Below are 72,089 nucleotides of genomic sequence, written 5' to 3'. Positions count from 1 at the left end.
AGAGACCTGTTTCTCCTTTATGGTGTCAGGTTGGGTGAGTGCTTCTATTGTATTTTAGCTGTGCTTAGAGAAACAATTATGGTGAAGCAAGTCTAGAACCATGTTTCTCTTTAATGTAGTCCCTGGAGTATCCCTGAGTCATTTCTCAACAACCACAGGCTTCTCTGGACCCCTCAGTTCTATGTCCAGTAGCTGCCCAGGGATTTCCCTTGAGGACTGAGACTGGAGGATCTGGGTGGGTTTTGTGCTGTGCATGGACACTGGGTGCTTTCTGTGGAGGTGATGGTGAAGCTGGATTTTTCTCTGTGTTAGATAAGAGTGTGAAATTCTTTCTTCTGTCCTGATCTGTGCTTACTTCATATTCTGAGTCTGCTCCTGCCAAGAAGAGTGCTGGACTGGTTTTGATGGTCTGCTCATGATGTGGGGTATGGGTGGGAGGCTCTTTGTCTCTTCAGAGATAACCTAAACTATCTGTGACTTGTGAGTGTGGGATGATACAAGGCTGCTCTCCTGCCCTTGGTGACCATGGCACGGACTCCAGTCCGTAACCAATAAATGAGCCTTTAAATTTCATCACCAATGGAATTGGTTTAACTGCTGGAGAAGAAGAAAACCTTAGTAACATTGATGTTCTCAGTATTGTTTCCATGTTAATTCTAATGGAATCTTAATAGACATGTTAATAATATCCATGCTTTTAAAGTTTAGTAAGTTTTGAACTAGACAACTCTATGAAAGTAAAAGAGGGAGAAAAAAATAGACAATTACTAGCTGCTTTTGTAAGCCTGCAATTTCACTGTGACCTAACACTGAAAATGTGGCTCCAGAACATTGTTTTAGAAAGGGGTCCTTATAAATGTTACATAATATAACTCTATAAAATATTGATAAATAGTAAACTAAAAACCCCTATGACCTATCAATATTCTAGTAGTATTTGAAATGAAGAGAATTTATGTTTCCATGTAACTGAATTGAAACATTATTCTGACTATTTTGCTTAGTGTTGATAATTGTATGTTATAAGAGCTTTGCTTGGAGACAGTTTCCTAAGTCATTACAGTAACTAAATTTACTAATGTACATAGAATGTATTTCTTAATTAAGGAAAAAGAAAGTAATTTCATTCTAAGAAAATTAAATGACTGATAAGAAAGAAAGAAGAAAATGGGGGCAAAACCTGAAAGAACACAGAAAATGCAGAAGGTTCACAGAAAAGGAACTTTTATCATCAAACTTAGGTAAGATTTGGTGGATCTATTTACAGAATATAAAAGTCTTAGCATCAAATATACGGATGCAAAAGTAAATTCATTTTTTCTCTGTTAAAATGACAAAGTTGCTTAAATCATTACTATTGCTGTAGAATTTGAGACAGGTTCAATTATTTCTGTATAGAGGCCAGGACTCAGGAATGATTTTGAGAAGGAAAATCGTTTATTGATGGCTGGCTGACTTGGGAGCTTTCTGTTTCAATCCCAAGACCAGAACAAGATTTTCAAGTCCTTTTTATACAGGGTGGGGAGTCAAATGGTGCTTTTATCAAAGAAAACTACTTTATTTGTTAGTTAGGTGTTTGCCTGAGTACCAGGTAGGTTTTGAATTAACATATCGCCCATGCCTCAGGTGAGCTTGAATTAGCATCTTGCCCACATTCCTTCTGGATGCAACCTTGAATACACACTTAGTCTTACATTCTTTCTGAACATTCAAAGCTCATGTCACTTACCTGGATTTCTAGTGACTAGACACACTTGGATATAGAATTAGATGATTTTGAATTTATACACAGGCTGTATTATATTTCCCATTTGAGGCCAAGCCCAAGTTCCCTTAAGTTTCTGCATCACCACCATCAGAGATTTCCCTGGACTGACTGGTCTGTATATAGAGTTTGCATTGCTAAATTGCCTCCTGGGACTGGAGTCATTGCCATGGTCACCAAGAGCAGGACTGAAGCCACTTACTGTTCCACACTCACAAGTCAGGACAGACAGTTTAGGGTAAGGTTATCTCTGAAGAGACAGAGCCTCCCACCCAAAGCCCACATCAGTATAGGTCAGTAAAATATCATGGAGTTTTTCTGCTGAATGAGCAGTAAACAAAGCAGAAAGTCTGTTTTGTCAAAACAAATTCTTGTGCTTTAAATTTACTGTGTTCTTGGTTTAAGAGAAAACATTCCTCTCACCTTAAAATCCATAATGTCCAAACAACAACTTTTAACATTGTGCTTTCTCAAAGGCAAATCCTGAAAATTATCTTTTTATTTCAAATGATTTCAAAATATTTTCTCTTTCACTTAATAAAAAGTAAAGTACAAAATATAGTTAAGTTCATTTGATATAAATTACATAGGTAAAGTTTAGGAAGTGTATGAAATTTTTAAATGTTGGACTTCAGTTTCATCAGACTCTCTTGTGCATTTAAACCAGGCTCCAAATCTGTGTATGGTGCCTCCCAATTTCAGTTATTAGCTAGATTGGTCACTATGACCCCTAAAAGAATAAAGGTATCTGCCACATCTCCTGATCATGATCTTAGAGTAGATGGAAATGCGTTTCTCCTTCATATTCTTTTGGCTCTGCCAACTGCAGATGGCTTGGCATTACATCCATACTGGCTCTCTTTCATGTGCCAGAGATGCTATGCACCAAGTTTGAGGAATTTAAGTGCATGCATATTGCAAGATTTCTTAAAATATTTCCAACTTATCTTCCAAAATTTTATGCTATTTAAATCATATTACTAATGAACTATTGTAACTATTTCCATGTCTTTTCTCTATGAGAGGTTATTATTATTTTCATTATTTGCAAATGGTTGGGGAGTGCATTGATTAGAGGCTGGATGTGTTTTACATAGATTACTGTTGGGAATTGAATTGTGACCCCCAAAAAGGCGTGTTCTGGTCGCACACTCTGCTCATGGTGTGTGAGCCCATTTGTAAACAGAGATTTTGAGGAAGCTAGTAGGTAAACTGTGCCCAAATTGAATGAGGGTAGGTGTTAATCCAATATGGCTGAAGGCCTTAGATGCAAAGATAATTGGACATAGAGAGGAAACGATTGGGAGTAGCCAAATAAAGGAAATCCACAGAACACAGGGGAGGAATTAGATTCCAATGTATCTACAGGTGGACTGATTTTTATTTACTGTACAAAACAGCACATATTGGACATTTTTAAGTGGAAAACATCAAGCTTAAATTTTGGATATTTCTATCCCATTATTTCTTCTAACTTGGATTTTTTGTTATTCACTTTACTCTTGCATTCTGGAACATCTTTAGTGACTGGAATCACTCAAGATTATCTCAATGACACTCATTTTCCTTGTTATTGTTCACGGTTTTCTCATTCTATTCTGAGTTATTGGTAAATTCTACAGTTCGATTACTATGTTAAGGTCTGCTCTAAGTATTTGTACAAATATTTAAATTGTATAATTCATTTCCACTTGTTTATACATTGTTTTCATGAATTATAATTGTGCTTTTTCTTACCTCTATGTTCTTGATTACTATATGTCAATTTATTTCCTTTGTTTCTCTTTTTATTACTATTTTTTGTCTCTATTTTTTTAATATTACATTCAAAAAATATGAGGTTCCCATATAAACCTACCCCCCTCACCCCAATCCTACCCCCATAACAACAATCTCCTCCATCATCATGAACATTCTTTACATTTCATGAATACATCTCAGAGCACTGTTGCACCTCATGGTCAATGGTCCACATCATAGTCCACACTCTACCACATTCCACCCAGTGGGCTATGGGAGGACATACAATGTCCAGTAACTGTCCCTACATCATCAACCAAGACAACTCCAAGTCCTGAAAATGCCTGCACATCTCCTCTCTTCCTCCCATTCCCTACCCCCAGCAGCAACCATGGCCACATTTTCTCCACACCGATGCCACATTATCTTCAGTTACTAATCACAATCATACATGGATATATTATCAGTAAATCCACTCTAATCTCTACTATATTCCTCTATCCTGTGGAGCTTGGAATGGTTGTGTCCACTCCACATCTATGTCAAAAGGGGGCATAGATTCCATGAGGATGCTGGATGCAATCCTCCTGCTTTCAGTTGTAGTCACTCTTGACTCCATTGTGTGGTGGTTGACTTCTTCAACTCCATTTTAGCTGAGTGGGGTAAGTCCATTAAACCAGAGTGTAGGAGCTATAGTCTGTTGAGGCTCAGGGCCTGGCTACCACATGGTCAGTCCAGAGATTCAGGTCCCCTGGGTATATATTAAACTCCAGCACAACTACAGTTCCAGAAAATGCAACAGGAGAGGATTGTGAACAAAGATCACATCTGAGTCCAGCTCCATCACACAGAAACACAAACTCCAAAGTAGGACCAACTGACATGGCACTGAACTCCATCTGCCATGACCACAGAATCTGTGGGTCTCTGCAGCCCTCAAGAACCAATACTCATGGTTGTATCTACTTTATCTGTCACTGGAACTCTGCTGAGTTGTGCATTAGGGCAATCCCTCTGATAACCTCCCAGCTCTTTATGGAGATTCATAGCCATATAAACTCATTTGTCCTTTCCATTTCCCCCTTGATTCAGGTCAAAAAGCATTTTTAACTCCTGGTATTATATGTAGATTGAGATATTCTGCTGGTCTAAATTGAACCTTTTATTCAAGGTCATTTTCTAGTTACATCCTCAGCTGGTACCTGGTAAGTAATCCCTCAGCGCCAGGGGGGCTCATCCCTGGGAGTCATGGCCCATGCTGGGGGGAAGGCAGCGCAATTACATGCTGAGTTTGGCTTTGAGACTGGCCACATTTTAGCAACATGGAGGCTCTCAGGAGGACACTCTTAGGCACCCTACAGCTCTAGGCCTAGTTCTTATTTCAGGTGCTCAGGTTCACAAGCATTGTGATTAGTATCAAGAGCTCATTGTTGGACCTTCCTTCCTTTTTTGTCTTTACCATTGCACTTGGGGGATTCTTGCTGTTCCTCTAGGGACTGTGATAGAGCTCCCCTGGTTGGAACTCAGCAATCCCTCAGTTGTTGTTTTAAATTATATCCACTATGAAAATATCGAAACATTTTTATGTACCCTGGATGTATGCCCTGCAGAAGTCCCTGCCAACCATGTCACCCCTGCCAATAACATCCCACACCAGTATTCCTCCACTGCCATTTTTGAACCTCTCTGTGATCCAAAACTTCCTGAAAAGTGAAGCCCAATATATTTCCAGGTTCCATTAATAGTAAAATGGAATATAGCGATAAGTTTAAAGGTTAGATATAGAATACAAATTAATTTGGAAAAATTACGGTAAAAATAAATTGGGGTATCAAAAAATTTAAAAAATGCAAAAGCTTTGTTTTTGATGTTTTGCCTTCCATCACTGCAATATGTGTTGCCCTGTATGCAAATTGGCAAGGCAAATACTTCCATCTTTTCCTCAGTGTCTACATGCTATATTTCTTTTCTTTTTTCTAATTATTAAGCTTATCTTCACAAGAGTTTTAGATCACAGTACTTCATATATACAATATTCAGTACTCCCACATATCCAACATAAAACATTTTCCCTTCCACAGCAATAAGCTTTTTACACATTCATACTATATTTACTGAAACTGATGCACAGATATTGAGACAATAGCTTTCAAAGAAGGTAACATTTAGGTTTACATTGTGATTTATATTTTAGACTATATGATTTTCTAAATTTTTAGTTATGTCTTACATTATGATTTACATTTTAGCCTATCAGCCCCTATATATTTTTGGTGTAATTTTGCACTTGTGTACTTTTGTGGAACATTTATAATGCTCACACCGTTACACTGGTTCCTTCTATTCAATACCTCTTTCCACCACCCCTTAGGGTCCACAGTGACAGTCAATCTTCATTGCTTAAAGGACCATATTCAGTGTTACTTGTAACAGTGTTGAGGGTTTGACATGTTCAACTGCCCTAATGTACTGGGGGTCACCATATCTCTTGAGAGACACAATACCCTCTATTTGAGGGCATCAGGCCTCCCCAGGATGTGGTTATACCTTCACTCTTATTATATGGGTCTCTATCCAATGATGTAAACCACTTTGGCAAAATGAGCGTTCACATATTCCCTAGGAGCCTGTCTTGCATCAGATTATCCCCTTTAAGCATCTTAAACAGGTAACCTTCCTTATTATATTTTTGAAAACATTTTCTCAGCATTATACTCTCAACCAAATACCTGACAATATCCTATGTTCATATGTTGCCTCATCCTCCTCCCAATTTCTTGGACAATATTACCCATCTTCACATCCCAGGTCCCCATCAAGCCTGCAAAGGCCCACCCAAAGATAACCCTGTGCCCCCATTTTATTCCTTCCTTGTACAAATACTTACCTCCAGTTTATCATAGATTTCACCCATGTATGTGTCAGCTTACATCCTTCCTCTACCCCCCCCCCCATTTCATGTAAGCCTATCATCAAGTCTCTAGCTCTCTGAGGCAGCTTGGCTTATTTATTTCATATCATTGAGGTCATGTAGTATTTGTGCTTCAATGCCTGGGTTGCTTCACTCAACATAAGGTTCTCAAGATTCATCCATGTTATCATATGTGTTTGTAGTGTATTCGCTCTTAAAGCTGAGTAGTACTCCATTGTATGTATATAACACATTTTATTTATCCATTCATCTGTTAATGGGCATTTGGGTTGATTTCAACTTTTGGCAATAGTGAACAATGCTGCTATGAACATTGGTGTGCATATATCGGTTTGCATCCTTGTTTTCAGTTGAATTGCTTGGTCATATGGCAAATCTATGGCTAGTTTTTTGAGAAACTGCCAAACTGTCCTCCAGAATGGCTGGTTCCTTGTGCATTCCCACCAACGCTGGATGAGTGTCCCCATTCCTCCAAATCCTCTCCAGCATTTGTAGTCTTCTGTTTTTTTTCATAACTGCCAATCTAATGGGAGTACGATGGTATCTCATTGTAGTTCTGATTTGCATTTCCCTGACAGCTAGAGATTGGGAGGTTTTTTCTTGTGTTTTTTAGCTATTTTTATTTCTTCTTTGGAGAAGTGCCTGTTTAAATCTTTTTCCCATTTTTTAAATGGGTTGTTTATCTTTTTATTTTCAAGATATAGGAGTTCTTTATATATGCAGGCTATAAGTGTCCAGTCAGATAAATGGTTACCAAATATTTTCTCCCATTGTGTAGGCTCTCTTTTCACTTTCTTGACAAACTCCTTTGAGGTACAGAAGGCTTTAATTTTGAGTAAGTCCCATTTATCTATTTGTTCTTTTGCTGCTCGTGCTTTTGGTGTGAAGTTCATTAAGCCATTTCCTATTACAAGGTCTTGTAGATGCTTCCCTACACTGCTTTCCAAAGTCTTTATGGTCTTGGCTCTTATATTTAGGTCTTTGATCCATCTCGAGTTGATTTTTGTATAAGGTGTGAGATGGTAATCCTCTTCCACTCCTTTATGTATGGATATCCAGTTCTCAAGGCACTATTTGTTGAATAGGCCATTCTCTTCCAGTTGAGAACGTTTGGTGGCTTTATCGAATATTATATGACTATATATATGAGGATCTGTATCAGAACTCTCAATTTGGTTCCATTAGTCTTGTGTCTCCCCCTTGTGCCAATACCATGCTGTTTTCACTAATGTAGCTTTGTAGTACATTTTGAAGTCAGGTAGTGTGATTCCTCCAATTTTGCTTTTCTTTTTCAATATGTCTTTGGCTATTCAGGGCCTCTTTCCTTTCAAAATAAATTTTATAACCAGTTTTTCTAGTTCCTTAAATAATGCTCTGTTGATTTTTATTGGGATTGCTTTGAATATGTAGGTCAGTTTTGGTAGGATAGACATCTTAATAATATTTAGTTTTCCTATCCATGAACAGGGAATATTCCTCCATTTATTTAGGTTTTCTATGATTTCCTTGAACAGTATTAGTAGTTTTCTGTGTATAAGTTTTTTTTCCCATTTTTAGTTAAATTTATTCCTAGGTATATGATTTTATTGACTATTGTAAAAAATATTTGTTTCTTGATTTCCTCCTGAGCTTGCTCATTATTGGTGTACAGAAATGCTACTGATTTTTGCACATTGATCTTAAAACCTAAACTTTACTAAACTCATTTATGAGTTCTAGAAGCTTTGTAGACCTCTCAGGGTTTTCTATATATAGGATCATGTCATTTGCAAATAATGAAATTTTGAGTTCTTCCTTTCCAATTTGCATAAATTTTATATCTGGTTCTTGCCTCAGTGCTCGAGCAAGTACTTCTAAGGCAATGTTAAATAGAAGTGGTGGGAGTGGGCATCCTTGTCTTGTTCCTGATCTTAGAGGGAAGGATTTTAGGATTTCACCATTTTAAACAATTATTGCTGTGGGTTTTTCATATATACTCTTTATCATGTTCAGAAAATTTTCTTTTTTTTTTTTAAATATTTATTTATTATTATTATTTTTTAATTACATTTAAAAAAAATATGAGGTCCCATTCAACCCCACCGCCCCCGCCCCCCACTCCCCCCACAGCAACACTCTCTCCCATCATCGTGATACATCCATTGCACCTGGTAAGTTCATCTCTGAGCATCACTGCACCCCATAGTCAATGGTCCACATCATAGCCCAGACTCTCTCACGTTCCATCCAGTGGGCCCTGGGGGGATCTACAGTGTCCCGTAATTGTCCGTGAAGCACTATCCAGGACAACTCCACGTCCCGAAAACGCCTCCACATCTCATCTCTTCCTCCCGTTCCCCACACCCAGCAGCCCCCATGGCTACCGTTCCCACACCCATTTCACATTTCCTCTGTGGACATTGGATTGGTTGTGTCCATTGCACACCTATGTCAAGTGAGGGCTTAGATTCCACATGGGTACTGGATGCACTCTTCCCGCTTCTAGTTGTAAACACTCTAGGCTCCATGTTGTGGTGGTTGACCTTCTTCAACTCCATGTTAGCTGAGTGGAGTAAGTCCAATAAGTCAAAGTGTAGGAGCTGAAGTCTGTTGAGGCTCTGGGCCTGGGTGTCATATTATCAGTCCAGAGATTCAAATCCCCTACATATATCTTAAACTCAGCACCAACTACAATTCCAAAAAAGTAGCATGCAAGTTTTGTGAAAAGAGATCCCCTCTGAGTCCATTTCCATCACGCAGAAACACCAGCTCCAAAGAAGGGCCATCTGTCATGGCAGTGAACCCCTTCTGCCATGACCATAGAACCCGTGGGTCTCTTTATCCCTCAAAAGAACCAATACCTGGGGTTGTATCTACCTTATCTGTCTCTTAGACTCTGTTCAGTTGTACATAGGGGTATTCCTTCTGACAACCTCCAGACTCTTTTTTAGAGACTCACAGCCTTATAATCTCATTTCTCCTTTCCATTTCCCCCTTACATTAGGTCAAACCGCTTCCCGAAGTCATGTTATTATATGTAGACAGGTATATTCTGCTGTTCCGCATTGAATCTTTAATTCAAGGTCATTTTCTAGTTGCTTCTTCAGCTGGTATGTGGTAGTGATCCCTCGGTGTCAGGGAGGCTCATCCTCGGGTGTCGTGTCCCACGCTGGGGGGAATGCATCACATCTACACGCTGAGTTTGGCTGTGAGAGTGGCCACATTTGAGTAACATGAAGGCTGTCAGGAGGAAACCCCCAGGCACAATGCTACTCTAGGCCTTGTTCTTATTGCAGGTGCATAGGCTCAAAAGCGTAGCCATTAGTATCAAGGGCCCACTGTTGGGCCCTCCTTCCTTCCTGGTTCTTGCCGTTGCACCTGGAGGATTGCCACTGCTCTCCCAGGGCCCACAACATTGACCCCCTGGCCAGGAGCCCAGTACCCCCCCAGCTGTTGTTTTTAATTGTTTCCACTATGAGTATATATAGACATTACCATATACCCTGGGCATATGCCCTGTATAACTCCCTGTCAACCATATATATCCTGTCAATAACATCCCATATCAGTATTCCTCTGCTGCCATTGTTGAACCACTAGAAAATTTTCTTGTTTTCCAATCTTTTGCATTGTTTTTATCAAGAAAGTGTGCTGTATTTTGTCTAATTCTTTATCTGCTTCTATAGATATAATCATGTGATTTTTTCCCTGCAATCTGTTTATATGGTGTATTACCTTGTTTGATTTTCTAATGTTGAACCATGCTTGCATACCTGGAATGAATCCCACTTGGTTATTGTGGATAATTCACTTAATGTGTTGTTGAATATAGTTAGCAAGTATGTAGTTGAGGGTTTTTGCCTCTAGGTGAATTAGAGAAATTGGTCTGTAATTTTCCTTTCTTGTGGTGTCTTCGTTTGGCTTTGGTACTAGGGTAATGTTAGCATCATAGAATGAGTTAGGTAATGTTCATTCTGTTTCGATTTTTTGGAAGAGTTTCAGCAGGATTGGTGTTAGTTCTTTCCAGAAAGTTTTGTAGAATTCACCTGTGAAGCCATCTGGCCCTGGGCTCTTCTTATTTGGGAGGTTTTTAATGACGGATTCTATCTCTTTACCTTTAATTGGTTTGTTGAGATCATCAGTTTCTTCTTTCATCAGTATAGGTTACCTATGTGTTTCTAGGAATTTGTCCATTTCCTCTGAATTGTCATTTTTGTTGGAATATAGTTTTTTAAAGTATCCTGTTATGACAGTCTTTATTTCTCTGGGTTCAGAGGTGATATCTCCTTTCTCCTTTCTTATTTTGTGTATTTGCATCTTCTCTCTTTTTTTCTTTGTAAGTCTTGTTAAAGGTTTGTCAATTTTATTGATCTCCTCAAAAAACCAGCTCTTACTTTTGTTTAACTCTTCAAGTGCTTTCTTATTTTCTATTTCATTTAGTTCTGCTCTTATTTTTGTTATTTCTTTCTTCTTCCTGTGGGGTTAGTTTTTCTTTCTTTTCTTTCTTTTTTTTTTTACTAATTCCTCCAAATGTGCAGCTAGTTCTTCAATTTTTGCTCTTTCTTCTTTTTTTATGTATGAATTTATGGCTATACATTTCACTCTCAGTACTTCTTTTGCTGCATCCTGTAAGTTTTGTTATGTTTTGTTATCATTTTCATTAGTTTCAAGATAGTTATTAATATCTTTAGAAATTTCCTTTTTGACCCACTGTTTTTCTAAGTGTGATGTTTACTTTCCATATCATGGTGTGAAATCTTGGCCTCTTGACCTTGCAGTTTTCCAGGGTCACTCCACTGTGGTCAGAGATATTATTTTGTATGATTTCTATCTTTCTGAATTCATTGAGACTTTTTCTGTGGCCTAGTATGTATTCTATCTTGGAGAATATTCCATGTGCACTGGAGAAAAATGTATATCCTGCTGTTTTCGGGTGTAATTATCTGTGTATGTCTATTAGATACAGCTCCTCTAATATACTGTTCAAAGTTCTTGTTTCTTTATTGATTCTCTTTTGAGATGTTGTATCCTAAGTTGATAGTGATGTATTAAAGTCTCCCACTAAATTGTAGAGGCATCTATTATTTCACTTTGTTTTTCCAGTGTTTGCCTCATGTATTTGGAGGAACCCTTGTTAGGAGCATAAATATTTATGATTGTTTGTTCTTCTTGAAAGATTGTCCCTTTCAGTAATATGTAGTATCCTTCTTTGTCTCTCACAATTGTTTTGCATTTAAAGTCTATTTTGTCTGATATTTATATAGCTACTCCTGCCTTCTTTTGGTTATTGTTTGCTTGTAATCTTGTTTTCCAGCCACTCACTTTCAACGTCAATGAATCCCTGGGTCTAGGATGTGTTTCTTATAGACAGCATATATATGGGTCTTGTTTCCTTATCCAATCTCCCACTCTGAGTCTTTTGACAGGTGAGTTTAATCCATTGACATTCATTGTTATTACTTTCAAGGAATTATTTATGCTAGCCATATTTTGATTTGACTTGTGTTTGTCATATTTTTTTCTTTCTCTTTGTCTTTTTTGTTGCTCTTACACTCTCCTCCAACTCTGCCTCTCATGTTTTTTTCTTTCTTCCTGCAGACCTCCCTTTAGTATTTCTTGAAGGGCAGGGTTCTTGTTGGCATACTCATTCAACTTCTGTTTATCTGTTAATATTTTGAAGTCTACATAATTTTTGAATGCTAGTTTAGCTGGGTAGAGTATTCTTGGTTGGAAATTTTTTTTCTTTTAGTTCCTTGACAATATCCTACCACTGCCTTCTTTCTTCCATGTTTTTGGATGAGGAATCAGCACTTAATCTTATGAAGCCTCCCTTGTATGTGATGGTTTTCTTTTTTCTTGCTGCTTTTAGAATTTTCTCTTTGTCTTGAGCAGTGGATTATTTGACAAGTATATGTTGTGGGGTGGGCCTTTTGAGATTTATGGTGTTTGGAATGTGTTGTGCTTCCTGGACATGTACATCCATCTCTTTCAGTAGATTTGGGAAGTTTTCAGCCATTATTTCCTCCAACACTGCTTCTGTCCCTTTTCCCTTCTCTTCTCCTTCTGTGATGCCTATAATACATATTTTTGTGCATTTTGCATTTTCATTCAGGTCCCTAAGTCCTAGCTGAATTTTTTCTATCTTTTTATTAATCAGTTCTACTATCTGTTTGATTTCAGATGTACTGTCTTCCCCGTCGCTAATTCTCTCCTCTGCCTCTTCCTATATGCTGTTGTTTGATGAGACTGTATTTTTGATTTCTTGAACTGTGGTGTTCATCCCCATCATATCTGTTACCTTTTTGTGTATGTCTGCTATTTCCTCTCTAAGTGTTTTCTTCATATTGTTAATCCTTTCCTTTACTTCATTAAGTTGGTCTCTAATATATGTTTTGAGATCTTTAAGTACTTGTCCCATGTTCTGCTCCCCTTCCAGGTTTTCAGTTTGTTCTTTGGATTTCAGCCATGTTTTCCTCATTATTGGTTTGGTTTGTAGTTTTTTGTTGCTGTCTGGTCTTCATTTTACCTTGGTGGGTTTAATTAGTTCCTTAGCTTCCTTGTCTAGTCTTGGGGATTAATTAGTTGTTGTTCATGCATAAGTGTTATGTCTTCTCTTTGTCACTTTGTTTTTCTTACTCTATTTTCTTTTTGCTGTGTAAGTTCACTATGATGGATAATATTAGGGCCAGGGATAGCAAAATGTGTAAGAAAAGAAAATGTATAAAGTAGTATTGGTAATAAATGTTAACAGAGCAAAAATGTGAGATCAGGGAGAATGGCTATTAAACTCATGTAAGTTGTGTAGGGTTATAGCTTTAAGTAGCGTACCTATAATGAGACAGCCAACTGAATATGGGGAGGAATATAATATGAATTAAAAAGCCAGTGTTTTCATGAGAGAGGGAAAGAGAAAAGAAAGACAATATTATCTAGAATGGGTAAAAGACAGAAAACAGAACAAAGGTATTAGAAATTAAAAGTCAGACAATTTGAGTGACAAAGAAAGGAAGATGGAATGTAAGAGAAGCAGTTGATGAGGATGATGGTATGATGTGGGGAAAGGGAATAGTGTAGGTGGCCAAAATCAATTCACACAGAAAAGAAGAAATGGAGGATGAGGGAACACAGCAAATATGAAGCACTCCCTGTAGCTCCTATTGTATAAATAAAATAAAATATAATGAGAAGAAAAAGCGAGAAAAAAAAGAGAAGAGAAAAATGGGGGTGGGCAACGAAAAGGGGAGGAAATAAGCAAGAAAAAGAAAAGGAGAAAAAAAAAACTAAATAAATGAAGAAGGACCTTTAGGGGTAAAACAGGAGAAAAGACCAGGAGACAATGCAATATTAGCAACCAAGACAAGAAATAAAAAGAAAAAAAAAAACACACACACACACAAATGCCAAGCGCTAGGGTAATCAAGGAACTCAGATGGACCTCAGGGAGCTATGGATTCATGGATGGGAAGTCTGTGACAATGCAGACTCAAGGTGTGTGTGTGGAGCGTGGGCCATCAGGGTTTAGGGCACTCAGACCTGGGAACCACGCATCTGGTTAACAGGGGGCCTGAGAACACCACAGCACAACACAGCCTTCAGGGATCCCTGAAGCTGGGTGCCAGCCATAGGGGGAGGGGTCCCACCCACACCCTCTGATGTCTGTGTCAGAAACGCAAAATTCCACCTCTCACAAGAGTCTCTTCTGTCACTGTCTCACCAAATTGACATCCAGATACCTCCTACCATGAAAGCCCCCAAAACAGCTCACTGGGGTTGCCGCTGCCCTTCAAAGATTTCAGGGACCACTGCGGCTGGGCCGCCAGCCCTAGGGGGAGGGGTTCCACCTAGAACTTCTGACCTCCATGTCAGAAACTGTAAGTTCCACCTCTTGCAAGAATCTCTTCTGTCATTAGCTCACCAAATTAACATCCATACACTTCCTGCCCTGCAAGCCCCTGAAACAGCCTGCTCAGAGTTTGGGAACTCCCCAAACAACAAAGATCGCAGGGATCACTGCAGTCCAGCCGCCAGCCGCAGGGGGAAGGGTCCTACTCACAACCCCTACCTCCATGAAAGAGACCCAAAATTCTCCCTCTTGCAAGAATCCCTCTGTCACTGTCCCACTAAATTGACGTTCAGATACCTCCTGCCCTGCAAGCATCTGAAACAGCCTGGTCCAGCTGGACTCCAACCCTACTCAGCTGCTTCTTTGTAGGAGAGATTATGAGGTGCACTCACTCAGAAGCCATCTTTCCCCGCCTCCCATTTTACTATTCACATTTGTTTCTTAATGCACATAATAGTCCTTTACTTCTTTGAAGAGCTTAATATACTTGATTTCTGAGATTTACCCATTAGTTCTACTTTTTCCTGAGGGAATTCATCTCCCATTTTTGAAGACTGAGCAGTCTCAATTACTAACATATTCCCTCATATCTTCAGATGAATTGTATGAACTTTTTCTCTCCTTCCATGGTTTACTCCTTTCTACTGCAAGCAACATACAGGAACTTCTACCAGAAAAGTAGGATTTCCATGATTATTCAATAATAATTTTTAAAAATCTAATCTCTCACACTTAAAAGCTACAGAAATCCCCTGGAAAGACAGTTGCTAGAAGCAGGGAAGTAAGAGAGGTGAGCTGCCCATCTTTGTGTGCAGTGGGTCACCTCATGGCTATCTTGCACAAGTTGGCAGAATGAAGAGCGGTGATGTCGTGCTGACTATCAGTGCTATAGACTTCATCATCTTAAATCACAGTGAGGTGGTAGCTATGCTGCAAGTCAGTGCTGCTTCCCCAGCTGATGCCATTAAAACACTGGAGTTCCAGTTTTAGAGGAGCCAGCAAAAGCCATGGAAGAGTGCCAAGTGCTTTCAGTTACAATGAGTACCATGCCAGCTGGTCTCTATCATGGGTCACATGGCTTGGGCTTCCAAGACCTCTGCATGGCTGCCATGATCTAGTTTTAAGAAGCTATTTGGGAAGTTGGGGCTTTACTATTGTTGGTTGACATGAGGAGAGCCACACCAATCAGCCTTCCTTCCTTAAAACTATCATCCAGGAAAGGCATGCTTATTAGGATTGAAGACTAAAACATAGAGATAAGATTGTAGGGGTGAAAGGCTTATCCGCCATGGGAATGAGCCATTCCACCCTAGTCCTCATGCTGAGGGATCAGAGGAAGAAAGTCACATTGACCATTATTTGTTGGTCTGGAAGTCTCCTATCGATTTTTTAAAACATTTTAATGTATTTTTAATTTATTTTTAAAAGATCCAGAGATCACACAAAATGTGACTAAAAAATAAAGATTCTCATATGCCCCACTTCCCCAGCCCCCACTTTTTAAAAATTAGTTGTGAATCAAGCATCTTTTCTAGTGAAAAGAGGAATAGTAAGGTGATTATAGTTTAGTGCTGAAGGTGGTAAAAGCTATATTTGTGTGAATAATCCTGCTGCATTAAAGATTCATTTCCAAAGGAATATTTTGTTACATAGAAAAATTCTGAAGCAGTTTTTGCTAAAAATCCTTTCTGGAGTTTGTATTGTATTTATCAGCAAACTTATCTGGAAATATTTTTGTGATTTATGCAATTAAAATGGATAAAGATAAAACCATACTGCTATTAGATAAACAACCATATATCACTGTTGAGTAAGAGAAGATCATTTTTGTAAGAGTCTTAAATGTTTTAGAAGCTCTTGTTTTCCCCATTATTTCTTTAATTATGAACTTAACTATTTTAAGTAAGAGATTGAGAAGTTCTTTTTCTTAATCTGAAACATTAAATTTTTGATGTGACCTTTCAATCAAATCTTGGTCACTAGACTATTTCATATTTTGAAATATTTTTGAAAGCTATGAGCACCGACTTTGTTGTTCCTTTATTTGATATGGTTGTCCTTTGAAAGAGCATAAATAAGTGAATAAGAAAAAAGTATCTTTTCCTTATTAATGTTATGCATACTTGAAAAATGTTTCATTTACAAACCTAGTTCAGAATGTATGTTAATTATAAATGACTCTGGAATAAATGGTCTTGATGATCAGAGAATGTAATTCAAAATACTATATCTGTTGAGAAGCACAACCACTTTATTTTCCAACTTAGTGGTTTCCTTGCTGTGATTTAGTGTATCTGCATGTCACTGATGATTTCTGTTAATTTTATAATGATTAAAAAAATACTGGGGTCGGGGAGAAGGGGAGAGAAATAAATCTTAAAAAAAATATCTCTTTTGAATAAACAAGAAATTGCAATTATAATGATTACTGATGTATTCGGTCCTTTGCTTTACTCTGTGGTCAACATAAAACCAGGACACAGTGAAATGCCCTCTACGTTATGGTATGGTTATTTGATGATTGCTTTTGAAATAATGTGATTATAGAATTGTTCGATATTCTAATTGACATGGGACAAGGTTTTTCCTGCTCTGCAGATAGAATTTTGTAACCTACTTTGCTAATTTTAAGAACATTTTATAAGAGTACATCATTTTTCTTGGGGACTAGCTATCCATCAAAAAAATCATAATTACTGGTTTGTTATATATGAAATACTTACACTAAACCCTATGGTATAATAAGCATTTTTGGAGGAAAATTTTTTCAATGTTGTTTTTATTATTGGAAGCTTTGGAATGCACTTAAGTCACAGGTTTTCTTACAAAAGACTGTTGATAGTGGTCAGAATGGTATTTTGAAACTATGAAAACACTTGGATTTTCTCATTTTAAGCTATTTGATTAAATACTTTTATTTGTTCTGTGCCTTCTTTGCATTATGTCAGAATTTTTCAGATGTGTTTAAATTATTTTGTTATAATCATTCTGGATGGAAAATAAAAGTCTTCCTTTACAATTAAAAAATAAAAACTGTCCTAAACCATACCAGATTTAGGAGACCTCAAGACTTATGTCTTCTTGGGAAGCGGACTTTGCCCAGTGGCTAGGGTGTCCATCTACCACATGGGAGGTCCACAGTTCAAACCCTGGGCCCCCTTGACCCGTGTGGAGCTGGCCCATGTGCAGTGGTGATGCATGCAAGGAGTGCCCTGTCATGCAGGTGTGTCCCAGCATAGTGGTGTGCCCCATAAGGAGAGCTGCACAGCATGAAAGAAAGTGCAGCCTGCCCAGGAATGGCACTGCACACAAAGAGAGCTGACACAAGATGATGCAACAAAAAGAAACACAGATTCCCATGACACTGACAACTACAGGAGTGGACAAAAACGAACACACATTTATGCGTGATGATTCTGGACTCAAATGGGATCTCTCTTCTTAAGACTTTCATGCTACTGTGCTGGAGTTGTAGTTGGTGTCAGGGCTTAAGATATATTTAGGGGATCTGAATCTCTGGACTGACAATGTGATAGCCAGGCCCTGAGCCTCAACAGACTCCAGCACCTACAATCTGATTTATTGGACTCACCTCACTCAGCTAAGATGGAGTTGAAAAAGGACAACCACCACACCATGGAGCCTAGAGTGCCTACAACTTAAAGCGAGAGGACTGCATCCAGTATCCATGAGGAATCTGAGCCTCCTCTTGACATAGAGGTGCAATGGACACAACCAATCCAATGTCCACAGAGAAAAGGTGGCATTGGAGTGGGAAAAGTGGACATGGTGGCTAATGGGTAAAGGGAATGGCAGGAAGAGACGGTATGTGGAGGTGTCTTAGGGACTTGGAGCTGCCCTGGATGGTGCTTCAGGGGCAATCACCAGACATTATAAATCCTCACAGGGCCCACTGGATGGAATGGGGGAGAGTATGGGCCATGATGTGGACCATTGACCATGAGGTGCAGAGGTGCCCAGAGACATACTTACCAAATGCAATGGATGTGTCATGATGATGGGAATGAGTGTTGCTGGGGGGGGCAGGGGTGGGGTGGGGGTGGTGGGGTTGACGTGGTCCTCATGTATTTTTTTGTAATGTAATATTTTTACAAAATCAATTAAAAAAATAAAAAATAAATAAAAATAATAAAAATAATAAAAGAAAGAACACACAGCAAATATACACAGAGAACAGACAACTGGGGTGGGGGAGGGAAGGGGAGAGAAATAAAATAAATCTTTAAAAAAAACAAATGCACTTATTAAGACATTCTTCTATGTGCTTGGGAGACACCATTGAACATAACTGGCAAAAATACTTAAAAAAGACTTATGTCTTCTTCTCAAGTTCTGAGACTTACTCCCTCTCAGACCAAATGAATTGTGCCTTAAATATACACTATTTTACACAGTCCCATTTTAATGCATGAGTTTCAATCCCTCATCCCACAAGCTTCCGCATACTCCTAGTTTAGCATACGTAAAAACAAAGAAACCATTTCTTCTTGGAAAGTTGAATATTAAAAATTTTAGACACATATTCAAGCATTAAAAAGAAAAAAAAATCAGTTTCATAGAGGACCTTATTTGCTTCATCATGAATTGGATAAGGAAACATTATTTCTTGAAATATAACTGAGGAAGGACAAGTTGGACATGACTACATTAACCTTTTTAAAATATTTTGTATTTTAAACATAAAAGTTCCATGAAAAATTTAGGGGATTCCCATATGCCCCACTCCCTCCCCTTCCCACACTTTCCAACATTAACAACATTCTTCCTTAGTGTGGTATATTTGTTACAATTGATGAACACATGTTGAAGCACTGCAGCTAAGTGTGGATTTTAGTTTACATTATATTTTACACTCTGTCCCACACAATGTAGCACGTTATGACGAAATATATAATGGCTTATATCCGTCACTGCAATGTCATTCAGGACAATTCCAAAGTCTACAAAATGCCCCATGTTACACCTGTATTTCCCTTTTCTGGCCCTTATGAACCTTTGGTGACCATTGTCTCCACCTCAATGATAAATATGTTACATTGTTAGAATAACAATAAGTGCATAGAAGAATAACCATGAATTTTCTATAATCCACATTTCATTTCCTTATCCTGAGGATGCTGGGAGAGTGATATTTACCCCTCCTGTAAATGAGAGAGTCTTAGAATCCATGGAGCTGATGGGTGGGAATACATTGTGTGCAGCTGAGATTCTCTCTGTTCCTTGGGATGGATGTAGTCCATCATCATCTCCTTGATACTTGTCCTGGGTGAGTACAATGAACTGGAGAGTAGGTGCAAGAAATCTGTTGAGATTTAGGGCCGAACTGGCACACGGAACCCCAAACATTTAAGTCCTATCAAGTCTAGTACTAAGTATAGTTTTAAATAGAATGTGCAGAAGAGCAATTTGTAGGAAACCACAAATGAGCCTAACTCAGTCACACTGGGGAGCATAAATTCCAAAGTAGGGCCAATTGCCAGGGTGCAAAATACAATTTCAGCTTGAGAGCTCTTTCCACCAATTTGAATCACTTGGATCACATACATCCCAATAAACTTCAGCATGATATTCATCCTCACATAAATGTCTCAATATCCTCAAATATTGTAACGGCCTTACCAATACCTATGACCTCAATAAAACTGCAATGGAGTATGTTTATATGTGAACTTCACTACTACCTGGAAGAGAGCGAAAAAAGCCCCTGTTGTCTGTTTATGTTGTCTATTTGTTCCTTGTGTTATAGGATCTCTGCCATCAACAGCCTCAAGGATCAGAAACTGGTCCATAGTCAGAGGAGGTGCACTTGATGTGAATTTCCCAAAACCTAGAGCTTCCTGCCCTGACCATTGATAAACTTGCAAGAGTACGTGCCTGTGAGATGGGCACAACTTTACATTCCCTTCCAAGTTAGTGGCCATAAGCCCTTTATTTTTTATCCAGGGTAATAAAAAGCCATATGGGTTGCCTGTGTCTTAGATGTTTGGTATGGTGGAGAATACATGGGGTATTAAAGTGACCGTTCTCTGCTTTGGGGTGACAAAACATAAATGTTTCCAAAATAACTCTATGTTCCCATAGAGGTGCAATTATTAGGAAAAACTCTCTGTAGATGGAGAAATGGATCAGCACAAGCTGCTGATCTATGGTATTAATGCATTTTACAGGGGCTGAGGAGTAGACAAGGGTGTCAAATTTTAGGAATTCAAAATGCAGTTTTATTTTCACATTAATCTTATGCTATGGATTTGTAATTTATGAAAATTGCGTGACTGCTGAATCCCAGGCAGGGGCACAATGGATTGTGGGTGTTTCTGGTCACAGGAATGGTATGCAGGCCTGCATCTACCTCATGAGGCATGCTGTTTGCCTAACCTGAGACATAGTTGTATGAGGCTGTCCATCTCACTGTTGGACCATGGAGTGCATGATTCCAGGATGTCCTTAGCTAAAACATGACTGATCTGAGTCCCTTTTGACAGACCACCCTTGTGATGCAGTTAACACCAGTTTATTCATTGGGCCTGGTTGATTGACAAGGGATAGCACTAAATCTGCCTGGACAGTGGGTGGTCCCTGGGGCCTTGCTATCCCTGGACTGGGGTGAAATGATAGCACCTAGGGGTGCTGAGAATATTCCAAAACATATTTTCCGACTCTTGTTTTTCACCTGGGCATGGAGCCTCAGATGCAGAGCCCCAGGGCAAAAAGTGTTACAGGTCCCCCTGTTGTCTAGAGGATTTGGAAAAGCTTAGCAAGAAAAGGTCATCACAGCCCTTAGATTTGACTTTCGAGTTCATAACAACAACATATACACACAGATGTATTTATATATATAAACAGTATATATATACACGTATATAAGCAGTATATATACATGTATATACAGTATATATATATATATATATATATATATATATATATATATATACACTTATATATATATTTATATACTGCTTGAGTTTGCAGGTTCCATTTCAGCTCTGCATGCCCCTTACCTTGCACATACTGAAAGCTTTGGCTAAACTGGGAGCTACTTCTAAAATGTACCTATTGATTTTCATTGTCCTGCTCCTGCAACTTCCCCTTTCTGCATGGAGGTTAATGGATCCTGCCTGCTTCTACAGAATGAAACCCAATGTATTTAAGGATGGAGATCTGGTTATTGTGGGGTTTTTCCCCCTCTATACATTTCTAACACAAGAAAGGACTGTCCGGCCTTTCAAAGGATTCTTTTTGCAGCAGAAAGTGCCTTTTTCATTTATTTTCTGCCTCATTATTATGATAAGCAATGCCTAGACAATTTGCAGATGGCTAGATCAACACACTCCGCATTATTGTCCTTGCCTTCCCCGCTGCACACCTAGATCCCAGATTGTCCATAATCTTCTGACTGGATATTTTTCTTTCAAAGGAAAGTGAGGATATTTTATCTTTCTTCCTTTTAGTTCCCATGACATTCTTTTTTCCGTTTCTGGAACATAAGGGATTCATCCTTCTCCAGCCTCTCCTCTCTCCTTGCCTCTCTCCTTGCCTCTCCTCTGACCTCAGCTGTCACGAGTAGAGAATGAAATGATATTCTTTAGAAACACAGTCCACTACCATTAGGGCATTGCTAAGAGGCTGTAGAAAAATGTCTTTTCCCCAAATTAAGGGTCTGCTAATGATTCTTTTCCCATAAGTATAATTGCTAATATTCCTACAAAGATGCCACAGATATCTGGGGTCCACTTGCTTGGACAGATTTCTTACTGTAGACAACTGGTTACTCTCTGAAATATCTTTATATCATAGCCCATCAGGTATCCTCCTTCTCTCCTCCAGCTGCCAGCCAAGCCAGATTTAAAATGATGAAGGATCTGAGTGACACTTTCCACTCCAGCATGATTCTAAATGCCATTTCTATAGGTAATGGTCTAAAAAATGAATTGATAAATTAAAACTGCAGGGGTGATAGGTTTCAAAAAATTCTTTAAAATATTTTTGATGGGCTTCTGGCTATTAGATATAGCTTGAGTGAGAAGAGGGTATTTTACTAAAGAAAATGATAGCTTAATCTGGTTTTGAAAGTACCAGACACATATGTTTTGCAAGCAGCTGCACACATTTGTGACTGGAGATGGCAAGGTTCAGAAATTGCTGTAGAAAGAGTTTGCAACTTAGTTTTCTTCCTTTTCATGTCTAGTTGTTTTTCTGCTTATCTCTTTTATTCTTTGACAGACCTCCAGTGATTCACTGCTGATTTTCTTTCCATAATTTTCCAAAATCTTTGTAAGTATCTGTAATATACACACACCTCTTTCTGATGGGTACTGCTGATGGCTGTCTTTCCAGAAGCATCAGGGCCACAGGAGTTGAGGGTGATTGATTCAGGTATTCTGGACTGAATCTCTTAGGAAAGAAGGCAAGTTTGACTCATGTCCCAGCATGAAGCACCCTGTAAAGTGGAGGGTAAGAGTTTGTGCATTGTCAGAGAAGGAGATACTAAAGGATTAGTTACTAATTCTGCTGTCCACTCAAACTACGTAAGGGAAATGTGCACTTGGTGGATTTGCATTGCTGAAGAGTAGAAACCAGGAGTGACACTTGCTAGAATGCCCTGATAATTATATAAGGCTTTCTTTTCCGTGGTGACTTATCCACTAGGTTCAGAAGGTCCAGCGCCCAGTGCTGACCACACTGGGGGCCAAGAAAATGTCTTAATGTCCTTTTAAAACTGAAGAATAAATAAATGTTTTGTCAAAAAGAATGTTTTAATATATAATATTATTAAATTTGTTTTAAAAATAACTAAGTCATAAAATGCAAAAATATATATAAATGTCTCAGACCATGAAAGTTGTCATGAATCCCTGAACGTATTCACTACGTTTCTGTGCTAAAAATTTGTATATTACAAGCGCGAGATCATTCTGTCCCCATTTCCCTTTAACGTGCTTGCATATAAAAGAAGAAATCACAAACATGTTTCATATAAATACGTGTTTCCAATATACAATTTGTATGTCTACATATGTTATAGTCTTAGGGCTATTTTAATTTTATTTCAGCAAAAAATTTTGTGTTTTTATTGGGTTCTAAATATTTTATTACCATAATTAAGTATATAATGGATATAGTAATAGAACTTTGCATTATAAAAGAAGCTAACAGAATTTTTGTAGTTAAGTGTTTGGGTGCAATTTTGGATATTTTTTAAATGTATTTTAAACCTATTGTAAGAGAATCCTCCAGAAGTACACTAATTGACAATTTTACTAGCCATAAAGGAAATATCTCCTTCCTTGTATTGTTTTTTATCATACTTGAATAAATCGATGTTAGATATTGGTCTCCTGTTCATCACATTTGCATTTATTTTAACAATTGTTGCATTAATATTTTCTTCAGTTATTTGGTCTTAAGAATATATTTGATGATTTGTCTTTTAAGTCTTGGGTCATATTTCTATTCATGTATACACCATTTCACTTTTTTCAAATGTTTTCATTACTGAAAATATAAAGTATGTGTTTGCAAACATTTATTTTAGGGCTGTGGATTTAGACAATGGTTGAGCACCTGCTTCCCAAGTACAAGGTCCTGGGTTCAATCCCTTGGACCTTCTAAAAAGTCTTTTTTTCCTGTTGTTCCTTTTTTAAAAAATAGTTTAATCGTGGAGTATTTAAATTAAAAAAAAATAAAAAATCAGTATTAAAGTAAAATCCAATCATCTTTTCTCCTATTCTGTCTGACTTTTTGGCCATGCTACCCCAATCTGTAAGTTTATTAATAGATGTGCTAATTCCAGTAATTTGTTTTATTTTTTGAAATATGGAAAGTGTTTGCCTCTAGTATGAAGTAGATTACCTCAATTTAATATTCCAAAATGATTTTCTTTCTCCATTAATTAAACCCATTCATTTCCCCCTTACTGGTTTTTCAAGACCACCTTGAAGATGCATGAAACATTCCCTTAGACATACATCATTTCTCTATTTTCTATTATTTCCTAGAGATACAACAATATCTTCTTCTGTCATTACCACACTCCTTAAAATATTGTGGCTAATTAAAAATTCCAGTTATTGGTTTTGTAAAATCAAAATCTGCCTTTAGTGTTCTCAATTATTTTCCCTAATTTCCTGAACTTTGCATACTTCCAAAAACCTCTAAAATTGTATTAACATTACCTTTAAAATAACTCTCTGAATTTTTATAATTTTTGTACTAACATACATACAACCTCCAAATTTTCCATTTTAAACCCTGTCAAGTGTACAATTCAGTGTAATTAATGGCATTCACAATGTTGGGACACTATCACAATCATCCCTTACCCCAACCTTTCATCATCTCTAAAAAAACATACTTGCCCAATTAGAAACGATTCCCTTCCCTCATCGGCTCGGCCCTGGTAACTTATCTATCTGTGTTAGCTTTTTATAAGAAATCATTTTTTGACTATATTAATACAGCATAAATCTATTCAAAGTGTACATATAGTTATGCATTTATCATTTTAATAATTACTAGATCATTTTCATTATTCCAGTAATAGTAATAATAATAAAAAGCAAAAACAGGAAAACTCATCACCTCTCAATCTTTCTATGCTTCCCATACTGTGTTTAGGTACTATTTTGTTTCTATTAGTTTATTTGTATTTATATTTTGTATACATTCTCTTATATGTGCAACATCACCCATATTTGTATTTCACATAAGGTTTTAATGTTACATAGCCCGAGGTTAAATTTTTTTAGTTACCCTTATAGTAGTATACATGTCCTTAGATTTTACTTTTCATCCTTAGTCATATCCATTTAAAAGCTCCGCGCTAGTTGCTTACACTATCATGTGCTTTTTCCACTTCTATTCATTTCCAAAGGTTTACAAACAACCTTTTAAAACAATTCTGCAAATTGTTAAAAACTGTCCATTCCCTACCCTCATTCTATTTTCTATTTATTAATGCCACGAATTTATACAACGTATTTAGTTCATAATAGCACCATCATACAATATTTATGCTGTGTTAACTTTTATAGAAATTTTGTAGATTTGTTTGTGTTAGAGGTTTGCAAGAAATAACAAGCCGTACCTCAGTTCCCATGATATGCACTGGGAAAAAGGTAAACCACCTCCCCAGTGTGGCACTTTCCCACAGGTTAAACAAGGGAACCCAGTCAAGACAGGTGTGAAGGGAGATAGAGATCTTCACCATCTGTATATCAGAGGGATATGGAAATCTTTACTACCTCTACCTGCATATCAGAGGGAGATTTTAAAACCTTACAGATCAAAAGAAACAGTTGCTCCTGCCGCATTCCAAGAAGCCATAGACTCCCTCAAACCCCTCCCACTACCTCACTCAGACCCTCAAGCCCTCTCCCACTAACTATCATTTCCCCACCTAGGAAAGTTCTGTATAAATTCAAGTCCCCTCCTTCCAGAAATGGGCTGGCGTCTCTCTTCAGACTCCCAGGATGCTGGTGAGGGAACTGAAGTCTGTTCTTCAGACCCCCTCCATTGGGAGAGCTTCTCAATAAATAAATTATTTGCTTATGGCCAATCAGTCTCCGTGTCCCAGTAAGAGCCGTATTTTTTCCAACAGTGTGTATCTTTGCGAAATTGTTTCCAACGATTTACATTCCTTGATAAGAGCTTTATGATTTTATCCACAGGAGATGCAGCAATTTTTTAATCTATTGCTATCATATATATCATCCCCAAAAGCTTCTATAAACTGTTGGTATACTATTGAAAAGCCATTCACTGTTATATATTTGTTTGTGTACTGCCTTTTCAACTGCATATCTTTATCACATTTACTATTGGAGTTCCCTTGTGAACAATCTTATCTGCAGCGAAGTACTGTGGGTCGTTACTCTTTCCATTGTTTTTCACCTGTTATTATATTGCATTATCTGATAGACTAGAAATTCCAACAAGGTACTAATTAATTCTGCCCCCTACAGAACTTATACATATTCTTGATTTTAATAGGAGTGTTTTTTGTTCAAGGAATTTTTAGCAATATTCATCCGACAATACATGAGGAAAATGACTTATAGTAAACTTGGCTAATAGTGAGGATTCAATCAGACTGCAAGGGGAGAGTATCTGACTGTGGAGATGAGTCTCTAGATGGGGGTGATTCAACCATCCCTGACCCTCACCTACTTTCAATTGTGATTCACTGTCTCTGTATGAAGCAAAGTCTATATTCTAATGTTAAGAAAGTTTGTGTTTTTAAGCATATTCAGTAAATACTCTTCTCCTAAAATAATATGTTCAATTGGAAGTTGTTTCATTTTCTTAAATTATTTCTTTCTTTTACTGTATTGTGAAAGCGTTTCTCACTAGGCAACTCAATTTATTTTCATAAAGCCTGTACCATGCTTTTTCTATATTTATTTTTACAAGAAATTTTGAGGAAAAATGGAAAATATGAAAGGCAACATACGGAATTAGATGTAAAGATTCCCAAGGCAGATAATAACCAAAATATATCAGAGGTAGATATACCACACAAAATGGATAAGGATAAAATGCATTATTAGGAATCAAATGATAAATTCATAATGATAAAAACACTCATCACAAATGTATAGTAATTGTTATATATTAATGAAGATTAAAAGCCTAAGATGAATAAAGCAATAAAGAGAAACAAGAAGATATAAAATCAGTTATCATAGTGGAAACTTTCAACATTTATCTCTCAAACAAAGGATAACATATATCTAAGAAATATCAATTGTATTTGGAAAAAAAACAAGTTCGATTTATTGAGCACATTTGGATACCTGTGTCCTACTATTGAAAAATATCCATTCTTGCCAAGCACACGGGGTGCATTAACGTACATTTAGTAATATGTTAACCAAGCCTGAACAGAAGGAATTTTGAAATAAATACAAGGTGCTTTTCTTTTTCTTGGAATTTCAGATATTTAATAAAAATGAAAGGTGTTTCCTTTGGCCTGGATGATAATTTCTTAATAAATAAATGAGAACTTAGTGTAATCTGCAGAAAAATGAAAATAATAAGGATTATTTGCAGGAAGTACCACTGAAATTCTTGACTAATTATTAATAACAGGAATTTTTAAAATTAGCAAATGGATGATAGACTTTTTAGACTTTATGATGCAGTTCCTCTTAGATTCCTAAAGTGTTTCCTGTCTTATTAGGTATGCGTAATATTCACCTCCCCCTTCATCATTTTTACTCTCTCAAATCTTCCTGCCTTGCCTGAATCCTCCTTCACTGCATCTCTGAGGCTCTTCACAGTTTGTTGATTTTTGATGATGGAAGATCCAAAACTTGATGGGGTAGATGTTTAGGCTAACTGACTGTCAGTCTTCTGCAGGTCATTTTGTCTGTCCCATCCACTTCTGTCCCTATTGCAGATCTGAACTGTTAAGGAAACTCACACTTTAGTTGGAATTAATCTGTCTTCAAACTCATGCCAATATTCCTGACATTCTACAAATCATTTAATGATGTGTTAATATTTTAAAAAGTATTTTGGTTCCAGAATTAAAGAACAAATCCTACCATGAAGGTGTTCTGCTTTTCCACTCATTGAACTTCCATTGTAGCTACCCTTACCTATTCACATATAGGTAGAATTCAGTCAGGGCTTTAAAGAAATATTTAGCTTTTTAGCATTAGCTAAAATATTGTGGATTCAGAAGACCCAGTCTAGAATGACTTCACTGTGCTTTGCTCCTTAATTTGGTCATTGAATTGGATTGGTAGATAATCATGATTTGTGTCTTTTCCCTAAATATCCCTGTGCCCACCACAAAGGTTTCCAACCAAGAACTACCAGTATGTTCTGGCCATGCTTTTTGCCATTGAAGAGATCAACAGGAATCCCCATCTATTACCCAACATTTCTCTGGGATTTGATATCTACAATGCCCGGCACAGTGAACAGAGAACTTTGGAAATTCCCATCATTTGGCAATCCGGGCTGGGCAAGTACAACCCTAATTACAACTGTAGGAAAGAAAGCAAGTCAGTAGCAGTCCTTACAGGAAAATCATGGGCACTTTCCGTTCAGGTTGGAATACTGCTGGAACTCTACAAAATTCCACAGGTAAGCCTTGGTGGGGGTGGGGGGAGGGGGCCGAGTATTAAATCAAGTATCCTTTGGTGTGATTTTCAGGAAACTTAAAAGTTCAAGTATGGAATTGTTTATGTATTTCTGAAAGGGTGTGGCCATTATACAGAATGTTGGGATGTGCACATGTCCTTTATATGGAATAGATATAAAGGAAAGGGGCAAAAAGACAAAGGAGTTCCCCAGACCTCAGACACTGATGAATGATTTTCTAAAACACTCCCAGGGATCAGGAGATGATTAGAAAATAGAAAGAGCAAGACTTTTCTTCTATGTTTCTAAGAATGCTTGTTATTTATTGGGGTTGAGAGGGTAGTTCACCAATTCTCTGCTTCATATGGACTTATTTTCTTCTTATCCCTTAGCTTACCTATGGCTTTTATGATCCTAATCTGAGGGATGATGGCCAGTTTCCATCAATTTATCAGATGGCTCCCAAGGATACCTTTCTGGCCCTTGGCATGGTTTCATTGATGCTGCATTTCAGCTGGACCTGGGTGGGGCTGGTCATCTCAGAAGACAAGAGAGGTTTCCAGTTTCTATGGGACTTCAGAGAAGAGATGGACAGGAATGGAATCTGTGCAGCCTTTGTGGAAATGATCCCTATCACTGAGAAATCATATTTCATATTCGAGTGGCACTATCATTTACGTATCAAAGAATCACCAGTGAAAGTGGTTGTCATTTATGGTGACTCTGACTCACTATTGGTTTTGAGTTTTTATAGATGGAGAGTGTTAGTGATAGGGAAAGTCTGGATCACAACCTCGAAATGGGATGTTACCACAAGTGAAAGAGACTTTTTCCTTGACTCATTCCATGGGACTCTCATTTTTTCATACCACCATGGTGAGATACCGGGTTTCAAAACTTTTATCCAGACTGTTAACCCTGTAAAATATCCAGAAGACTTTTACCTTGCTAAATTGTGGTTCATCTCTTTTGATTGCTTGCTTTCTGAATCCGACTGTAACACTCTGGAAAGTAGTCCTCCCAATGCCTCCTTGGAGTTGATGCCTTGGTGGCAGTTTGACAAGGACATGAATGAAGGGAGTTATAATGTATATAATGCAGTGTATGCTGTAGCTCAGAGCCTTCAGGAAATGCTTCTTCAACAAGTAGAAATGCAGTCAGTGGGAAATGGAGATGGGCTTATTTTTGAGCCTTGGCAGGTAATGCCTCTTCCACTTAATAGCATGTGTTTTTTAGAACATATCATAAATGTGACTTTCTTAGAGTGCTGTATGTGCTCAAGTTTATAGGTTAGGGTTTGTTCCCCAAAAGCCCAGAATTCAGTGTACTTGTTTTAGTGTCTAGGAGGTAAATCTAGTCTTAGGTAGAAAAGTTCATCAAAAAGGAAATGCCATTGGGTGGGAGGAAATGAGTTTACAATCTTTGTTACTAAGGATCTCAACCTCATTCCCAACTAATATTTTAAATAGAAATTATCAAGACATCTTCCACCAGTCACTTAAATGACAACAGGACTTAATGCCTTTTAGACAGTGTTGAGTATTGTACATACATTATCACATTTAATTCCACAACTACTTTAGGTATTGATAACCATGCTTTGCAATATGATTATCTGGGAGAATTCAAAGATTAAATGAGTATGGTTAGGTATAATCCACCTTAAGATTTTCTGCAACTGATGTGTATAGATTGTTTTATCACCTTGCCTTTGGGTTTTCTGTACAAATTGAGTGTTAGTGTATTGACTCTATGATATGTTAGTCCTCCATACATTTTATTTTATTGAAATATTCATACATGAAAATACAAAAAAATAAGTGTATAGTGAAACTCTGAACTTACAAAACAACCAGGCATATTATCATACATTGGTCACATGCATCACACCACCACCAACATCTCGCATTGTTTTGAAACTTTTGTTATAAGCTATGCAAGGGCATCATCAAATTATTACTAATAATTATAGCCCATAACTTACATTTGGTGTATTTTCCCCCAAACTACTATATTATTTTTTATATATTTTATTATAGAGGTTGTGAAGTTAGAAAACAATCATGCACATGTTTAGAATTCCCATACAACATACATTCACCAACATATCACACAGTGTTGGAATATTTAATATGGATTATCTGATAATATCATCAGACTATTATCAACAATCATTGCCAATAGTGTACATTTGTCAAATTTCTCCATACCCCACCACTATCAACACAATATATTTTTAGCATTGAGGAGAATATTACAGTAACGCTCATAACCACAGTCAAGAGGTCACACTAATTGTATTTTTCCCATGCTTATCCACATTCTCACTACACTGAAATAGTGACACAATTCTAGAATAGCTCACAGAAGGACACTCTTGTAAATCAACCATCAACCATAATTGTCACCCAGCTCTGGGTTCACTGTTTTTCAGCCCCTAGACTATTCTCTAGCTTACTTTCATTTGACTTTTATATCCCTAGCCTACCCTTTCAGCCGCAATACCATTTACAAATCAGATACTATTCATTTTAATGTGTTACCATCAACTATATCAATTTCCGCATTTTAGAGTCAAGTTAATTAAAATCCAACGTACATTAAGCATCAATAGTCCTTCTCAGCCCTCCTCTTATCTCCTAATGACTTCTACTTAGATTTTACCTCCATGCATTTACTTTTCATATTTAGTTCATATTAATAAGACTATAGCAATATTTGTCCTTTTTTTCTGACTTACTTCACCTAGCATGATGTCTTCAGGATTCATCCATGTTATGATAAGTGCCCCAATTTCATTTCTTCTTACTGCAGCATTGTATTCCATCATATGTATATACCAGATTTTGTTTATCCATTCATTGGTTGATGGACACTTGGGTCATTTTCATCTTTTGGTAATTGTGAATAATGCTGCTATGAACACTGGTCTGCAGATGTCTGTATATCTCACATATTCAGTTCTTCTAGCTATATTCCTAGTAAAGGAATGCTGGGTCATAGGGCAGTTCTATATTTAACTTCCTAAGGAACTGCCAAACTGTCTTTCACAGACACAGTATCATTTTACAATCCCACCAACAGTGAAGGAGTTCTCTTATTTCTCCACATCCTCCCAGCATTTATTGTGAATTTCCAATTTCCTCTTTGGAGAAATGTCTATTTAGATCTTTCGCCCATTTTTAAATTGGATTCCTTCCCGTTTTACTGTTGACTTGAGTGATCTCTTTATATTGAATGGAAATTAAACCTTTATTAAATATATGGTTTCCAAATATTTTCTCCTATTGAATAGGCTGCCTTTTCACCTTCTTGGTGATTTCCTTTGAATCACAAAAGTGTTTAGGTTTCAGGGTGTCCCATTTATCCATATTTTTCCTTTGATGCTTGTGCTTTCAGTGTAAGGTTTAAGAATACACCACTAACACAACCATTCCAAGGTCCACAGAATGGAGGAATAGAGTATGGATTAGAGTGGACTTACTGATATTCTATTCATGAACTATTGTGATTAGTAATCAAAGAAAATGTGGCATTGGTGTGGAAAAAGTGGCCATGGTGGCTGCTAGGGGTAGGGAGTGGGAGGAAGAGATGAGATGTGGGGGCATTTTCGGGACTTGGAGTTGTCCTGGGTGGTGCTGCAGGGACAGTTACCAGACATTGTATGTCCTCCCATGGCCCACTGGGTGGACTGTCGGAGAGTGTGGGCTACGATTGACCATGAGGTGCAGTGGTGCTCAGAGATGTATTCACCAAATGCAATGAATGTCTCATGGTGATGAAGGAGATTGTTTGTTATGGGGGGAGGAGTGGGGGGAAGTGTGGGGTATATGGGGACCTCATATTTTTATAATGTAATATTAAAAAAATAAATAAAGACAAAAAACAGAAAAAAAAAATGCACCACTTACTGCCAGGTCTTGAAGATGTTTTCCTACATTTCTCTGAGAAGCTTTGTGGTTCTTGCTTTTCTTTAATCCACTGTTTGTTAATTTTTGTATAAGGTATGAGATTGGGATCTTGTTTCTTGTTTTGGTTATGGATATCCAGTCTCCCAGCACCTTTTTCTGAATAGATAGTTCTGCTCCAGCAGGATGGGTAGGAGAAGCTTCTCAAAAATCACTGGACCATAGATGTGTGAGGTTCAGTTTCTGAACAGTTAGTTCAGTTCTGTTGGTCTATGTGTGTATCTTTATGCCTGTATCATGATATTTTTACCACTGTAGATAGCTAATATGATTTGAAGTCTGGATGTGAGAGTCCTCCAACCTCACTCTTCCTTTTGAAGATATTTCTGACCATTTGGTTTCCTTGCCCTTCTAAATATTATTTGCAATTGTGTTTTCCATTTTATAAAAAAACTGCTGTTGGAATTCTTATGGGATTGCATTAAATCTGCATACAAATTTGGGTAAAATTGACTTCTTAATGATATTTAGTCTTCTAATCCATAAGCATGGAAAATTCTTCCAATTTTTTAGATCTTTTTAAAATTTCTCTTAATGCATTATAGTTTTATGAATATAAGTGTTTTACATTCTTGTTGAAATTTATTCTTAAACATGAGATTCTCTTATTTGCTAATTTAAATGGAAATTTTTTACTTCATCCTTCAGATTGTGCCATTATGATTGTATAGAAATACCACTCACTCATGCATATTGATCTTGTATCCTCACAATCTACTGAATTTATTTATTAGCTCTAGCATCTTTATTGTAGATTTTTTGGATTTTCTAGAGATAAGATCATATCAACTGCAACAGTGAAATTTTACTTCTTCCTTTCCAATGTGGAAGCTTTTTATTTACTTTTTGCCTGATTATTCTACCTAGAATTTGTAGCAGTATATTGAAAAACAGCGGTGACATTGCTCATTGATTTCTTCTTCCTCATCTTATTTTGAAAGCTTTCAGTCTTTCACCTTTGAGTACAATGTTAGTTGAGGGTTTTTCATATGTAGACTTTATCAAGTGGAGAAAGTTTCCTTCAATTGCTACCTTCTGTACTATTTTTATCAAGAAGATACGCTGTGTTTTGTCAAATGCCTTTTCTGCATTAACTAATAAGGTCATATGATTTTTCTTATTTGATTTATTAATGTTCAGTAATATGTTGATTGTTTTTCTTGTTTTGAACCACACTTTTATGCCTCATTAACACCCACTTGATCATAATAAATAATTCTTTTAATGTGTCATTGGATTCAATTATCCAGTATTTTGTTGAGGATATTTGCATCCATACTCATTAGAGAAATGGGTATGTAATATTTTTTTTCCTAATATCTTTATCTGGCTTTGCTATTAGGATGATATTGGCTTCCCAGAATGAGTTTGGTGTCATTCCTTATTGTTCAAACTTTTGGAGACACTTGAGTAAGACTGGTATTAAATTTTCTTCAAATGCTTGGAAGAACTCACTTGTGAAACCATCTGGTCATGGGATTTTCATTTTAGTGTTTTGTTTGATGATGGCTTCAGTCTTTTTATTTGTGATTAGTTTGTTGAGATCTTTGATTTCATTTAGAAACAGCATAGTTTGTACATTCCTAGGAAATTATTTCTTTCATCTACATTGTCTGGTTTTCTGGCATACAGTTGTTCATAGGATCCCCTTACGATGTCTTTTATTTTTGTGTGGTCAGGAGTAATGTCCTCATTTTCATTTTTTATTTCATATATTTTTATCATCTCTCTTTTTTCTTACAGCAGCCTACATATGTGTTTGTCAATTTTGTTTATCTTCTTGAAGAACCAATTTTTGGTTTTGTTAATTCTTTCTACTTTTTTGTTGTTCTCAATTTCATTTATTTCTCTTCTAATCTTTATTCTTTCTTTCCTTCTACTTGATTTGGCATTATTTTGCCGTCCTTCTTCTAGTTTCTCAAGCTGAGTGGTTAGGTTATTGCCTTTAACTCTTCCTTCCTTTTAAATGTAAGCACTGAGGACTTTAAATTTCCTTCTCAGCACTGCCTTGATTACATTTCATAAGTTCAGATATGCTGTGTTATTATTTCCATTCATCTCAAGATATTTGTGGGTTTACTCAAAATTTCTTATTTGACCCCCTGATTATTTAATGACAAGATGTTTAATGTTCCTATCTTTGTAAATTTCCCACTTTTCTGCCTCCTGTTAATTTCCAACTTCATTCCATTATGATCAGACAGATTGTTTTGTGTAATTTACATCTTGTTGATTTTATTGAGATCTGCTTTGTGACCCAATATACAATCTATCCTGAAGGAAGATCCATGAGCACTTGAAAAGAATGTATATCCTGCTATATTTGGGTCCAGTTCTCTGTATATGTCCATTAGGTTTAAATCATTTGTTATATTATTCAATCTCTTTGTTTCTTCATTGATCCTCTGTGAAGTGTTCTATCCAATGCTGAGAGTAGAGTATTGAAGTCTCCACTATTATTATCAAAATACATTTTTCTCCCTTCAGTTTTGACAGTGTTTTCCTCATGTATCTTGGGACATATTGCTTAGATCTACATACATTTAAGACTGTTACTTCTTCATGGTGTATTGCCCCTTTTATTAATATATAATATCCTTCCTTGTGTGCAATGAAAATTTTGCTTTTAAAGTCTATTTCATCCAATATGGATAGAGCTACTCCAGCATTTTTGTTGTTGTTGTTACTGCATGGAGGAATATCTTTTTCCAATCTTTCATGTTCAATCTCTTGGTATCCCGGGTTTTAAGGTGAGCCTCTTGCAGACAACATATAGGTGGCTCATATTTTCTTTTCCATTCCATCAGTCTGTGACTTTTGACAGGGGACTTTAATCCATTAATATTTAATGTTTTTTCCAGTGAAATCAGTTCTTATTTAACCCTTTTTAAGCTTTGGGTTTTATCAATTATATTTTATTTTCACCACTCTTTTGATACTTTTAGTTACTTATACTGATATAATCTTCATTTCTAGACTCTCTTCCAAGAATGTCTCCTTTATTTTCTTTTCAGACTCTAGCACTCTCTTTAGTATTTCCTACAATGCTAGTCTCTGTTATAGACTTTCTCAGTTACTGTTTATCCATGGCTATTCTAAACTTGCCCTCATTTTTAAAAGACAGTCCTGCCAGATATAAATTCTTGCCTGACATTTTTTCCCAGGTAGTATCTTAAATTTATCATGTTACTTCCTAATTTTATCCATTGTTTCTTAGGAGAAATCATCACTTAATTTTATATGGTATCCCTTTTATGTTATGCATCACTTTTTTTTTTACTACTCTTAGAATTCCCTAAATGTTTTTGGTATTTGATATTCTGATTACTATGTGTTTTGGAGTTGGTCTATTTGGATTTATTCAGATGGGAGTGTGCTGTGCATCCTGGACATGGATATCTATGTCCGTCAATAGGGTTGTGAAATTTTCTACTATTATTTCTTCAAATAATCCTTCTGCCCCTTTTCTCTTCTCTTCTCCTGCTCAGAAACCAGTGACATGTATGCTTGCATGTCTTTCTGCCATTTAGTTCCATGAGACTCAGTTAAATTATTTCTGTTCCTTCCTATATTTGTTCTTTTGTATGTTTGCTTTTAGAAGCCATATCTGCACGCTCATTGATCTTTTCTTCTGCCTCCTCAAATCTGCTGCTATATGCTCCAGTGTGTATTTAATTTCATTTATTGAATCTTTCATTCTCATAGGGTCTGCTGTTTTTCTATGAATACTTTCAAATTCTTCTTTGTGCTCATTCAGTGTCTTTTTAATACCCTTAATTCCTTTAGCTATCTCATTGAATTTATTAAGGAGACTTGTTTGAAATCTAGTCTTAGTTGTGGCAAATCCTTTGTCATCTGGAGGGTTATCTTGATCCTTTAAATAGCCCATATCTTCCTTTTTCTTATCAAGGATTGTATTTTTATTTTTTTGGTGCCTTGGCATCTGGCTTACAACATTTATTTATAGTGGATGCATGTTCTCCTTTTACTTTAAATCCTTCTTGCCTTTTCTCCTTTGCTGGTGTTGTAGTAGAAACTGAGGGTGAGCTTGGTGCTGCAAGCTGTGGAGGCTTAAGCTGCTTGCATTGCCCTGGAACTGATTAATCTTCTCCAACATTTCTTCTCTGTCAGGGGTAGGGACAGAACTTCAGCCATGCATAATAATCCAAGTTGTTCAGGCAAAGAGTATCTGTAGTTGTCCAAATAGACTGATGAAGCCTCAGGACCCTTCCTCGACTGGTATGGGTGGGGGTAGAGATTCAGGTATGGGCTTCAATCTTATGCCATATAGGTTCAAAATGTCAGGCCGAGGTAGAATGACATAGTTCTGGGGCGCCTCCCTGCTGGGGGTGGGGATGGACTCTCTAGAGTGCACAGCAATCATATTCATTTGGGCTAAATATGGCTTCAGTTGCCCTGAAGAACTTCCCTTTAAGGGGTGAGAACCGAATCACTGATACGCAACAGTTTAGTCTGTGCCTACCAATACCTGGAGAGGCTGAGGAAACACCAGTCCCCTCTTAACCTTTCAGCATGTGGGGGTGGATCCCAAGGCACCTTGCCCTTCCTTCCATGCATGCCAAAAGGGTCTTCCATTGCCCAGAGAGACTGAGAAAATGCCAGCTTTGTCCTATCCTTTTGGGTCATTGATGTGGACCCACAGGTGACCAGAGGTTCAGACCATGCAGGCTGAAATTACCTGCCATTGCCTGGAAAGACACTGGAAACCTAAGACCCCTCCTTACCTATTGGGAGTTGGGGGCAGATCAACAGGTACCCACCAGTTCAGTCTATGCAATCCAAAAGTGCCTACCATTGTCCAGAAAGGCTGAGGACACACAGCTCCCTTCCTATCCCATTTGGAGGCAGAGGTGAAGATGGAATTGAAAGTGATTAAAAATCAGCAGGTCTAAGATTTCCAAATATTCAGTCTGTACTTGTCAAAATCACCTGTGGCTACACAAAGAGGTTGGTCCAGGTCCCCCCAGCTTCCTTCCTGCCAGAGGTTGGCTGGAGCCTATCTTAGGGCTGCTGTCCAATTCTGGTGGAAAGATGCCAGTCCCTACCTTCACTGTGATTTTCTGTCAGCCCTGCCTCCCATCATGCCAGAGACAGATTTAAAAGGGAGCCTAGCCTACTGTTCTTTTTCTGACTTAGGCAGTTTCAAATTTGAGCTGTTCTTAGGATTATACTTTATCCAGTTGTGGTTCCTAATCAGGAGCTGAAGTTGACACCGAAGTCTCTTTCTCTGCATTTTTTTCAAAGTGGATCTTCCAATTTCAGACTCAGAATAGTTTCCAAGGTGGCTTGCACTGCTGCCACAACCTCCATGGTGGGGAGAACTTTACTCACAAATATCTGCAAATGGGCAGTCTCCCTCCATTCTTTCAGATGTTGCAGGATGCTCCACTGTCCCCCAGGTACCCCAAACAATTGCTTTAGATAGTTCTGGGTGATTACTAATTGTCTTGTAGGACAAGCTGACATTTCTAGCTACTTATTTGGCCACCATATTTTCCCATCTTCTCTCCATTCACTTTTCTTTCTTTTACTTCATCGGATGCTAATAATTAATTTGTATTACGAAGCAGGGCTCCCATAGGTTCATGGATGTTCCCTAATTTGGGTTTTCAATCTTTAATCTTTGGACAAACTCTCTCAACAAATGATGTCTCTTTTAGCTGCACCCATTTCTGAAAAACACACAATTTAAAAATCCTGTTGGTGACCACGTGATTTTGGATGAGGCAAGGAAATTGGATACCAGGTTTGACATTCTCAACTTTTGGAATTTTCCAGAAGGTTTTGGTCTAAAAGTTAAAGTAGGACAATTTGCTTCAGATATGCCACATGATCAACAATTTTCAATATCTGAGGAGATGATAGAGTGGAACGCAGGATTTTCAGAGGTGGGTATGATTCAATCATCGTATTTTGTATTACATATAAAGAAAATATCTTTATGGGGGATTCCTTCCTCCTTATTGCTCAGTAAATTGCCAATCTGTATATTTAACATCTTAACCTTCAACTTGAAAATTTTTCTTACACACTGTCAAATGGATGGTAAGGACACATTATATATATATATTATATATAAATATATATATATATATATATATTATTTTGTATTTCACATATTACCATGAAAATGAAATCCTTTCAGATAAATTGATTCATGTATTTAAAATTTAAATTTGTGTTTGTGTCAACACCCCTAGCAGTGTATATTTTGGAGAGATAAAGTTACACTTTTTAACAGGTTTTTGATTTTCTTCCCAGACTCCCCACTCAGTATGCAGTGAGAAGTGTATTCCTGGTTTCAGCAAAACATCTCAGTTGGGAAAGCCTGCCTGCTGCTTTCTTTGTACTGCATGCCCAGAGAATGAGATTTCCAATGAGACAGGTAAGTTCATGACAAGAAGAAAGTCCCATCTCTCCTTTATATCCCCCACTCATACAAGGTATTGAAAAGTTTCTGTAGGAAACTAGAGTCAAAATTCATCCTTCATTTAGCAATGTAATTTTATAATCAATAATATTTTCCATTGAGATGACACTCCTCTGCACTTATCTATTATATTTGATAAACTTTAGACCCATTGCAGGCAGTCATCTATAGGAAACACTTTTCTTGAACTCACAATAGTAAACTAAGTTTCATCCTTATCCTGTAATTAATACATTGTATTATAACTACCTGCTCTGCATCCTGTTTGAAAGAATATTTAGATTGTATCAAAAGCTTGGGTCTTAATTCTCTTCAGTTTCACCATAACTAACACTGATATGAAGAACAGGTGCTCAGAACGTTTGTTACATTTTTTAGAAATGAATATTTCTGTGGAGTGCCATATGAGGACAATATACAACGCATCTACAATGAATGGGTTTCACTTTCTGCTTTCTCATAGTTCACAGCTGACCGTGGGGACAAAACATAGAGATACTTTGTGTACATCCTTAAAGCCTGCAATTAGTGCATGTGCAGAGGTTTAAGGGCTTGCAAATTCATTGGGACAAATGGTTCCATGGAGTTTTTCATAGAAGCAGTAGCATTAGTATTATGTAAGATGAATGAAGGGGCAATAAATTCTTGGCAGAATTCTTATAAATGAGAAAGAAGCAAATCACCACTGCATGTATTATTCATAGATTCAGAGAACTGGAAAACAGATTTCAGTGTGACTAAGATCACAGAAGATATTGAGGATGGAGATGGAGACACGGTATATAAATGTGACAGAAAATCAATATGCCATATTTTCTTCATAATACAATTCTTGAAATTAGCCATATTCATGATATTACATGCTGGAATGACATCTTTGGTGGGGAATTTCTGAGTTTCATTTATTGATTAATATGAGGTTAAATTTTCCAAAACACTTCCTATTATTCCATTTTTTGGAGATGTGTTCAGACTAAAGATATAACAAAGCAATTTGTCAATTTGGGAAAATGATCCATGTACACATCGGTACAATACAGGTACAAGTATATGTTCCATGTGCACATATAAAGAATACTGTAACCATCAACGCCTACTCCCACATGTTAGGAGATCAAGAAATATACATTTTAGCAACTCATTAAATTTAGATAATACAATAGATTTTATAAAACTACTTTGAAATTAAAAATGCTACATTTTAAGTGATATGGGATAGAGCTAAAGCTAGCTGTCTTTAGATAAAAATGTATAATGATAGAATATATAATTTTAAATTATTTATTATATATATTTAAATGAAAAAACTGAACAGCTAAGTATTCTTCAAAAATTAAAATAATAAGAGCAAATAAATCATAAAGAAAAGAGAAGAGAGAAAATAATAATTATAAGAAACTTAATAAAGGACAATCTAGATAGGATAAAAAGATAAAGCAAGGCTAGAATTAGGAAAAAAATTAATAATCCCTAGAATGGTGTATTATGAAAAATGAAATTTGCAAAATAAATAATATCAGGACTAAAAAAAAGTTGCCCTCTGTGCAGAATTTTGTATCATAAAAGCCTAGTATAAACTATTTCATTCCAATATATTTGAAAATGTAAATTATATTCACAAATTCCCAGAAAAATAAGTTACCAAAAAATGTCCCAAGAAAAAATGAAATATCTGAAAAGTTTCATATCTCCTTCAATTATTGAATCCACACTTTAAAAACTTTAAAACATTGTCATATATTTTTATATTCACCAATGGCTTTACTGGGGAATTCCACCAAACTTTCAAGGCAAAAATTAAGCTTATTTACTCAAACTCTTCCAGGAAATAGGAAAGAAATGGGAAAACACAATTCATTTCATGATTAGAGCTTAACATATTTATCAAAATCTTATAAGGTCATTACAAGATAGAAAATTTATAGGTGTCTTGCTTTTTAAATATAAACTCACCTATCAAAAAAAAAATTTTGTAGTCTAGGTTTCCAGCTTGTGTAAAGATGTGTTCTCATGACAACTCAAGGTAATTCAGTTTGTCTGCCCCCTGAAAAGCAGAGTCATCTCAATGAATGCAGGAAAACATTTAATACAATTCAACACCCACCAGTGATTTTAAAACAAACAAAAATATCACTTATCAGATATGGAATAGAAGGGACTTATCTTAATCCCTTAAATGATACTTCCTGAGAACTAAGAAGTATCATCATTTGGAAGCATTTCAGGCCTGGGAGATGAATAATGAGACAGAACTCCACAATATTAACATGGCTACCAATACACTGGGGTTCTTTCCCAATGTAATATTGGCAGGAAAATAATTGGAATGAATAATTAGGGGAAAGGATAAAATAGAGCTGACATAATTTGTGAAGGATTTTATTGTGTATATCTAAAATTGGGAAGATTTTATAAACTGAGATTAGTGTTCTGAATACAAGTGTAATATAAATCCTTATATATGCAAGTCATAGGACTTTCTAAAATGAAATTTTCAGAGATGATATTTACAATATCCTGAAAGTATTAAATACCTAAAAATAATATTAAGCAAATTTTGGAAAGACTTCTGCACATAAAGATATAGAAAATCATTTAGAAAATTTCAAAAAGACTAAATAAATGGAGGGAGAAACCATATTCATAAGGGAAAGGACTCAATATTGGAAAGGTATCATTATTCTCCAAATGGATTGATACAATGAAATTGCTTTCAAAATCCCAACTTTTCTGAGGCAATTGAAGCTCATTAAATCACTCATATGAATCAAACAGGAGAATAACTTGGTCAAGACAAACTTGGAGTACTTATTCTACCTGCTTCATTTTTTATGAAGTCACAATAATGTTCTTTCAGCATAAGGATAGAAAAGGAAAAAAAACAACAACAAAAGAAAACCCAAATGGCATATCCAGAAACAATCTGTTTACATAAAGATTCATCAAAATCAGGCACATTGGAATTCTAAATGTAAAAATAAAATTCTTAAAAAAACATAAAGAAGAATATTTTCACATTCAAAGTCAAAAATTTCTTAAATAAAACAAATTTAACATCAACCTTAAAGGAAACATTTGATAAATGTTAACTACAATAATACTGCTATTTTTTGCTCATCAATGAAAGGTAAAGCCACAAGTGGATTAAATTATTTAAAATAGATCTTGTCAGCAATGAATCACATCAGGAATAAAATGAGAGCTCCTACAGAAACAAGATAAGCAAAAAATTCATTAGAAAAAAGTTTGATGTGTGAACAAGCCCTCCTTACCAAAACATCTCCAAACATGCAATGCACATATGTGATAGTGCTCAGATTAATTGTTCACAAGGAAATTGCAGTTAAAAAGCATAATGAAATACTCAAAACATCCCATAAAAGCTAAAATTAAACATTATTACTGTGTCCAATGTTGAAAAGAATATGGAGAGAAGCGGACTTGGCCCAGGGGTTAGGGCATCCGTCTACCACATGGGAGGTCCGCAGTTCAAACCCCCGGCCTCATTGACCCTAGTGGAGCTCGCCCATGCGCAGTGCTGAGGTGGGCAAGGAGTACCGTGCCACACAGGGGTGTCCCTGTATGGGGGCGCCCCATGCGCAAAGAGTGTGCCCCATAAGGAGAGCCGCCCAGCATGAAAGAAAGTGCAGCCTGCCCAAGAACGGTTCTGCACACAGAAAGGTAACACAAGATGACGCAATAAAAGGAAACACAGATTCCCGTGCCACTGACAACAACAGAAGCAGACAAAGAACACGCAGGAAATAGACGCAGAGAACAGACAGGTGGGGTGAGGGGCAGATGGGGAGAGAAATAAATAAATAAATAAATAATCTTAAAAAAAGAAAAAAAGAGAAAAGAATATGGAACAACTGGATGGTAAATTGGTGTAAAATTGGGAAAGCTCTATGGTATTACCTGTAATGGTGAATATTTGCTTATTACACGATCCAAATTTATAGTATCATATTGTACCAAATATGTTCATGGCAGTAACTTTAATAATAACCTGGGAAACGGACTTTGGCCCAGTGGTTAGGGCGTCCGTCTACCATATGGGAGGTCCGCGGTTCAAACCCCGGGCCTCCTTGACCCGTGTGGAGCTGGCCATGCGCAGTGCTGATGCGCGCAAGGAGTGCCGTGCCACACAAGGGTGTCCCCCGCGTGGGGGAGCCCCCACACGCAAGGAGTACACCCATGAGGAAAGCCGCCCAGCGTGAAAAGAAAGTGCAGCCTGCCCAGGAATGGCGCCGCCCACACTTCCTGTGCCGCTGACGACAACAGAAGTGGACAAAGAAACAAAAGCAGACAAAGAAACAAGACGCAACAAATAGACACCAAGAACAGACAACCAGGGGAGGGGGGGAAATTAAATAAATAAATAAATCTTTAAAAAAATAATAATAATAACAACCAATACTCATAAACAACCAAAAGTCCATAAACTGTAAAATGGATAGATATAAAATGATGTATTAATAGAATTCTATACAGCATTATAAGAGAATGGATTATAACACTTCACACCCACAAAGACTATGTTTTAAAAATGTGAAAGAACAAGTGTTGGAAAGATGCGGAGAAATTGGAACTCTAATAAACTGGTGGTGGGAATGTAAAATAGTTCAACTGCTGCAGAAAGCAATATGTCAATTTCTTAAAGAATAGAATTACCACATGATCTGCTAATTCCATTTCCCTGGATATACCCATACAGAGTAATAACATGTACTCAAACAGTTAATTGTGCGCAATGGTTATAGCAGCATTTTTCACAATAGCCAACACATGGAAGTGACCCAATGTCTATTAATGAATGAATGGGTAAATAAGCAGTGGGACATACAAACAATGGGATATGATTTGGCTACAAAGAGCACTGAATTTCTGATATGCACTGCTAAATAGAAGAACCTTGCAAACATTATATTCTTTGAAATAAGGAAGTGAAATGTCATTTATAAGAGATGTTAAAAAGGAGCAAATCCCCAGGAGCAGAAAGCAGTGAGGAGGTAACTAGGGAATGAGGGTAAAGGGAAGAGGAAATATTTGTTGGTGAGTCTGTAAAAAGTAAATAAAAATATATTTAGAAAGTGAATGAAATCTAAATTATGAAAGAATATTATCACAATCTTACTATTAACTATATTTCATATGTTATATTTAGTGTATTTATCATCAGCCTACTCTATTATTAGTATAAATAGTATAAAATATATTTTTATTACAAAGTTGGCACTTATAAAACAAGCATATGTGTAGAATTCCCATACAACACCCTTTCATCAACACACCAAAACAGGGGAATATTTGTTACAGGTTATGAGATAATATCATCAGTATATCACCACCAGCCATCATCCATACCATATATTTGGTACACTTTTTCCATACTCCCTGATTTTGTCTCACAACAATGCAGCGTGTTGGTGGTAGCTTGACGTATGGGATCTCTGTATGATGTTATGCATGTTTGTTTGCAAGTTCACAACTTTTATTTTATACTTAGTCTTTGTGTATGTTCATATTATTAGTAATTTTGAATAAAAATTTTAAAAAATGAATGAACTATACAAATACATCCAGTGAAATGAAAGAATCTCACAAATAATATTGGTAAAAGACCCAAGCAGAAGTAAGCTAAGTGCTTAGAATTCAAGAAGGTAGTTTATTTGGAGATTTGAGAGGGAGTAAATGATCGATAGAGGTTGGAAAAGAGGCCTCTGGAGGGCTGGGTATGTTTTAGTGCTTGGCCTGTGTGGTGTTACCCATAGTGTCACTTTCTCGTAATTCATTAAGGCATACACATATGGTTTGTTGCCTTGTATGACTATATGTTATCCACCAAGAAATACATTTTAAAAAAGAAAAGAATGGCAGCTCAAAAGTGAGTAAAGTGGAACTGTTATGAAATTGAAGGACTGAACTTCCAAAAGAAAGCCAGAAGTCTAAAAGAAAGTTTAGGGGAAGGAAAACAAGCAGATTAAAACACAGAGTTATATCGAGTCATCACAAACTGGACAGATTTGGCTGAAATTGTCCAATTTTTTTCTTTTGGGTCCAGTGAATAGGTGAGAATTACTGAATATGTGCTGGTGACACTTTACATTTCTTGTCAGATATAGAGCACTGTTTGAGATGTCCAGATCATCAGTATGCAAACAGTGAGAGAACTCGCTGCATCCAAAAAGCTGTGACCCTCCTGGCTTATGGAGACCCTTTGGGCATGACTCTGGTCTGCACAGCACTTTGTTTCTCTTTCCTCACTGCTGTTATTCTTGTAGTCTTTGTGAAGCACCAGGACACTCCCATTGTCAAGGCCAGTAACAGGACTCTCAGCTACATCCTACTCATCTCTCTCAAGCTGTGCTTCCTCTGTTCTGTGCTCTTCATCGGTCGTCCCAACACAGCAACCTGCATCCTACGACAAATCACATTTGCAATTCTGTTTACTGTGGCTGTGTCCACTGTCTTGGCCAAAACAATCACTGTGGTTCTGGCATTCAAGGTCACTGCTCCAGGGAGAAGGATGAGGCAGTGGTTGGTATTAGGGGCACCTAACTTTGTTATTCCCATTTGCTCCCTGATCCAGATGACAATCTGTGGAATCTGGCTGGGAACCTCTCCCCCATTCATTGATAAAGATGCACACTCTGAGCCTGGTTATATCATCATCGAGTGCAATAAGGGCTCACCCACTGCCTTCTACTGTGTCCTGGGATATCTGGGATGCTTGGCCCTCGGGAGCTTCACTGTAGCTTTCATGGCCAGGAACCTGCCTGACACCTTTAATGAAGCCAAGTTCTTGACCTTCAGCATGTTGGTGTTCTGCAGTGTTTGGGTCGCTTTCCTCCCTGTCTACCACAGCACCAAGGGGAAGGTCATGGCAGCTGTGGAGATCTTCTCCATCTTGGCTTCCAGTGCTGGATTACTAGGCTGCATCTTTGGCCCAAAGTGCTATATTATTTTGTTAAAGCCAGATAGGAACACTCAGCATGGATTATGGTATAAACCACCTTCTGGGGGAAATAAGCTGGCTTAAGTTCTAATTGAATATTTTCCTGCAATAAATAGATGGTCTGAAGAAAATCTATGCCATGATTGTGTTTACCCTCACTGATCATGAAGCAAATCTAATTTTCCTTCTCTCTAAAAATATCAGAATGACAACCATAACCATCCAACTTTTCAACTTTAAATTTCATTTTATTTTTATATCACAATTAATCTAACACTGAATACTGATATACTAGATATTTTGTGTGTTCTGAATATATTTATATAGTTTTCCATTTTGGTTTTCAATTCTTTGTTTCTCAATTTCTTTTTTTCCAAATTATCCTGGAAAACCGGATATAGATTTCTTCCTTTTCTCTGGCTATGGATTTCTTCATTGTTGTTGTTTAATTTTTAAAATATATATTTAATTATTTTTAGAATACACATAGATCACATGAAATGTTACATTAAAAAATATAAGAGGTTCCCATATGTCCCACTCCCCACAACCCCAATTTTTCCACATCAACAGCTTCTTTCGTTATGGTGGTACATTCATTGCAATTGATGAATACAGTTTGGAGCACTGTTACACATCCTGGATTATAGTTTAAATTGTAGTTTACACACTCTCCTCATCCATTCAGTAGGTTATGGCAGGATATATATTGTCTTGCATCTGTCCCTGCAGTACTATTCAGGACAAACTCCAAGGCCTGAAAATGCCCCCATATCACACCATCTTTTCCCTCTCCTTGCCTTCATCAACCCCTGTGGCCACTGTGTCCACATCAGTGGTATAATTTCTTCCACTGCTAGAGTCACAATAATTCTATAGTAGAATATCAGTAAGTCCACTCTACTCCATATTTTACATCTCCAACCTGAGGACCCTGGGATGGCGATGCCCTTTCCACCTCTCAACTGAGAGGGGACTTCTATCATGCATGGCTTGTGAATGGGAATCTCATGCCCACAGGTCTAAACTCTCAGTTCCTTGATGTGGTGGTCATTCATCCTCACCTCCCTGTCAGCTGACCTGGGTAAATCCAATGAATCAGAGTGTAGGATTTGCAAGTCTGCTGAGGCTCGGACCACAGCTAGCACATGAACAGTCCAGAGATTCAAGTCTCCTTGGCATACACCAGCCCCAGCACCAAAAATGGTTCAATAATAGCATCAGAAAAGGCTTGTGTGGAGAAGTCACATCTGAGTCCAACTCCATCAAATTCAGGAGCACAAATTCCAAAGTAGGGCCCACTAGCAAGGCACCAAACTCCAGAGCCATCTGTCATGATTGTAAGACCTGGGTGTCTCCATATCCTCAGGAGCACCACTACCTGGGGTTGTATCTACTTTGGCTGTCTCTGAGATCCTACTGAGATGTGAGATGTGCATAAGCACCACCCTTCTGATGACCTCCCAACACATTTTGAATTCTTAGCCAAAGAATCTAATTTGTCTTTACCTGACTATGGTGATCCTAATGATCCAATAGCATTTAGGGAATATTCCTTACTTTCCCACATATTTGAATTGCTCTATTTTAAGGATAATAACTACATATAAAAGCTCTGTTTCTGGACACATTCTGTAGCAGTTTAAATTATACAGCTTTTATTGGGCCATATCAGTTGGACATTGAGTCCCCATTCCCTTGTATCTGAGATTCCATGATTTGGACTCAGAAACGAATAATCCCCCAACATCAAAATAATTTGCAGAGCAAATAATGCATGGTTAAGTACCATACTGCCCCTAGCCCTAGAGGTACTCACTGTCAAGACATCGAGACTAAGCTGATACATAAACTTTAACTGAATTCTGTACAAAGAACTACAGCATTTTCCCATCACTACAGGCAGCAGGAAAACTGCAGGCAGAAACAAATAGCTCATCTAGGAAATAGCATGGACTAGGTGAGAAAACCCCATGGTATGTGAGTGGTGGAGTGGACCATGGTATAGCCTCATCCAGTCATTTTGGTTATCATGTTAATGCACTTTTTCTCCTCTGACCTGGAAATATTTACAATGAATATACTTGCTAACTAGAAGTACTAAAATGGGACATGAGATCAGATTTTTACTCTCTACTTCTGAGTCCCATTTTACCTGCTCCAGTTTATAGTCACTAACACTGCATTACTGACCCTGAATTTATCCCTATGTGAAATGTTATGATGGGTTTTGCTCTTTAAGGCTTCAGAGGAAGTGTTTTCTATGTACAAGGCCTTGTCCACACTAGACTTCAATAGGAGAGTTGAATAAATTTGTGAGTGCATAAAATTGTGATGCTATGTGTGCATTTAATTTTGTGGACATTTGTTCATTCATTCAACATGTATGCATTAATACATTTAAAGTATTTATTCTATGAAGATACAAAACAAAACATCATAGAACCAGAAATTGTCCTCATTAATCTAAGTGAAAAGTTTGATTTGATGGCATTGACCTTTGAAGGGAAATTCAGGATGCAATGAGAGAATAGAAGGGAATGCCCTAATCTAGATATGGTAAATAAGGAAAAAGCCTTGCACGATAAGGAAATTAGAAAAGATACCTGGAGGATGAGCAGGACTTAGGACTAGGCAGGGAAACTAGGCAGAGATACAGAAAAATGATATTACAATCATGGGGATAGCTGAGCCTACACCCGAAGTTTGACAGGTGCACTGTAAAAGACAGAGGTACTGGAATCCAAGGCAAAGGGAGAAGAAGTGAGAATAGACAGGCATAATCGGACTGTACAGATTATGTAGTTCATTTTAGGAGGTTTAACTTTATTCTAAGAAGGCTAATTTATTGAAAGATTGACAACTGGAGAAGTGGAAGTTGTTCATAAAAAATGACCTCATTTTGGTAGCACATTATTGTGAGTTTAATTAACACCACTGAGTTATACAGGCGACATATATTATTGGGGAAAATATTAAAAATAAAACATAGGACTGTATAGCACAAGGAACCTTATTGTAGATGATGGACTTTAATTAATAGTACATTTGTAAGAATGTTGTTTTATGTATAATCACTAATGTAGAACATTTTAATACAAGATGTTAGTAATAGTGTGGTACATGGGGAAAATGCACCTAATGTAAGCTATGGATGGTAGTTAACAGCACTATTTTAATAATCCTCCATCCACTGCAACTAAGGTAATTACTAATGCAAAGTGTCAAGAATAAGGGACATATGGGAACACTTTAATTTTTACATGATTTTTCTGCTAATCAATTACTTTTTAAATTACGCATAAATAATAGTGATAAAAGGAAATATTTCATGTGCCTGAGTAATTTTTTTTTTATGTTGTAATCCATGTAAATTGCATCACACACTGCCTAGAGTATAGAATCTTTCATTCAATACTGGCTATTACAGTAAAAAATAGAGGTCGCTTATATTTTAAAAATCTGTCATCAAATTTAACAATTATTTGATATCAATGAAAGGTGTTGATGTGGTGGTGTATGGGAATCCTTTATTTTCTACATGATTGTTCTGTACACCCACAACTTTGCTAATAACATTTTTAAACAAATCCATTTTATTGATAAATATTATTAAAGCATAAATCCATCTATAGTGTAAAATCAGTGGTATTTGGTCTAATCACACATTTGTGCATTCAACATATTTTTCATTCCTGGGGGACTTTCATTACCCCAATAATAATAATAATTAACAAAAAACAGACACACACAAACAAAACTCAACACCTCTCAATCTCTCTGCTTCCCCAGTCATAGATAACTGTTATACTTTTTCCTTCTCTCTAGTATATCATTATTTGTATTTGTAAAAAGTCTTATATATGCAATATCATGCATATTTGTATTTTACATGAGGTTTTACTATCTTATAGAGTCCCATGTTGCAGTTTTTAGCTTTCTTTCTAGTAATATACATGACCTTAAACGTTTCATTTCACTCACTGTCATACACATATAATAGCTCTGCTAGTTACAAACACCATGATCCATGATGTGCTTTAACTATTTCTATTTATTTCCAAAGTCTTAAAACCAACCTTTGGTTTAGCCAATTTTGCTGCTAAACCATCAGGTTTCTAGTCTCTATCCTCCTCCTATTTTTGGTGTCCTATATTCTAATTATTATCTCCATGAGTTTGTACAATACACTTAGTTCATGAGAGTGCCATAATATAGGATTTGTCCTTTTGTGTCTGGCTTGCTTCACTCAACATAATGTCCTCCAGCTTCTTCCATGTTCTCGTAGGATTCATGATTTCATTTCTTCTTACTGTGACATAATATTTCATTATGTGTGTACACCACAATTTGTTTAGCCATTCATAAGTTGATAGACACCTGGGTTGTTCCCAACTTTTGGCAATAGTGAATAATGCTGCTGTGTGTGCAGATGTCTATTCATATCTCTGCTCTCATTTCTTCTAGATATATTCCTAGTAATGGTATTGTCAGGTAACATGGCAAGTCAATGGTCAATGTCCTTAGGAACTGATAAACAGTCCTCCACAATGACTTTACCTTTCTACACTCCAAACAATGAATAAGTGTGCCTATCACACCACATCCTCTGCAATATTTATAATATTTTTCTGATATTTTAATAGTGACCAGTCTAGTAGGTGTAAAATGATGTCCCACTGTCTGATTTGCATTTCCCTAATTTCTAGTGATGTTGAACATTTTTTCATGTGTTTCTTCGCCATTTGTATTTCTTCTGTCAATAAGTGTCTTTTCAACTCTTTGGCCCATTTTTTTAAAATGGGGTATTTTGTCTTGTAATGGAGTTGTATGATTTTTTTGAATATCATAGATATTAAACCCTTAGCAGATACTTTATGACCAAATATCCTTTTGAAATGGCTGCCTTTTCACCCTTAACGCAACGTCCTTTAAGGTGCATGTGTATATTTTTGAGAAAGTCCTCATTTACCTCTTTTTTTTCTTTTGTTGCTCATGCTTTGGATGTAAGTTTAATGAAACTACTGCCTATTACAAGATCTTGAAGATATTTTCCTAAATTTTCTTCTAGGAGTTTTATGATTGTAACTTTTATACATGGGTCCCTGATCCCTGATCCATTTCCAGTTAATTTTTTTATAAAGTATGAAATAGGGATCTTCTTTCTTTCTTTTGATAAGGATCTCCAGTTCTCTCTGCACCATTTGTTGAAAAGACTGTTCTAGCTTAGCTGGTGGGGCTTGTCCACCTTCTAAAATCACTTGAGTGTAGATGTGCGGTTGTATATCTGAGTTCTTAAATAGTGTCCAGTGTTCAATATATCTGTCTTTATGCTAGTACTATGCTGTTTTTAAAACTTTGGCTAAATAATATGCTTTAAATTCCAGAAATGTGAGTCTTCCAACTTTGTTCTTCTTTATCTATGAACTTTTTGTCTATTCAGGTCCCCTTACTGTCGATCCAATTGATAAATATCCACTTTAGTATAAACAGTCTTTCATTTGTTTCTAACACCTTCCTGGATGACCCAGGGCACACACCTCCCATACACTTCCTGTATGTCTCGAGGTGCTGGCAGAAAGGAAGAAACCTGTTCTCCTCTTACTCAGAAAACTTTTGCCAGGTGTTTTACCCTTGCTGGATATCTCAGGGATAGGGAAGGGGAGACTTTCCTGTGACTGGGAGGTTCAATACCTCACCATTTGCTATTTCAGCTTCCTCCTCTCTCTCCCTGACTCTCTTGTTATTATGAAGCAGTGCCTCTCGAAGTGTACTTCGAGAAGTACTCGAAAGCAGGTTACCAAGACAGACTTAGACTCCCTCGTAGGTATTTTAATAAGAGCTAAGCTTTATCTGTGTAACCCATCTGTCCTGTTCCCACAATCCTCACCTATATAAATATATTTTTTTCTCTCTTTCTTTATTTTTTTAATTTAAAAAAAAATATAAGAAGTCCCCATATACCTCCCACCCCTCTCATCCCACTCCTCCCAACTCAACAATCTTTTTCATCATCATGGCACATTCATTGCATTTGGTGAATACATTTTGGAGCACTGCTGCACCACATGGATAAGGATTTACATTGTAGTTTATACTCTCCCCCTGTCCACCCATCTAAATTAAAAAAAAAAAAGTTAAAAATAAATAATAATAATTAGTACTTGATTAAAGAAAACAATGGCTATCATTTAACTGTAAAAACTCCAGTAATATATAAATGCATATTTTGTCAGATGTGTTTCTCTAATATGAATTTTTGCCAATAGGATGGTATTTTACATTACTTTTATGATTTAAAATCCATACAATTTTAATATTGATCCTCTCGAAGTGATTCTAACACATTAATCAAGTCTCTGGCAAATTACTGTTTATGTCGTTGTATGTAAACCTATATGTAAATAGGCTTCATAAGTTGCCCCTTGCAAATATTGAAGGCTGTGTTAATAATTTTCCTGTAAAGAGCCAGGTAGTAAATATGTTTAGCTTTGTAAACCTTGTGGTCTCTTTCACGACTACTCCACTTAGAATATATGTAGTGTAAAACCTGCCACAGATGATACGTAAATGAAAGAATACGTCAGTGTCCCAGTAACACTTTATTTAGGAGCACTGAAATTTGAGATTTGCATAACATTTGCATGTTTTTAAATATTTTGTTTTGAATTTTTCACAATCATTTAAAATTACTGGAAAAATTCTTAGCTCATGGGCTACCTAAAAATGGAGGTACAGATTTGGTACATGGGCAGTAGATTGCTCACACCTGAAATAAACAAATCCAAAGTAAATGAAAAAATTCTTACATAAGGAAAAAATTATCCTATAGCTGTAAAAGTCATCCTGACCTCTCTCTTACCCCTATTTGTAACATGAGAAAATTGTATCTGCCTCATAGTTATATAATCAAGTGTCTGGTTGTTGATGAGTAACAATTCCCTCCCTCAACCTTCCTCTCCTTTATTCCAACATTCATCCTCATATTCACAGAGAATTTCTTGGATGTCTGGAAAATCTGTATGGCATCACCTATGTGGTAAAAAATCCTATAGCAAAACAACTTATGCTAAATGCTTCTAATTATCTGAGCCTGTATTATCTTGTGTTTGGGGTCATAGACACATCTTTATTGAGGGAAGAAAGGTGATCTCTCCTAAATCCACAGGGCTATCAAAACAAGATAAAATTTATCTGAGTTTAAAATAGATTAACTACAGACTATTGCAGGCCAATAAGTACATCCAGAGTACAGAGTGCTAGATAACCAGGGGAGAAGGTGTGCCTCCATATTTAAAAGATGTTGAGACTAATGTGCATTAGAACATGGATTCTGGTAAAATATCATTAGACCTCTCTGCAGACTTACAAAGGAACCATGTGGAGAGGGTCAAGTTAGACAGGAATATTGCAGTGTAATTTTCCCATCATTTACTCTTCCTAGGCATGTGGGCACATAGGAAGACTTTTCCCAGCATCACTTACAGATAATCTGGTACTTGTGACTTAGTTCTTGTCAGAGAGCTGTTGGTAGCATATTGTATGTCTAGGGTCTACTCAGTATTTCAGCTGTCTTCCCTTTCATCAGCAAACAAAGGAACCACAAGATGAAATAGCAGAGCTGCAAGATTAGAGTTGCCTTAATTCCTGAGGCACTACATGGGAAAGAGCAACCTCACCCATGCTGAAATTTGCAGGAGCAAAATATAAATCTTTGCTGCACTAAACCACTTAGATTTCAGGATATATTTGTTACATTAGTATATCTTAGCTTAAAATATCTGATCATAAGCTATATCCTAAGTGGAAAACATATGTAAAGGTTGCCGTAATTTTCTTTCAAATCATATTTCTTTCAAATCATATTTAATTTATCATAGCAACAGCAATCTTTTTCTAGATCAAACATGATATGCTAGGTGCTGGAGATACACATATCTTTCTCTTTATCCATCAATAATGAAATGTACTCAAGCATTTTCCACCTTAAAGGCAACAAATGTGTAAAACTAATAGCTACTATGAACTTCAACATAAAAAAGAAAAGAGACATAATATAAACATTCCAAGATGACTGTAGATATGGGTCATATGAAACTCCTGATAAAACCTTTGTGTAAGGTGATCCAGCAACTGACAAAATAAGACTAGTAGCAGCAGATGTGAAAGCAATATAAAAAATGATATAAATATATGAATGTTATTTTTATAATTCCTTTTTGTCAGTCACTATTGTAAGTGTTGTAAAATGAATATGTTATTATCCACATTTTAAAGATGAGAAGAATTTAGAAAGAAGTTAACTAACTTTTGACAGCTATTAAGTGAGGGACCTTAAATGTGAGCTAGACATTCAGGCCATAGTGTCCATATTCTTTCAAATTTATTATAGGTGTCACCTGGGAGACATGTTGCATGCCCTTTCTGTAAATCTCAGCTTACATAGGCAAAAAAAAAAAATGTGTATAATAATAGTACCTTCCTCTTAGGGTAAGTTTGAGGGTAAAGAGAAATGTTGCATGTGAAGCCCTTTGCACAAAACTGGCAGAGTAAGTGTTCAGTTTTAGCATCAAATTTGTCAGAGTGAGCTTCCCTCTTCTTCCTTCCCTTGGATTCACAAGTAGACAGGTTGTATGCAGTTCCCTGTTACCAGCAGTTCACACCACACTCACTGCCTAGTGTGCTGTATCCATGCTGGTTAGACCTGGAGAACAGAGCCACAATCAAAGCTAAGATGTCGTAACCAACAGGGGACATGCTTGCACCTGTGTATTTAGCCATCTTGAGGGTCCTGACAGAGACAAACAGGTAGTGTTCCAGGGAACATCCAGGTGAAGAAGGTCAAGTAGAGATAATTCAATTCCTCTGCAGTGATGGAGCACAGCACCTGGAGATGGGGAGGAGAATTTCTACAGTGTTTGATGGGCAACAAGAGCCCACTATCCATTATTGACTAGGACAAGTTTGATGGGCGATAGCTCATTAGATTTTTAAAAATATCATTGTTTTATTATATGCATGACTCTGAGTGGATTGTGTGATCCCCTTCTCTATTCCTATGAGTTGAGAAGGTATCATTTGGACCATCTATGAAAATGAAAAAGTATTTAACTTAAAAGGAATCTTCATTTTATAAAAACCCATCTTAAAATGGAAGAATAGTCAATGCATGCTTAGGGTTCTAGACATGCATTAACCTCTTTGCTGCCTAATCCATGCTAGATTTCTATAAATCAAGTTACTCTGGGTCTAGCCAGTGCTGGCGAATCCCACTGAGGCCTGTATTATCTTTCTTTTCCCTTCCTCCTTCTCAGGGTGAAAGTATTGAGCATTTGGTGATTAACTTACCCTCTCATGAGTCAAAATCCCTTCAATCTTGTTCACTGCCCAGGATGAATGAGCCTCTAGACATTTGGCATATAGTAAGGTATTCAAATAAATGTAGGATGGATGAATGAATGAATGACTTCTGAGAAACTCTTATTTCCCTAAGGCAGCAGAATGTTTCATCACTCTTGAGACATAGCCCATAGCATCTCACATTGTGAAAATTTCTGAATGGAAACCCATTTTCATAGTAACCTAACTCTTATGCCAACTAAGCATCTTCATGGAATTTTCCTTCCATGTCCCTGATTCACATGTAACCAGACTTTCATCTGAAGACTACTTAACATGGATTTCAAGTCGAAAATGGCCACTCTCCAGATCCAGGGTGCAGTTGGATTCCTCCCCACTCCTAGATTCATTTTTCACACAAAACCTTCCTCCCATGCCTAAGGCTTTATTGTTTCCTCCCCTTCTTTATTCTATCCACTTGCTAACTAGTTTCTTTTCCACATTCCCTGGGGCCTATGGTAAATAGCTCGCTTGTCTGGCTGAAATCAAAGAGCTCAGCCCTTGATATTAATCCAGGGCCTCTAAGACCTGTCTTCTTCTTGCAGATCCCTTTCATTTCATTTATGCTGTTAAAAAATTGGCTGTTACCTGGAAAGGAGCACAAGGGAAATGTCTAGATCTTGATCAAAATGGTGGTTACATGAGTGTTTGTACATGTGTGTATATATGTGTGTGTGTATATATATATATATATATATATATATATGACTACTGCACTTTGATTTTTTATATTGTACTTAAAAACAGTAAACTAAAAAACAGCCATCAACATTTACAAATTGGATGATTTTGAATTATAGATCCAAACATTCAACTTCTCTAAAATGTGATGATGCAGCATTAACGTTTCCATCCCTCTGATTGGAACAACAGAGTGGAGCAGAGAAGCTATCTTTGTAAATAGACATATTTTCCATGTCTGGAAAGCCTAGGCTTGCCATGTGTTTGATGAAAAATGATGTAAGAAATGAAGATTAGTTTAGTTTGCACATGAAGGAAGAAAATATTGATTAATGTAACCTGGCAACCTATTGCCTTGGTCTCCCACTCCCAGGTTAAACAGCAACAAAGAAACCAGCTTAAGCCAGTCCTATAGGCAGTAAAAAGATGCCAAGAAAGAGCGAAGTCAATACCAATTCAGCACTAAATTCCATTCCTTATTTAATGAAGGGAAGCAGGTAAAAACTAAAATGGTTGGAATGTGATGGGGGAAGCGGTTAATCACAAACTTTTGTGTGGGAAAGTTAGATCTTCTTGGATAGGCTGTAACTTCTAAAGTATCCAGTCTATGGAAAAACAGAGGAAAAACTTGTGTGCGAAGCTTAGGGGTATAAATTGTGTCATTTTTTTTTTGTTTGGAGCACTAGCCACGTTTTCTGGCTGTGCCCCTCTTCTTGCAAGACTGAGAATTAATTCTTTTCTTCTCCACAATTGGGTGAGCCTTATTTTCTTCCAGAAGATTTCTTTCTAACAGCTTTGGGGGCTCACCCAGGATTCTGAGGCTTCAGAGAGCAGACCCCTGGGGTGGACGACAGGGAGGCACACTCCGCTGCTTAAGCGGTCTTGGACTCTGCCAGCAGGGGCCTCACCTCTGGCAGCCAGGAGGCCCAAGAACAGACACATAGATCTGCCGGTTGTGGATGAGAAAAAGGGAAGGAAAAATCTGCCTCTTGTTGACCAGGTGACAACATGCATGGACCAAGGTAAGAGCAAAGGCTTTTAAGTATTACCTCGGTGGTTGGGAATTCTGATGAGTCTGAGGTTCTCTGTGTGTGCATGAGATGCATGACATACAGTGTGAATTGAGTGCAGGGTCCCAATTCGCATTTCCCTTCACCTGTGAGGGAAAGGGCCAGATATGGACAAAGCAAAAGATTCAAAAGAAAGAGACCCAGACAAGTTTCAGAATGGGAAATAGAGGCAGTCAGTAGACTGGGAAAAAAGGGGAAGGGGGTATCTGTAGGATCTCCCGGAGACATTCCTCCAGATAGTCCACTAGGGAGGATGTTAAGGCATTGGACCAACAGCAATCAGACCAAGGGAAAAGACAAGCAGAAAATGATTAAATACTGCTGTTGTAACTGGACCAAAGAAAGTATTTTACTGCCTGACATATTCTGGCCGAAATACGGGGCAGATGAGGATTGACTTAGTGCTGACCTTGTACTATGTGTTAATGGAAAAACACCCTTCTCCAAAGAAGAGTCTGACTATGCCATGTGCTGGTTAAAGGGAAAGGGGGCCACTTTCTATCCATTGAAAGCTGAAAATCCAGGCCCCAAGACTAAGTTTGTAGAAACTAAGGCTGTAGAAACAAAGGCTGCAGAAACAAAATCTGTAGAAACTAAACCCTGGGACCCTCTGTCTAATCTCCCTCCTCCTTATGTTCCCCCTCCCCTCCCAGGAGAAGGACCGTTAGACTTGGAGGGTCTAATAGAACCCATTGTAAACCCTGGGGAGCCAGAGAATCGAGTGGGGCCAAAAGTGCCACCAGTTACAACCCACCAACAGCTGAGGAAAGAATTGGAACAGTGTAAGAAAGATAAACAAAATTTCCCATTGCCCAGAGCATCTGAGGAGAAGAGAGTGAAAGGACAAAACTCCATTGAGCCTTTGTATCCACTGAGAGAATTACCAATGGGGCCAGGGGAAATTGGCTATGTAAATGCCCCACTGACAAGTACTGAAGGAAGGAACTTCAAAAAGGAGATGAAATCTCTAATGGAAGATCAGGCGGGGCTGGATCTAGTTTTACACCTGGCCTGAATTTATGTCCATACTGAATATCCTCTTTATGGGAGAAGAAAGAGGAACGGTGCAGAGGGCAAGTATGAAAAGGAGTGGGAAAGGCAGTATCCACCCGGACAGGGGGTAATGGCAGCAGAACAGAAGTTCCCAAACACAGACCCTAATTGGGATAAAAATGACCTGGGGACAGAGCACAAATGAAAGATCTTAGAGACCTCATTATACAGGGGATCAAATTGGCTGTACCCAAATATCATAACTTGAGTAAGGCCTTTGAAGTAGCCCAGGAGAAGGATGAAACTCCCTCTGCTTACCTGCAATGACTGAGGAACCAAGTGAGGAAATATTCAGGGATGGACCCTGAAGATCCTGTGGCACAGGGAATGTTAAAAATCAGCTATGTGAAAGGATCTTGGCCTGACATTCAGAAGAAGATTCAGAAAATAGAAGGATGGATGGATAAGCCATTAGAAGAGTTATTGAGAGCATCCTGTAAGGGTAAGGCCACATTGGGAAAATAGGAATAGAACTTCATTGAGAGGTGGACATTGCAGGAGACTTCAGATAGATAAATGACTTAAGGCAGCCTCCAAGGAGAGTGCCAGTAAATAATTTCAGGTGGCCTCCAAGGAGAGTGCCAATAAATAACTCAGGACTGCCCACAAGAAAAGTGCCAATAAAGAACATGGGGCTTTTAGAAAAAAAAATAGATATGCTATCTTCAGCTAAGTGCAGTGTTCCGCTTCTGTGCCTGCTTGCTTGCTCGTAAACCCCCTCCCCCTCCTAAAGGTCTATAAAAACACCTCTTCCCTGAGACTTGGGGCTGCTTTCTTCTCTGTGTAGAATGAGACAGTTGGTGCACATCTAATAAAGCTCTCAATTGGAACTATATTCAAAGTCTGAGTCTGGTCAATATCACTATCTATAACATTTGGAGGCCCCAGCGATTTTGATCGATGAGATCCCCCACTCCAGCAGGGTTGATCTCCTCAGACTCAGGGAGACGGGTATGTTCTGGGGACAGACTGGCAGTCTAGGGGAAAGCCTCGGAGAGACAGTCCTCTGCCCTGGACACCGCCCGGCCCTGGAACTTGTCTCCACCTAAATTCTATCTGGAGAGCATCAGGAGTTCCTGGGCCCAGGATCAGCAAATGGGACATCCCTTAGTAAGTCTGTTTTCTGGAAAACGTCTACAGAGTCTGTAGAATGTGGGGAAATGGATCTGCTGAACACAGCAAATAGATCCACCCACCGGTCAGAGCGAGACATCGCTCTTGACTTCGGTTCAGGTTGTCTGGTTTGTCTTTTCGTTTGTCTTAATTGTTTGTCTTTTTGTATTTCTGTCCTGGGTAATTTGTGAAAATTTATGAGTCAGTTGTGAACTGTAAGTTTCTGCTAAGTGTTGTAATTGTTTTGTGTTTGCCTGTTCAATGTCAGTGTATATTTTGATACCTCTGGATGGTGATATAAATTAATGAATTTTTTTAAAGAGCTCTATTCAAATGGCCAAATATAAAATAAGTGCTTATATTAATACATAAGTTTGAATGTTAATGGAATTTCTACAATAACAAAAAATTGTAAGTCTTAACAAAATTACTATGTCTTTTCATTAAAAAATAGTTCTTGTCTAAATTGAAATGAATATTTTTCTTCACAGGGTAAAATGAAAGATGTAAAACTTAAATGAATATTAAAGAAAGTTAAAAGTTTGTGGGAATGCTGACTGAAATTTAATGAGTTTTTTTTCTGGAAGGATGTGTTTTGTCCTAAAACAGAATGGCTGATTTTCATGAACTCTTGGAACTCAGGTGCATGTGGCAAGTTGTGAAATGTATTGTGGTAACTTTAAGTAAAAAAATGTGTTCTGTAAAGGTAAAATTTGTCTAAAAAGTATAAATAATTATAAAAAGCTTAACGAAGCATTGTTTAAATTAAGGTATTTAAATGGCTAATTCCAAAAAGTCCTTATTTAAAAAACCTGAATTGATAGTACTGCTAATAAAAGGTAATTTTATAACAGGAAAACTTGTTGGTAGCCAGCCTCTCCTGCCAACTTGCTTCTAAAAGACTGTTTCTGGCATTGCATGCTACTAAGTATTTAAAGTAAAAAAAAAAAAAAACTTCGTTATTTTAACAAGTTTGTTTAGTGTTAATGGCAAATATATGTTGTGAAGAGGTTGCCTGGTAACTTGGTATGTGGGATATATGGAATGTGTTTTTATTGTTAAGGAAACAGGAGATGATTTTGTCATAAGATAAACACGATTGATTGTTAGGAGAGAGTAGAGTGTGGGACAGAGCCTGAATGAATACTGAAAGTGTAGAAGATTTGTGAAAGAGAAATTTTTTGATCAAATTTGAGTAGCATTTGATGAGTCTGTCTATAAAGTTTTAAAAGGTTTAGTATCAAGTAGTATATTGATGCAAAGTTAAAAATTTTGTTCTTTCTCAAGGTCTCTCAAGTCATTAGTTTGTTTTGGTAAAAGTTTCCTGAATAATCAGTATACAAAGAAAGTCTGTTTTATCAAATTAGCTTCTTGTGCTTTAATCTCATCACTTCCTCAGTGTTTAAAGAAGAAAGGGTCTTATCTCTTTTAAAGGAAAATAATGTTCAAACCTGCTTTCTAAAAATGAAATCCTGAAAAATAACTTCAAGCTAACTGCAAGAGATTTGTTCCTTTACCTTAACAAAATAATTAAAGTAATAGTTAAGTTCATTTAATATGTTATAAGTCGAATGAAAGGTGTTTAAAAGTGTTATGAAATTAACAGGATTAAAAAAGTTAAAAAAAAAAAAAAAACGTAACTAAGAGTTAAATGACCACTGGAATTTTATTATCTCCAAGGACTGGGGAGAAATAAAAAAAGTTTCCTGCTTTAACTGTCAGTATTTCTAAGAGTGGCAATTCATGAGAGAAACCAGTCTGTCCCTCTGAAGCTTCAAATAGCCTCAGTAAATATACACAAAATTAGTTTTATTGCTTATCCAAAATTCTGCTGGGTTCAAAGTAAAGTGTGAAATTCTGAAAGAAAAAACAGTGCTGAAGCTTTAAAAACATTTTAGTTATAAGCCATTAGTAAAAAACAAAATTCTTGTGCAAAACTGCACATAGTGCAAATTAAAAAAGTTTCAGCAATCTTTAAAATGTTTTGCAGTCACACTTTTTTTTGTAAAAAATGATAGTTTTAGGTAACTAAAGTTATGTTTTTGTGACAAACTATTCATGTCTGCCGATCTGCTCAAATTGTTGAAGTTAAATAAGCAGTTATATAAGTAATAAATATTTCTGAAACCCAAATTAAGCTAAATAGCATATAAAATGCAAATTATAAGTAACATCAATGAATTGTGTTTTTGTATCTAACTCTATTTGTGTCCACCCATTTGCTCGGTGTATGGCTTCATACATCAAAAGGATAGTATCAAATTAACAAGTAAGAATTCTTAAAAGCTCTATTCAAATTATTTAAAGAATTAAATATACAGTTATATATGTGAATATTCTTGCAGTTATATATGTGAATATTCTTGGGGCTCAAATTAAACTGAGCAAGATGAAAAGAGTCTTATAAAAATCTAATTATAAAAACTATTAAAAAAAAGCCTCCTCTCTGCAAGAGTTTTAAGAGCAAGACTAAGTGTAACATATTAAAACTATCTATTAAGCTAAAAATTAATAATCAGTTTGCCCTGTAATTTCCCAGTTTAAACCTTTTAACAGCCATAAAATAAAAATAATTAATAGTTCTGTTAACAAATTTCAATAAGTAAATGTTAGAAATTTGTTATGAAAATGAATAGAAATTTGGACCCAAAGGGTATCAGGAATGTAAGAAAGAGAAAAGAGAGGGAGAAAGCAAACAAAAAAACTAACAAGCTGGGATCAAGGAGTCTGCAAGTAATGACTCTTCAAACAACTTTATTTTCTACATGTAGCATTATATATACTCAAACTATAAAAATAACAATAAGTGTAACTACACATTAACAAACTCATAAATTAGAAAACTTATCTCAAAGAACAAACATTCAGTATTCCTTTCAAACTACACAGTGAGTTTACTCATATTTCTCCCTGCCCTGGACAGCTCTATCCTGTTAACTTGAAAGGTTTAATTGCTGCATTCCTATGTTAAAAGGGTAGCCATAAAAGCAGCACATCTCCCTTTGTGAGACCACCATGCCTCAGTTTCCAACAAGTAAAAAAGTCCATAAAAACTGAAAATATCTCTCTGAGATTATAATTAAATAAATTAAGTAATTGTATAATGTGTTTTAAAACCTGGTAGTCTGTATGCTTTTAAAAATTATTCATTTTCATAACAAACAAAAATTTTTTAACTTCCTAAAAAAAAGAACATTCCTTGCATAACCTATATGCGGCAGCGGCGGTCTGAGCCTGGCCCAGGGACCAGCGGCCATGGGCTAGGCGACTCTTCCCGGAGGCGAGGGCGAGGCGGGAGACTTGGCCGAGTCTCCGGGGGAGGCGTGCAAGGTGTGGAGGGTGGCGGGGAGGAAGGAGACGAGACACCCTTGCGGAGCTGTAACAGAGCCGTTTATTCGGGAAAGTACAGAGGTTATATAGGGCTGTTGCGGGGGTGGGGCGGAGCTCTTGCTGGGATGCCCTATAAGGCACACTGGGGAGACCCGAGGCAAGGATTGGTTGTGGGACCACACGGAACTGCAAGGATGGGAGGGGTGCTGGGAGGAGTAGGTGCTTGCTCAGTGGGGGACGGGGGGAGTGTTTGCTAGGGGAGAAGGCTGGTACATGAGGTGGGAGAGGTAGCAGCAAGGGATTGGCTACAGCTGTTGCTGGGGCTTGAGCTTCTTAGGCTGTGGCGGGAAATAGAGAACAAGGCAGTTGCGTGGGGGGGGAAGGGAGCGGGAGAGGGAGGGGAGGAAGAAGGGTGGAGTGGCAGGGGCCGACCAGATGTTGTGTTTAGGCGGGAGATTATGGGCGCAGCCTCTGCTGGTGCTTGGACGGGCTTGAGGGCGTCACGCCCGTGCCGGCTGAGGACGCGGCCGCCCATTCCAGCCGCCCTGTAGTAAGCCTGGGCAGGCTGAGGGCTTGCGCCCGTGCCAGCCACCCTGACCCCTGGCTCCAGGCTACGCGTATGCCTTCCGCCGGGGCTGGCCGTGCCTAGGGAGGCTTGCTGTCCCACATCTCCCCGTTTCTTAATTAAAGAATTAATTCTTGGGTCGAAATCACACCTGGTGAGCTGTATTAGCTCACTCACATACGTGACCAGTCTTACCCATCATGGGGAAGCGTGGCATCAAAGGCTACGTCCCTGTCTTTGGTTGACTGTCAGGCCGGTTCAGTTGCCTGTCATTGGCTAGCCAGCCCAGCTTTCCTGTTTGGTTGGTGGCCCCATACCTGGGATAGGGTTAGGTGGGACAGGTAGGAGCAGGGGGGTAGAGGGGTACATGTCTGAGGTAAGCAGGTCTGGAGATTGAGGGGGCGGCCTGACTGGTAGAAGTCAGACAGGTGTCGTAGAGACATATTGATTCTGGGAGGGCCTTCCTGTTTTCCTTTTAGGATGAACTGAATGAGGCTGGTGAGGAGGGCTGTCATTTGTAGCGAGCCGTTGGTAGTGGACTTGTACAAATGACGTGAAGACAGCATTGGCCTGGTCTTTGGGGAGTTGCATGATCTTCTTGACTGCCCAGGGCCCTATAGTGAGAGCTAGGATAATGATTATTAGCGGACCCAGGAAAGGGAGGAGGTATGGAAGGAAGGTATGAAAGACTCCAGAAAAGTAGTTAACGGCTTCACGCTCCTTTTGGCGCTGCTCTAATCCTTCTCGGACCTTTCTCAGGCTGTCCTCGGCGAGGCCCGTAGAGTTGGCATATATACAGCATTCCCCCCCAAGGGCAGCACAGAGGCCTCCCTCCTTAAGGAGGAGAAGGTCAAGGCCCCGGCAGTTTTGGAGGACTACCTCAGAAAGGGAGTTGAGAGAGTTTTTAAGATGAGAGATAGCTGTTTGAAGATGGAGAATATCTTCGTCTACCGCTTGCCTAAGAGAGGAAAGAGAAGAGCTTTGTGTGGTGAGTGCAGCTATCCCTGTACCGGCTCCTGTGAGACCTAGGAGTGTAGCAACTGTGAGAGCAGTGATGGGCTCTCTCTTCTGGATGTGAGTAGGGGGGTCCCGATTCTGCAGGCGGCGGAAGAAGTCTTTGTCATCGTGGAAGAGGACTCGAAGGGTGAGAAGAATGAGCAGGCAGGTTTCATGGGTAGAGTTAAGGGTGGCGACATTGAGGCAGGGGGTTAGTCCGGTGGAGGTGCAAAGCCATTGGGAGGTGTTATGGGGGATTAAGAATTTGGCGGAAGCGTTGGGAGAGGAGTAGTTGGAGCAGGCATTTAAAAGGGGGTGGGAGCCTTGGCGAGAATGAACACAGCGCCCTGTGGAGGAAACAGACTGAAGGGTTAGGGGGACAGAGGAGGTGTTCCAATTGCATCCAGTAGGAGACTGTTCGGAGGATTCGCTGAAGGTGAGGTTTGTGGTGACAGGCTCGTATAGAGGAAGAGAGGGGGAGAGACAAAGCCAACAGCTCGCAGTGAGGTTGGGGTGGGAGGTTTTAAGGGAGGTATATGAGGCTTGAATTAGGTTGACGAGAGGGCTGGAATATTTAGTGAGGAAACAGCTAGGCTTGGGGTTGCGGGGGGTAGGGGAGGGATTTGGGGAGGAATTTGGGGAGGAGCTCGATGGCGGGCTAGGAGTTTTGGCAGCTGGCGGGTTGAGGATTTGGTTAGGGCCAACGGCTGCTGGTCTGGGCGAGGTGGTGGCTCTCTTTTGTATCATGAAAAGGCCACACCAATCATAGTTTTCCATATACAGCCGGAGGCCATATGTGCGGCCGCTTAGCCAGGTATCTTCTTGATGATTTTTGACAGTGAGCGTAATGATATCCCAGTCTGGTGAATGGACAGCTAAGTTTAGGTAATGGTCTTTGTTAGGGGCTCCTGTCCATCCATAAGCCATAGTCTTGCATCCCCAGGAGGGGCAGTAAAAATGCGAAGGGTCATGGCAGCCCCGTGCTGAGGAGGGGCAGATATAAAAGCCAGAAACTTTGTATCCGCCACCGAAGTGACCATTGGGACCACCCAAATTGTCATTTCTACCCGTGCCATGACAATTTCCTTGGAAGTCATTATTACTGAAATTTTTGTATCCTATCCAGTTGCATATGTGGCCTGTAAATGAGGGGGCAGTGGCTGTAACATTATAGAAGAGGTCCTTATCTATGTGTCCCATGATATGGACTGTCCAATTGAAGGGTTGATGGCTAGGGTTGGCTTGACCAGCTGTGGCGAGAGAGAGGAGGATAAGGAGGGGGACCAGGGAAGGAGAGGGGGGCTGAGGTGGGGGGTGTTGGGTTCTGGCTTGCCGGTACAGTTGCAAGAGACTTGCGATTTCTTTGGCGGCGGGGTCCTCTGTGGGGCAGGGGGGGTCGTGTAGGGTGACTTGGGTCACGCGGCGGATGAGACTGCAGAGCTGGCAGCGTTCCTTTCGTTTCAAGCGAGGCTGTTGCTGGGGTGCAGTTGGCATTTCAGATTGGGTTTGGGCCGGCTGTGGTGGGGGGGCCAGTGGAGGGATGCTGTGCCGGGCTTGATGCATCTTTGCCCTCAATTGGCGGCGCTCACGTCAGGACAGACGGCTCAGCGGTGGCTGGTCGGACGTTCCGCCCTGGGATCCAGATGGGCTGGGAGGCATTTTCTGGAAAAACACAAGAAAACCCGCACCCCTGGGCAAGGAGGGGGGAGGGTCCTTTCCAGGAATTATTTTCTGGATCCCTCCAATAGACCATAGGAGCTTGTGTAGGCCTGTAGGAGGGCCCCCAATGTCTGTGTAGGGGCAAGAGCCCCTCCTTATTGAAGGATAGTAAGTTCAGATGTATGAGGGCTGTGGTAACTAGGTCTCCAGGGGGTACCTGGGGGAGCCTTGCCCTTTCTTTTTCAATTTGTGTCTTTAACCGGCAGTGTTGGCTTTCAACGATGGCTTGCCCCTGCGGATTGTAGGGGATGCCGAAGTGATGGGTGATGTTGTATAGGCGAAGAAAGGCAGCAAAGGAGGCACTGTGATAGGCAGGCCCATTATCTGTTTTAATGTCCCAGGGGACTCCCATGAAGAGAATCCCTTGCCTTAGGGCCTTGATACAGTGTTTGGCCATTTCCCCGGCGAGGGTGACCGCATAACACATGGCTGAGAAGGTGTCAATCATTACATGAACATACTTGAGACGTCCAAAGGACAGGATGTGCGTGACAGCCATTTGCATCTGGAGTTGGGCTTAAGGCCTCATGGGTTGACTCCCTGAGGTTGTAAGGGGCCAAGCAGTGCAAAAGGCGTGCATGCCGCGCAATTGCGGACAAGATGCTTACAGGTGTCTAGGGGGAGGCCGCACAGATGATGCAAAGATGTAGCTGAGAAGTGAAAATGGAGTGTAGCAACTTAGCCTGGTTGATAGCGTCCTCCGGGGGTGCCGCTGAAACGGCTAACACTGAATGTTCTTTCCAGCCTGTGACGGCCTGGTCCACTATATTATTGCCATTAGCTAAGGGCCCGGGGAGGCCCGAGTGGCTGCGAATGTGGCTAATGAACCAGGGATCCCGTCTGTGCTCTAAGACATTCTGGAGGTCAGCGCGCGCTTTATTGATGGCTGAGTCCCCCGGAAAAAAGGTGGAAAAGGCGAGGACGCGGCAGACCTGATAGGTGTAAAGGCTGTCGGTAAAGATGTTTACTGTGTGGTCTCGGTGGTCGTGCAGTGCGTATGACACTGCCAAAATTTCTCCCACCTGGATGGAATGGAGGTTAACATATCTCACCAGGCGAGGTTCTGGGGCATTAGGGGGATACGAGAGGGTGGCAAATCGGGTTTTGGAGGCGTCTGTAAAGATGGTGGTGGCACCTGGGATGGGTGCAGAGTAGGGGAAGGGGTGGAAGGGGCTGCGGAAGGGAAGCTTGGAGAGCCCTTGTAACAGTCGGTGGCTGGGGTAGTGGCAGCTGAATTCTCCATGGAATCCCTCTAAAAGGATTTGCATGTCTGGGTTATCCCGTATAAGTAGGCTGGTTTGACCTGCATCTAGGGGCCAAATAATCTTTTATGGCTGCGCTCCGAAAATTTGTATAGCCAGGGTAACTAGATCTGAGGCTAGGCTGATCCATAGCCGCACTGCAGGACAGATTTTCCTCAGTCGGCTTTTAGCGGGGTGCGCCCAAGGCAAGGGGCCATTTTGCCATAAGCAGCCCATGGGTGTTCTGGGCGTAGGAAGGATGAGTGCTATAAGTTGGCCCTCTCCGATGCTGAATCTGTGGAGACAGCAGGTGGCGAGCACCTTGTTAATGGTGGCAATGGCTTCCCTGGCTTCCTGGGTGAGCTTAATACGCTAGGGAGACGGCTTGCGGCGGGGCCTCTGGGACACTTAACAGCGCAAAGAGTGGTTTGAGCTGAGCGGTGGTAATAGGCAGCATGGAGCGGAGCCAATTAATTTGGCCGCAGAGCTGTTGAAGCTCAGTCAGAGTGACCCGCTCTGGAATGTCTAGCTGGGGGGCAGATGGGGCGATTGTCTTATCAATACTGAACCCCAAGAAAGCCAGGGGTGGTGTTATTTGAATCTTTTCGGGTTGAATAGAAAGGCCAATGTCAGCTAAGTTAGTAACTAGGTTTGTGAGGATGAGAGGAAGCGCCTTGGCGTCTTCAGAGGCCACTAAGATATCATCTATGTAATGTATGAGCATGGCTTGCTTCCGCAGAGGGGCCACCACGTGGTTGACATACATTTGGCAGATAGCTGGGCTATTACGCATCCCTTGAGGGAGGACTTTCCATTGATATCTGCTGGCCGCGCCAGCGTGATTGGGAATGGGGACAGTAAAGGCAAAACGAGGGCGATCTCGTTCATGTAGTGGGATGGAAAAGAAACAGTCCTGTATGTCAACGGTGGCTATATGATAGTGAGCCGGAATGGCTACTGGATGGGGAAGCCCAGGCTGCGGGGATCCCATAGGGAGAATGTGCTTGTTGATCTCTCTTAGATCATGGAGGAGTCTGAACTTCCCTGTGAATTTCTTTTGAATGACAAACACTGGTGAATTATAGGGACTGGTAGAAGGCTCAATGTGGCCCGCGTTCAGTTGTTCTTGGACGAGGGCTTGGAGCGCTGCTAGCTTGTGCGTGGGAAGGGGCCACTGCTCCACCCAAATGGGTTCCTCAGTATCCCACTGCAGAGGAACGGGTGCTGGAGATGTTAAACGAGCAGTGGCATATATTATTGGGGGGGCTGCATGGTAAGCATTGCCCCAGAGGCGGCGAGGATATCGCGGCCCCATAAGATTTGGTCTATGGTATGGAGGAATAATGGGTGGAAGGTGCCGGATTGACCGTCCTCATCCTCCCATGTGAGGGGTCTTATTGCCTGCAACGAGGGAGAGGTGCCGGTGGCCCCGACCACCGAGGGGCCATCAAAGACTTGCCACGGTGCTGCCAGCCGGGCGGGCATACAGGAGACCTCTGCCCCTGAATCGAGTGTGCCCGTGTACCATTGCCCCTCGATTTTCAGTTTTCGAGTGGGCTTCTCTGGGGTGATAGGGACTGTCCATAGGAGTGCCTTGGGCGTTTCCTCAGGAAGGGTCAAGGGACTGGCTTGGTTCTCTCATGCAGGGCGCGGATTGGGGGGGGACCCGGAGGGTTCTTCCCTGATGACTCCCTTGGCGATGGTGTGCCAACGATAGGGGCAGTGCCAGTCCCTGCAAGGGAACTTGGGACAGCTGCCGTTAATTACCCAAGGGAAAGCATCCGGGTGAACTTGATAATGGGTGCCTCTTAAGGGCGGGGCTGAGGCTTGCCCCGCTGGGAGTTTAAAGACCCATTGGCGGGTTGCCCGGAGGGCAAGGGACGGGGGGCGGATTGGCAATCGCGTGCCCAATGAAACCCCTTGCTGCAGCGGGGGCAGGGGGTAGTGGGTGGGCGGCCTCCATGTTGAGGAGGCTTAGAGGAAGGCCCCCCTGCGGTTGTCGGTTTGGACTTTCTGGTAAAGGGGGGGGCCATACAGGGCATTCTCGAGCAAAATGCCCTGTCTCGCCACAGCGGAAGCATCCTGTGGTAGCCGCTAACGCCGCGGTGATGGCGCCGGAAACAGCACTGGCGAGAGCAGCGGCTGAAGGGTCGAGGCCGCTGCAGGCGAGGACCCAGTCATGAACATTTTTCTCCCGCACAGGCAAGATGGCTTGCTTACAAATAGGGGCAGGGCCTTCAAGAATTAATTCGTGCGCGAGTGCCCATTGGGCCTAGGGGTCAGTAACCTTGCGTTTGCAGGCTGTCTCTACCCGTGAAACAAAGGAGGCAAAGTCTTCGTCTTTTCCCTGGACTAGCCGGGTGAACTGTTCAGGCTTGTTGGCTGAGCAATTGCGGAAGGCCCGCAATGCAACTTCTCTGGCTTGTACCCAGAAACCCGGGGCGAGATGCCTATATTAAGCGGGGTCGCTGAAATTGTCCGTACCTGTAAAGGCGTCCGCAGGGTAGCGGACGCCAGAGGCAATGTTTTGCCAAACCTGATTTTCAGCCTCTGATTGGTAGTGGGCACGCCAGTCAATGTATTGGCCCGGGGTGAGAATGGCTCGGGCCAAGGAGATCCAGTCTCCGGGAATACAGAGCTGTAGGCTTATCTCTTCTAAAAGGTGAATGGCATAGGGGCTGCCTAAACCGTCTTCCTTGACTGCCTTATGGAATTGCTTAATTTCCTCCGTGCCAAAGGGATAGTAGTCAAGGGGGCGTTGGGCAGTGCGGCCGACGTTCAGCGGGAAGAGGCCGAGTTGGAGAGGCTCTCCCAAGGGGGGGGAGAAGGGGTTAGTCTGCGAAAGTGGAGGGGTGTGTAAGAAGGGGTTTTGGGTAGGCTGGTGATGCAGCGGGGGTGTTTCCCCGGAGTCCGTATACGGACTGAGTGCCAGTTCATTGGGGTGACTAGTAAGCTGAGAGGGTGCAGAAAATGGTGGGGCGGAAGGTGCTGTGGGGTAGTAAGATGGCGGATAGTCTCTGTAGGCCCTGCCCTCCGGGAGGGAGGGGTAGAGAGTGTGTGGTTTCCGCCCTGACTCTGGGCTGACGTCACTGCAAGAGCACTTCCTCTTTTCAAGGGAGGAAGAAGGAGGAAGTTCGCCATCTTGATGAGGCCTCGTGTTGTCTCGTTTAGGCGGGTGAAGTTCAAGCGCATTGTTAATTTGCTCGACTAGGGACTCTGTGTCTGAGTCAGAGTCAGGAGATGGCTCTTGATCTGGCTTGGCCGATTGGGCCGATAGGGCCTTCTTGGGCTCCTTTGGTGCACGTTCAGGGGGGCACGAGCCTTGAAGGTAGGAGCAGATGGCTATTAAAGTAGGCACCAGACCAGGAGGGAAACGCTTCCCCTCGTGCTCCATAGCACTGGTGATCCGATCGATAAGGCATTCATAGGTTTCAGGGTCCCAGAGATGGCAGGTGGCTAACCATGAGTTAAAAGGCAAGAGAAGGTCCCAGTAGACTTGTAGTTGTCAAATGGAGACCTTGCAGGGGTGAGTATCTAACAGTCCCGCTAAGGCGCGGACTTGGGGCGCTTGCCGGGCAGATAGCCTGTTGCCCATGATGTCGCTCTAGAGGGTGAAAAAGGCTAGCAGGGCCGAGACTATAAGGCTAAAGGAGGCAAGGAAAGCAAAGAATAGTGCTCTTTGGCAATAGGACCAGTGTGAGGGAGTAAGTTCGGCGAGACACTGGGCGCCAATTAGAGGGACGAGGGTACAGAGAACAACGCTGAAGACACGAAGGGGTAGCGGGGAATCGTGTAGTAAAACAGGTGGGGGAGAAACAAGCTGGGGTGTAGGAGTCATGAAAGTGAGGCTCTCTGAATTGGTCGTGTGGGGAGAGGCGGCCCCGGAATGGGGGCGGCGAAGGAGGGGCCCTTACCTTGCAGGCGAAAGGAGAGGGGAAGTGGAGAGGCATCTGGGAGAGTGGACTCTGGGCTGGACCGCTGCGCGAGGGAGAAGATTCCTCACACGGGGCACCAGTTGCGGCAGCGGCGGTCTGAGCCTGGCCGAGGGACGGGCTGCCGTGGGCCAGGCGACTCTTCCTGGAGGCGAGGGCGAGGCGGGAGACTTGGCTGAGTCTCCGGCGGAGGCGTGCAAGGTGTGGAGGGCGGCGGGGACGAAGGAGATGAGACACCCTTGTGGAGCTGTAACAGAGCCCTTTATTCGGGGATGTACAGAGGTTATATAGGGCTGTCGCGGGGGTGGGGCAGAGCTCTTGCTGGGATGCCCTATAAGGCGCAATGGGGAGACCCGAGGCAAGGATTGGCTGTGCGACGGACGACACGGAACTGCAAGGATGGGAGGGGTGCTGGGAGGAGTAGGTGCTTGCTCAGTGGGGGACAGGGGAGTATTTGCTAGGGGAGAAGGCTGGTACATGAGGTGGGAGAGGTAGCGGCAGGGGATTGGCTATAGCTGTTGCTGGGGCTTGAGCTTCTTAGGCTGTGGCGGGAAATAGAGAACAAGGCAGTTGCATGGGGGGGGAAGGGAGCGGGAGAGGGAGGGGAGGAAGAAGGGTGGAGTGGCAGGGGCCGACCAGATGTTGCATTTAGGCGGGAGATTATGGGCGCAGCCTCTGCTGGTGCTTGGACGGGCTTGAGGGCGTCACGCCCGTGCCGGCTGAGGATGCGGCCGCCCATTCCAGCCACCCTGTAGTAGGCCTGGGCAGGCTGAGGGCTTGCGCCCGTGCCAGCCACCCTGACCCCTGGCTCCAAGCTACGCGTATGCCTTCCGCCGGGGCTGGCCGTGCCTAGGGAGGTTTGCTGTCCCACAACATATAATGAGACAGTAAACTGAATTTGAGGAGAAATATAGTGTGAATTAAAAGGACAGTGTGTTCAGGAGAGTGTGAAAAGGAAAAAAGGCAATAATATAAAGAGTGAATATAAGACAGAAAACAGAACAGAGGTGTTAGAAATAAAAACTCAGGAAAATAGGAGGGTAAACAAAGAGAGGTGGAAGGTAAAAGAAACAATAAATGATGGAGAATACAAAGATGTAGAGGAAAGGGTATAGTGTTGGTGGCAAAATCCAAACACACAGAAAAGAGGAAATGGTGGATGAGGTAATACAACAAATGTAAAATGCTCCCTGTAGTGCCTAATATAAAAAGAATAAAAAAGAAGAGAAACAAAGAAAGAAAATA

General features: G+C 39.4%; 1 protein-coding gene across 1 annotated transcript; it reads left to right on the top strand.

Annotated features, from left to right (window-relative positions):
• Positions 1–15,111: 15,111 nt before the first annotated feature.
• On the top strand, positions 15,112–45,829 carry LOC131276813 (vomeronasal type-2 receptor 116-like). Its single transcript, XM_058290386.1, has 6 exons — positions 15,112–15,191; positions 28,080–28,371; positions 28,761–29,567; positions 38,018–38,245; positions 38,619–38,742; positions 44,907–45,829. The coding sequence occupies exons 1-6, from the start codon at positions 15,112–15,114 to the stop codon at positions 45,827–45,829; spliced, it is 2,454 nt and encodes an 817-aa protein (XP_058146369.1).
• The last annotated feature ends 26,260 nt before the right edge of the window (positions 45,830–72,089 follow it).

Source organism: Dasypus novemcinctus, chromosome 30, assembly GCF_030445035.2.
Source record: "Dasypus novemcinctus isolate mDasNov1 chromosome 30, mDasNov1.1.hap2, whole genome shotgun sequence".
NCBI lineage: Eukaryota > Metazoa > Chordata > Mammalia > Cingulata > Dasypodidae > Dasypus > Dasypus novemcinctus.
This window is presented reverse-complemented; position numbering and strand designations above follow the sequence as displayed.

Excerpts from the sequence above, each read along its gene's own strand:
- LOC131276813 (XM_058290386.1), top strand. The coding sequence starts at position 15,112 with ATGAAGAGCGGTGATGTCGTGCTGACTATCAGTGCTATAGACTTCATC. Across the intron at positions 29,568-38,017 it reads TTATTTTTGAGCCTTGGCAG|CTGCACCCATTTCTGAAAAA; the intron begins GTAATGCCTCTT and ends TGTCTCTTTTAG. Across the intron at positions 38,743-44,906 it reads TGAGATTTCCAATGAGACAG|ATATAGAGCACTGTTTGAGA; the intron begins GTAAGTTCATGA and ends ATTTCTTGTCAG.